The 69,731-nt window shown below is 38.8% G+C and overlaps 9 protein-coding genes across 11 annotated transcripts in view; 3 read left to right on the top strand and 6 right to left on the bottom strand.

Annotated features, from left to right (window-relative positions):
• Positions 1-13,232: 13,232 nt before the first annotated feature.
• LOC137749371 (uncharacterized) lies at positions 13,233-14,307 on the bottom strand. Its single transcript, XM_068489466.1, has 2 exons — positions 13,920-14,307; positions 13,233-13,596 (listed from the first exon to the last, which is right to left on the bottom strand). Exons 1-2 carry the CDS (start codon positions 14,241-14,243, stop codon positions 13,414-13,416), a joined length of 507 nt encoding a protein of 168 aa, XP_068345567.1. The 5' UTR covers positions 14,244-14,307; the 3' UTR covers positions 13,233-13,413.
• A 3,187-nt stretch (positions 14,308-17,494) lies between these two features.
• Positions 17,495-19,319, top strand: LOC137707645 (uncharacterized). Its single transcript, XM_068446559.1, has 3 exons — positions 17,495-17,690; positions 18,728-18,807; positions 19,033-19,319. The coding sequence occupies exons 1-3, from the start codon at positions 17,577-17,579 to the stop codon at positions 19,100-19,102; spliced, it is 264 nt and encodes an 87-aa protein (XP_068302660.1). The 5' UTR covers positions 17,495-17,576; the 3' UTR covers positions 19,103-19,319.
• Positions 19,320-19,493: 174 nt separating this feature from the next.
• LOC137707644 (septum-promoting GTP-binding protein 1-like) lies at positions 19,494-22,523 on the bottom strand. Its single transcript, XM_068446558.1, has 6 exons — positions 21,974-22,523; positions 21,475-21,601; positions 21,290-21,386; positions 21,151-21,190; positions 20,798-20,881; positions 19,494-19,949 (listed from the first exon to the last, which is right to left on the bottom strand). Exons 1-6 carry the CDS (start codon positions 22,286-22,288, stop codon positions 19,785-19,787), a joined length of 828 nt encoding a protein of 275 aa, XP_068302659.1. The 5' UTR covers positions 22,289-22,523; the 3' UTR covers positions 19,494-19,784.
• A 5,287-nt stretch (positions 22,524-27,810) lies between these two features.
• On the bottom strand, positions 27,811-32,951 carry LOC137707523 (glutamate receptor 3.4-like). Of its 3 annotated transcripts, none has more exons than XM_068446406.1 (7): positions 32,804-32,951; positions 31,835-32,236; positions 29,737-31,073; positions 29,344-29,621; positions 29,237-29,268; positions 28,735-29,144; positions 27,811-28,537 (listed from the first exon to the last, which is right to left on the bottom strand). In XM_068446406.1, exons 2-7 carry the CDS (start codon positions 32,148-32,150, stop codon positions 28,076-28,078), a joined length of 2,835 nt encoding a protein of 944 aa, XP_068302507.1. In that variant the 5' UTR covers positions 32,151-32,236; positions 32,804-32,951; the 3' UTR covers positions 27,811-28,075. The 3 variants fall into 3 exon arrangements, with proteins under 3 accessions (XP_068302507.1, XP_068302509.1, XP_068302508.1); XM_068446408.1 differs by having other exon boundaries at positions 31,835-32,164; XM_068446407.1 differs by lacking the exon at positions 32,804-32,951 and adding an exon at positions 32,316-32,794.
• A 6,952-nt stretch (positions 32,952-39,903) lies between these two features.
• On the bottom strand, positions 39,904-44,910 carry LOC137708187 (glutamate receptor 3.7-like). The gene is made up of 6 exons (XM_068447203.1): positions 44,241-44,910; positions 42,083-43,428; positions 41,582-41,859; positions 41,360-41,391; positions 40,689-41,095; positions 39,904-40,531 (listed from the first exon to the last, which is right to left on the bottom strand). Exons 1-6 carry the CDS (start codon positions 44,494-44,496, stop codon positions 40,112-40,114), a joined length of 2,739 nt encoding a protein of 912 aa, XP_068303304.1. The 5' UTR covers positions 44,497-44,910; the 3' UTR covers positions 39,904-40,111.
• A 1,736-nt stretch (positions 44,911-46,646) lies between these two features.
• On the top strand, positions 46,647-49,336 carry LOC137708016 (large ribosomal subunit protein uL6c-like). The gene is made up of 3 exons (XM_068446977.1): positions 46,647-46,761; positions 47,723-48,025; positions 48,825-49,336. Exons 1-3 carry the CDS (start codon positions 46,724-46,726, stop codon positions 49,159-49,161), a joined length of 678 nt encoding a protein of 225 aa, XP_068303078.1. The 5' UTR covers positions 46,647-46,723; the 3' UTR covers positions 49,162-49,336.
• A 5,855-nt stretch (positions 49,337-55,191) lies between these two features.
• LOC137707859 (protein DETOXIFICATION 40-like) lies at positions 55,192-60,988 on the bottom strand. The gene is made up of 7 exons (XM_068446788.1): positions 60,474-60,988; positions 59,375-60,006; positions 56,700-56,756; positions 56,127-56,365; positions 55,923-56,041; positions 55,613-55,699; positions 55,192-55,382 (listed from the first exon to the last, which is right to left on the bottom strand). The coding sequence occupies exons 1-7, from the start codon at positions 60,813-60,815 to the stop codon at positions 55,326-55,328; spliced, it is 1,533 nt and encodes a 510-aa protein (XP_068302889.1). The 5' UTR covers positions 60,816-60,988; the 3' UTR covers positions 55,192-55,325.
• A 3,208-nt stretch (positions 60,989-64,196) lies between these two features.
• On the top strand, positions 64,197-64,637 carry LOC137709175 (uncharacterized). Its single transcript, XM_068448286.1, has one exon. The coding sequence runs from the start codon at positions 64,197-64,199 to the stop codon at positions 64,635-64,637; it is 441 nt and encodes a 146-aa protein (XP_068304387.1).
• A 2,359-nt stretch (positions 64,638-66,996) lies between these two features.
• The window catches only part of LOC137707446 (aconitate hydratase, cytoplasmic-like), a 6,845-nt gene continuing 4,110 nt past the window's right edge, over positions 66,997-69,731 (bottom strand). Inside the window, exons 15-20 of the mRNA XM_068446314.1 lie at positions 69,521-69,642; positions 68,627-68,725; positions 68,077-68,556; positions 67,880-67,978; positions 67,545-67,787; positions 66,997-67,423 (exon numbers count right to left, since the gene is read on the bottom strand). Coding sequence (XP_068302415.1) covers positions 67,355-67,423; positions 67,545-67,787; positions 67,880-67,978; positions 68,077-68,556; positions 68,627-68,725; positions 69,521-69,642 — 1,112 coding nt within the window. The 3' untranslated portion in view covers positions 66,997-67,354. The remainder of the gene's footprint in view (positions 67,424-67,544; positions 67,788-67,879; positions 67,979-68,076; positions 68,557-68,626; positions 68,726-69,520; positions 69,643-69,731) is intronic.

The raw sequence follows: 69,731 nt of genomic DNA, 5'->3' as shown, positions 1-69,731 counted from the left end.
ATTTATCCGGATTACCTCTGATGGGATTTGGCCGACCCTGCCAGCTGGCCCGGGCCTTATTATTCGGCCCATAGTATTTATCATCTCCTTGGGCCGAGCACATCCTGCTGCTCGGCCCAGCAATAATATTTCGGGCCCAAACATTGCCCCCTCGCTTCTGAGGTCGCCGACTGTTAGCTCTTGGTCGGGCCTCGACCTTGAAGAAGCGAAAACGTTTATTGCTTTTTTGAACTTAATGACCGTTATTCCTGTGCATTTATGAAGCATGATTGCACTTTTCTTGCTGCCCCCAAAGCGTGGCCACGTGTCGATTCTCCGCCGCTCTTAAAACTTTCAATCGTGGGCCTCGAAACCGTGCGCTAACTGAAACGTCTCATCCTTATTAATGCCTTAAAACTGGCGTCGCACGCAATCGTGCGTCCTGGATTTTCGACTCCTCGATCCCCTCTTCGCAGTTTCCCAAAATATCCGAAATGATTGAGCCTTTCCCGGTTAAATTTCCCCCCAATTTGAACCAGTGCCTTTTGAATCCCAGACGTTTGATATTCATCCTGAAAGGCCTATAAATACCCATATTTCTGCCATTTGCCTTTTACGCTTTCAGAAATTCTAAAATCTCAAATTCCTCATCCTTGTTCGTTCAAATCAAACCTTCCAGTTCTTCTGCAATACCTTCTTTTTCCAGAAACATCACTTCTCCACAAATGGCCTCCTTCATTTCAAAGTTCTCTGATGAGATCAACAAGTGCAAAGATTTCGTTGACCGGAGCGCCGTCAAGACGCTACGATTTGAAGAAGACATGGCCACGACCCACCAAATTCTGGGTCCCCTTTTCAGAGACACAGTGCCGTCGTCTGTCACTAACCTGCTCAAGGAACAGTGCCTAACACCCCTGCTGCAGGGGTTCGACTGGTCGAAATGGACTCTGGCGCGGCCTCAGGGAGCCTGGCCGTCGACTACTGCGGCTTGGGCTGCCTGGGTCGACCGGATGAGCACATTCTTCTCCAAGGAATGGAAGGCTTTGGGTATTTATGATGCCATCATCCTGTCGACCATGGAGGTCGCCATGGATAAGGAGCTGCTTATGGCGGCCCTGAGTCTATGGTGTTCGGCCACCAACACCATGATCCTGCCTTTCGGCCCACTCGGCCCCACAATCCTTGACGTCTCGGCCATCCTTGGGACTTCCCCGACCGGCCTTCCTATTGACGCTGCCCTTTCCGGATACCCTTCTCCTCTCGACCTGAAGGCACTATTCGACGAAAGGGCCGTCGAGACGCTAAGCCGGGACGACCGGGAGCCCTCAAGGGAAGAAGTTCAGAAGCTGCACAAGAATTTCTTCAACTATAACACGCTCATTCTTCATTTCGCCGGCCGAGGCGAAGAAGGTCTTAGGAAGGGAGAGCACGAGGCCTTCCTCTTCTACTGGTACAACAAATTCATCTGTTGTACCAGGTCAAATAAATGCCTGGTGGAGAATATGCCGGTGGCCCAGGCACTGGCTAATGGTCGCTTGCTGGCGCTCAGTCCAGCCATCCTTGCCAACCTCTACCGCTGCCTGGCCGAGGCGACCATTGGCAAGATCGACCCGCACCAGAACGGACCCCTCTGGGTGTTCCAACTCTGGTTGCAGGTCTACTTCTCCACCCTTCGACCGGAGGTTCCTGCCTTCCAGCGAACGGCCGCCCTCGGCCTTCAACTGGCCTCTCGACCAGCGCCACCTCACCGGGCAGCCGAGGTTTTCAAACACTTCCTCAGCCTCGACGTCCTCTCGGATGACGAGTTCTTGGTGTGTCGGCGCCAGGAGTACCCATCCTCGCTTAGACTCCCTACGGCAGCATGGGCCGAATCTGAGGATGCGGGCATCCGCCAGCGCTGGGGGTCGTTTGTCTTGGCTCGCGACCTTCCTCTTGGTTGCGATGCTCGCCGAGCCAGCTGGGAGGTTTATCACCCTCATTTTCTCGCCCGGCAGCTCGGCTATCTTCAAGGCTGTCCAGTCCCCCTGCTCGCCTCTCGGTCGCTCCTAAGTCGGGGACGTCTTACTGGTTCCTCTGAAAGGGAATGCAAGACGTCAGACCAGGAGTTCCAGGAGAAGTGCAAGAAATTTCGGCTTCGGCCGACGGTTCCTGAGTCTTTGGGAACTGACACCTTCGGGGATTGGTGGGAGGAATATACCGGAGACTTCTTCGGCGCCCCGGCCGAAGATCTGGTAAAGAAAATCTTCGGCGATCGGCCCAGATCAGCATCCTCGACTCACCCTAAGGAGTCGGCCCAAGGTAGTATTTCCGTTTCTTTCCTCCTTTTGTTCTATTTCTCGTCCCTGTTATTAATTACTTTGCTCCAGGGGGTCGTGGGTCGAAGGCGGTCGAAGTAGTCGCTGCGGTGCCAAAGGCGAAGAAGCTAGTGCCCAAGAAGGCAATCCTTGTCACCAAGCGATCGGTGCCTTCCAAGCGCCCCCACCGAGAGGCCGAGCCTGCGGAGGAGACCCCTCGCCCTTCTAAACGTGTCAAGAAATTGGCGAAGAAGGGCGACCGGGAAATTCATGTCGTTCCCAGTGATACTACTGGGACGCCTGCTCCCGCCGGCTCTCCATCTGTGCCGGCAGCCGCGGCCTCCCCAACCTCGAATCCTCCAGCCGTTTCCCCGGCAGATCCAAACGCCGCACCCGCTCTAGCTTCGGAGTCGGTCGCGGCACCTGAGGCACCCTTGTCTCCACCGGTCGTTTTGGAGGTATAATTCTGTTTTCACTTGCTTCCTTAGGTTTCTGATCGTAATGCTAACTGTTCTCTTTTTGTTCAGGATGTCGAGAGCGAGAGTGACGAAGTCCCGCTGCAACGCCGCCGTCGACCAGCGAAACTCTCCTCCTGTCCATCCTCCTCCTGTAGTCGAGGTGACCGCTCGACCACGTCCTACTGCGGCGGAACTTGGCAAGAGACCCATGGTCGATCCTGAGGCCACGGCTGAGTCACCGATCCACCCGCAGGACGAAGACCCTCCCATTCCTCCACAGGAAGTCTCTTCGGCCTTTGTAAGTATTGTTTCTTTTGTGTTTTGAGTTTTTGTGACATTGTTTTTGAAACGATATTAAATGTCAGGTGCCTGAACATTCATTTCACCGGCAATTTTACGCGCCGAGGGGCGTTGTCTATATTTCCTGGCCGCCGTCGTGGCCATCAAATGTAGATAAACTCCATCGGCCGCGTGAATTGCGTAGCGGTCTAAGGCACTGGGCTCGGCCATTAAGCTCCCTGGGTTCGAGCAATGACCCAGAGGGCATGGCCGAAGTCTCCTCTCAGCAGGTCTAAAACAATCCCCTTTTTCTTTATGCACCATATCACGCCTTACTTTCCCTCACATTTTCCTTTTATGCGCACAGCCATCGTGGGAAGTGGAACTTGACGCTCTGCTTCAAAGCACGACCGGGGAGGTCGGCTCCTCTGCAGCTCCGGCCGAATCGGCAGAAGACACGCCCGCCGAAGTCTTCGTGAAGCTGCACGAAGTCCTATCTCTGACTGCTTCCCAAGCTCTCCGGAGCAAGGGCCTTGACTCTGTTGGGGAGTGTCTTAATGACCTTGCCAGCGGTGGTCACCTGAGCCCGGAGGGCATCTCTTTCCTGACCGACCTCCTGGAGCGGACTCGGCAACACTTTCTTATCTTTGAGCGTGCCCTACAGGCCGAGGACGATTTGAAGGTGGCCAAGGTTGCGCATGAGGCTGGCCGAGTAGAGATGGAGGCTTTCAAAGCAAAGAAAGCAAAGCTGACCGAGTTTGATCTCCAGATCTCTGACCTCCAGCGTCAGATTTCTGACCTTCAACGTCAAAGGTCGGCTGCTGCTTCCGAGCTTGAGAAGGATTTCGAGGCTAACAAGTCTCGGCTGACGGCCTTCGCTGCCGGTGCACGGCGTATCCAGCAACTGCAGTGCAACAAGAAAACGCGGCAGGCTGAGATAATTTTGAGCGAGGCGAAGTGGCTGGAGCTGAAAGCTGCCCTTGAGACTTACCTCCCCTCGACCCCTTAGGAGTTCATCATTGTATTTGTACTTGTAATGATTTTCTGTTATCAATACAATGGTCGTTTTGCTATACAATGGTCGTCTTGCTCTCAATACAATGGTCTTACTCTTGCATTTCCCATGTAATTGGATAGTACTTCTTTAAAAACTTTCCATTAATCGGTAATTTGTGAACTGAACCCGTCCGATCTCTTAGATGATATGCCCCCTTGCCGAGGACTTTGTGAACGATGAATGGCCCTTCCCAATTTGGCGACCACTTGCCAAATCTGGGGTCTTTTATTCCAACAGGCAACACAGTTTGCCAAACCAGTTCTCCCTCGCCGAACGTTTTTTGTCTTACACGCTGATTATATGCTCGCTCGGCAATTTTCTTTTGTGCTATCAACAAGTTACCCGCGTCGATTCGACTTTCTTCCAAGTCTTCTAACTCTTGTCGCATCGCTTGACTATATTCAATACTGCACAAATCATTTTGCTCAATTACTCGCAACGAGCTTATACTCAATTCGACTGGTAACATAGCGTCGTGTCCATAAGTCAACGCGTAGGGAGTGGTTCCAGTAGCCGACCGGGGTGAAGTTCGGTATGCCCATAATGCTTCATTTAACTTCAAATGCCACAACCCTGGTTTCTCTTTTACCATTTTTTCAAGGATGCCGATCAACACTTTATTGCTTGCCTCGGCCTGCCCGTTTGCCTGTGGGTAATACGGCGTAGATTGCTCCAGTCGGATATTCAAACTTGCCGCGTATTCCCTAAACCTATCGGCCGTAAATATAGTGCCATTATCAGTTATGATCGTTTCTGGCACGCCGAATCTGGTCACAATATTCTCTTCTACGAAGTTGCATACTTCTTTAGCAGTTAATTCGGCGTATGACCTTGCCTCGACCCACTTGGTGAAATAGTCAGTTGCTACCATTATCCACGCGTGTTTCGCTGCCCCTGATGATGGCGTGATTTTGCCAATTACGTCCATTGCCCAACCCCTGAACGGCCAAGGTTTAGTGACCGAGTGTAGTAATTCGGCCGGGGCTCTCTGTACAGGTCCATGAATTTGGCATGGGACGCATCTCCGTGCATATTCGATACAATCTTTTAATATATTGGGCCAGAAATAACCGTGTCGTCGGAGCAACCAACGCATCTTTCGTCCGGACTGATGTGCCCCACAAATTCCTTCATGTACCTCGGCCATTACTTGGGTGGCTTCTTGTGGGCCGAGGCACAATAGTAGTAACCCGTCCTCGCCCTTGCGGTATAACTCATTTTGGTACGACACGTAATTCGTGGCGTGGACCTTCGTTCTTCGGTCATGTTTCCCATTGGGGTTATCGAGGTATCGTAACATCGTCCTTCTCCAATCATCTGGTTCTACTTCGACAGCACATATTTCCACGGGATCTCCTCGTTCTAGTAAGGATGGGAGAGACATTACCCTTGTGCGTATTACGTGTGCGCGCTGGAGAGTTTGCCGATTAATCAAGGCTGGGTATGAGCGCAGACTTGTGACTGCAATTCGGCCTAGCTTGCCCCCCTTGAGTTGTGCTCCGGAGGCGATCTGGGCGAGTTCGTCGGCGTCTGTGTTGTGGATGCGTGAAATGTGTTCAAATGTGATCCGTTCGAACGACTCGGCCAGGTAGGTGGCGACCATGTGATAGGGCGCTAAAGTACAACTCATGCAACGAAACAGGCCGTTTATCTGGTTAATCACCAGTTCGGAATCACCGAGGACGAGAACGCGGGAGGCCCGTAGATCGTGTAAAACGTGGAGGCCGATAATGAGGGCTTCATATTCGGCCTGATTATTGGTGCAGCTGAAATCCAACTTGAGGGAAAAATACCATCGGCAGTGGTCAGGCGATTGAATTGCAATTCCCACACCCGCCGAGGTCGAAGTGCTGGAACCATCAAAATGCATAGTCCAATGACTATCGCGCGTGGTGATGAAACCGATATCGACGTTGTCTCCCTCAGAACCATAAGGAGAAGGGTGTTGGGCCAAGAAATCGGCGAGAGCTTGCCCCTTGACGGCCTTTTGGGGTACATACTGAAGACTGAACTCGGATAACGCGAGCGTCCATTTCCCGATTCGGCCTTTGACAATAGGCCGAGTGAGCATGTACCGAATTACGTCTGTTTGGGCGATGACCTGCGTTACTGATGGGAGCATGTAATGCCGAAGCTTGGACGCAGCAAAAAACAAAGCTAAGCACAGTTTTTCGACAGGGGAGTAATTGAGCTCTGGTGAATTCAGATTTCGGCTAAGATAAAAGATCGCTTGTTCACGCCCTCCATTGTTGTCTTGAGCGAGGAGACAACCAATGGATTCAGTAGCTGCCGAAATGTATAATTTCAAGGGTTTGTTGCGACATGGTGGAACGAGCACGGGTGGGGTTGAAAGAGCCACCTTGATTTGTGTAAATGCCATTTGATGTTCTTCGCGCCATTCAAATTTGTCGGTATCCTTAAGTTTCAAGAGCGTAGAGAATGCCTTCATCTTACCCGCCGAATTGGCGATGAAGCGACGGAGGAAATTTATCTGCCCGAGTAACGACTGGAGCTGCTTCTTTGTCGTTGGTGGTGGGGCGCTAATGATGGCGCGAGCTTTATTTTCGTCGACTTCGATACCGCGGTGGTGCACTAAAAATCCTAGGAAATTACCGGCCGAAACACCGAAAGCACACTTGGCCGGGTTCATCTTGAGCTTGTTCTTGCGCATGCGAAGGAACGCTTGCCTCAGGTCGTCCAGATGTGTTTGACGACGTTTGGATTTCACGACCACATCATCGATATAAACTTCGACGATTGTACCGATTAAGTCGTGGAAGATCATATTCATGGCTCGTTGGTATGTGGCGCCGGCATTCTTGAGGCCGAAAGGCATGACGACCCATTCATAAGTACCAAGTGCCCCCGGGCATCGGAAAGCCGTCTTGTGGACGTCAGCTTCGGCGATGAAAATCTGGTTATAACCCGCATGACCGTCCATAAAAGAGAGCAGTTCATGATTAGCTGCGGCATCAATTAATAAATCTGAAATCGGCATTGTATACTCGTCCTTGGGAGTAGCCAGATTTAGATTACGGAAATCGATGCAAATGCGAAGGGCACCGCTTTTCTTTAACACGGGGACGATATTGGCCAACCATTCGACATACCGTGCGGTCCTAATAAATCCGGCTTTCAGAAGCCGAACTAATTCTTCCTTAATGCCGAGCTGTACCTCGTTCGAAAATCGTCGAGGAGGCTGTCGAAAAGGTTTACACCCCTCCTTGATGCGTAGCTCATGCTCTACAAGGTTTCGGTCGAGGCCGGGCATTTCATGATAGCTCCACGCAAAGCAATCTTTAAATTCGTGGAGTAACTTCCGTAGTTCGACCTTCATGGACGGTGGGAGTAACGCGCTAATAAACAATGTTCGAGGATCCTCGGCCGTGCCTACGTTAACTTCCTCCAACGGGTCCTTGACTTGAGGTCGATGGTCTTCGAGTTCGGCCGGCGCAGCCTGAACTTTATCGAAAGAAAGAACGGGGCCGTTATCTGCTTCGGCCAGAAATTCGATTAAATTGACGCCCGAGTGCGGTTGCTTGGTAATGGCGTACCAATGGGCCAGCAGACGTTCCATTGTAGATGAAACCGCGGCCTGACGCCTTTCTTGCGTGGTGTGCTCAATCATCGGCGTTGGTGACTAGATCTGCCAAGCCAAGTCTCGCCGAATCCTGTTGGACAGTCTCGGCGCCGACCTCAATTACTTTCTGTACCGAAATTCTCGTCGGCCGCCCATCCTCACTAAGGCCTTGGAGGGTGATGTAGCCGACGTGATCATCGTAATAGCGAGCCTGAATCATGTTGGTTTCAAATGGCTGGTTATCGGCTGGGTGCACCACGACCGATTTGCCATCCCAAAAGATGAGGACTTGGTATAGTGATGACGGAATGCAACTGGTTTGGTGGATCCAGTCGCGACCAAGTAATGCGTTATAATCGGTCTTGGAATCAATGACAAAGAAAGCTGTCATATGTTGACGACCGGCAATGCTAACTTCCAACGGAAGTACGCCTTTGGTCTGAGACTTGTCACCGACGAAGCTGCTCATAGTAATCCCTGACGGAATGAGTTCACTATCAGAACGGCGTAAAGCCTTCATGACGGAGATTGGCATAATGTTGACTGTGGCGCCGCAGTCGACGAACACCTTAGAAATGGGGAATCCTTCGATATGAGCCGTGACATACAACGGCTTCAGGTGTTGGAGATTAACCGAAGGGGAGCGGGGAAATAGCTCGGCCAAAGCTGCCGTAAGGTTGTCCCCGCTTCGGTTTTCTCTATCGTCGTCGTTTGCGACGAAGTCTACTTGCGTTGCTTCCTCGGTAACTACGTCCCCGTCCAAGAAATTCGACTGGTGGGTACCTGGCTGGAATTCGGCTGGTAGGACGTGAACCATACTGATCTCCATATGTTCGAGGACCGAGGGACCCATTGGCTCGTGGTCATCGTCGTCTGCAGAACTAGCCTCAGTAGTAGTTGGCGGAACATCCTGAATTAAACTTTTGAGTTCCTCGGTAAGAGCCGGTATCTGAGAAGTAGGAACCAAATCGAATGTGGGTGGGCGATTTCCTTCGACAATGTTGACTGCCGAAGATTCATGTTGATCCTTGGTTACACGGGCTCGTTTTTCATAGGCAATACGGGCGTTCCTCGTGTCTAGATACGTATCCAACCGTGCTATCCGTTGTTCCTCGTCGGCCGTGAGGCCGAAAAGCGATACAGCCGAGAAAACTTCGAAATGATAACGTAAATGCTGGAGGTCTTCAAGCGAGAAGGGTAATTCGGCGGTGTCGATATCTGTATAAGGATCGACCTCAAAACCCAGGACCCGAGCCTCCCGTATATGTTGAAACCGAGCTTTAATGGCTGGATCAGAAGTTTTCTGGATAATTTGCTCGGCATCGGGACAAGTCAGCGCTAAGTCGAGGGCTTCCTGACATGCCTTGGGGAGTCCGTACAAATCATTTGCGGAGTATTTCTTATGAAATTCTCGCATGTATTCCATGGATGCACCGAGGAATGGAGGGTGTAAGTTGCGCCGTATTTTGATAAACGGCTCGCGCGGTGGTAACGGAGACAGTTTCCTTTCGGCCTCTTGTGTAAAGTACTCTAGACGAGCTCTCGTTTCCCCAGGCCGGAGAAGGATCTTAATACGTTTCTCAGCCTCCTCAATGGTGGTTTCGAAATTAGCATCCGCTACTTTCTTGCCTTCGGCTAACTCGGTCATGATAGTCGCCGAGCCATGCAATCTATCCGTTGACGACGACGTTTTTGGGATTTGGATAGCACCGTATACAAACCTGTCGGAGAATTGTAACTGTACCAGCGTTGATCCGATGTCCTTGGTGGTTTGAAAGTTTTGCGATCAACTGGCGAGCCCGAACTGTTGGCATTGCGCGAATAATAATCCTCATTGTAGAAGGGTGCGGCGAAGTCAAGACGCCGCCTGACCGAGGTCTGTTCTTTCGGCTTTACTTGTGGGCCGAGTCGGTCGAACACTTGACGTCGTGGACCTAATCCCTTTGATGACGCCGTAGGGGCCGTTGGTGGGGTTGAAGATTTCTTCCCAGGTTCAACTGTTGTTTTACAATGGTCACATAAAACCTTCGATCCACAAGTTTCGTCGGAATTTGACCTCGTCATCGGCTCATCGGCGGGTCGCACCGATTGTTCCGTTGGTGGTGCATTTGAAAATATATCAAGCTTTAGTCTTGTTTGACCATTCCCTTTACGGATATGTTGCACCGGGACATATTCGGCCTTCCCTTTGTTTCTGGGAAGGTGAGCATCCACCATACCAATCGTTGTGGAAGGGAAAGGATTAACATCGACCGCCATCTTTTCCGGAAATTTCAACTTTCCTTTTTCGATCCAACTTTGAATTGTGTCCCGGAACACAACACAATTATTGGTTGCATGCTTATTAGAATTATGATATTTGCAGTATATCTTTCCTTTTAATTCATCGGCCTTAGGGATAGTATGTCCCGGCCGAAGCTTGATGATTTTTGCTGCCAATAATTGATCGAAAATTGCATCAGCCTTGGTGATATCAAAAGTGTATACTTTTGATGACTTACTCGTTTCCTCGGTGGCCAAACGGGTTTTGGCGTCTTTGGTATTTACTTGCGCCAAGGCCTTGCAAACATAGGGTTTGTCTATTATTATCTCGGCCGCATCCACACTAACATACTGAGGGTCTTCACTTTCGGCCGATGCATAGCTCACCGTGGGGTTCTTATACAACGTCCCCCGGGATGGTGACTTGGATATCTTTTCTTCTCGGAGCAGATACTCATATTGTTCGACGTGTTGAGCAAGTTCGTACATATCTCGAATATTTGCCCCCAGAAACTTCTTTTTGTACTCCACGTCTAATCCGTTAAGGGCGATCCTGACGAACTCCACCTCCGGGAGTGGTACTCGGCACCAATTCCTGGCCGACTTAAACCTTGTTAGGTATTCCATTGGAGATTCGTCAGATGCTTGAGCCATCCTGGCCAACGACGATACGGACATCTCCATCCCTGGCCGATAAAATTGTTCATGGAACTTTTCGACCAACTCTTCCCAACTTTGCACGGAGTTGGGTGGAAGATTAATGTACCAGGCGAAAGCTGAGCCTGTCAGTGAAAAGTTAAACAACCGTAGTTTGTAGAAATCGCTATTGACGTCCCCACACTGCGCTGTGAACCGAGCCACATGTTCTAGTGAGGATAAAGATGATTCTCCGGCGAAGAGGCTGAAATCGGGGATCTTAAATCCTCGTGGGTATTCAAACCTTTCTACATAAGCTGGGTATGGATGGATAAATTTTGGAAACTTCGGCCCTTTCTTCAGGGCCGAGTCAATCATTCTCTGGACTTCGGTGATGTTTACGGAAGCGGCTTCTTCTCCCTGGCTTGGTCCCTCGGCTCTATTTCCTGGTCCTCTTCTTTCCAAGAGGACTGGTTGTGGCCGAGCGGACCCTCTCTCGGCTGGGATGGGCAAATTCGTCGGGAGCTGCCGAGGCTGGCCGACCTGGCCATCTTCGAAGGCTTTACTAACCAGTAGTTCAAGCATTCTGGTCTGTGTATCGCTGTTACTACGTATTGCGTCTAGCAAATCATTCATCTTCTGACCAATCGACTGCTCGACCTGACGATATTGTTCATCTAGTCGTCTCCGAAGGAATGTCCTAGTTGGTGGATCGGAACCTTCCCCACCATCGTCATCACAATCTTCCACAATCCCTTCCATGAACATCCCAGCTGTTTGATTCGGGACTGCGGGGTTGTAAGGTTGCCCGCCGAGACAGACCTCATTCTCTCGGCGTGTTACACTTGTGGCCTCGGGCGGCGCAATTATGATCGGATTTTTTGTAGAGTGCAAATCCTGCCCAAGGCCTTGCACTGGCAAGTCAGTCGTTGACTTTCCCATGGTTGTTTTCTGCTTCGTAGACCGTGTCTCAATGGTCATGAACTCCGAAGGTTTAGCACAAATGGTCCCACCGGGCGTGCCAAAATGTTGACCCTAATAATTACAAGACCTACGTGGCGCGCAGGCCGAGCAACTAGTAAGCTAACTACGTCCTTCGGTTGAATGCGGGGCGTGCCAACTCGTCGGCCGAGCTCGGCCGAGGAGTACAATTTGTTGATATCGCTTGGAGCGCGTCGTTGACTTCTGTATCTTGCGATTGCGACCGAGGAAGGAACGCTCTCGGTCTCTGAGTTCTACAGCCTGAAGACAAGGCTGCCAATTCTGCGGAGTTCAATAATCGTCGGAGCCCGATTCGGTCACTGTGATTATATTCGTGAGAGTATAAGCACGTCGAATCGAGACCAAGGTGTATGGGCACAGGTACTCGAACGTGATATATGTCTTGATGGTAAACGTAGTTCGGCCGTCGGAATGCCGAACCCTGAAACTCACCTGTGAGTATCCAATCATAAAACCACTCGGCAACCAGTACGCCGAGCAATGTAATTCGTAACACCTAACTATGCCGAGAAAGCTTAGTAAGGTGACCTCTGCCAACAAAGGTTCGAAAACCTTCCTCGACCGAGACTTGGATAGATAATCGGTCGGCCTCGACGCAGTGCTGTTTATCCAAACTGAAGATGCTTCTTGGTCGGCTGATCCTGCGGCAGCAGTGCTGTTTATCCAAACTGAAGGTGCTCGCCGGTTGCTTCCACAGTGCTGTTTATCCAAACTGAAGGTGTGTCGGCAGGAAAAAGAAAAGGAAAAATCTCAAGGTGATTGAGAGGTTTTGCGCAGGGCAATTGTATGCTGAGTTGAAGCTCCTTTTCTGTTGCATGATTTCTTGTATTTATAGTCCCCCATTCCTTGAATCTGACTCCGATTTGGATCGGGAGTCCTTTTCCCAATTCGCCTCTTCCTCGAACAATCCTACTCCTACTGGGATTCTGAATTTTCCTTCTTTTCGGGACTTCATTCCTTGCTGGTCGAGAATCCTAATTGCATCAGGTTTCCTCGACCTTTCTATTTATCCGGATTACCTCTGATGGGATTTGGCCGACCCTGCCAGCTGGCCCGGGCCTTATTATTCGGCCCATAGTATTTATCATCTCCTTGGGCCGAGCACATCCTGCTGCTCGGCCCAGCAATAATATTTCGGGCCCAAACACAACCATAAGAGGCCACTGGAATGTAAGCTCAACCCAGATGATGCCAATCAAGAAATGAGACTTCTCCGCGACGAGATTATCATCAAACTCGCGGATATACCAGCTCTTGAGCTCCACCAGCGAATTTGAGTAGAGGCTCTGAGGCAGACACAACTGTGTATCTATTAACGCAGCTAACACCGCCGCGATTTTCAGAAAAGTACCCTTTGTTTTTCTCGATCTCTTTCTCAGTTTTGATATTGCTAACTAGATTCAAAAATATACTTTCCTAGGCACTAAGGCACAAGGCACCATCTTTGAACCTTGAAGCTAATTAGGCAAAGTCTACTGCCACTAATTAAATATTAATCTTCATTTGGTCATTGTTTAATATCCACTAACCAACGTCCATGCTTCAGAATCAGAAATGAATTCTTATTAAACAATTTGATAGGCAAAGAACCACCATGATTGATACAATAATGTACCAAACTGTTTGACAAAAGAACATTACTCCACAGAGTCGTACCAAGAATAATTGGGCAAATTACCATTCTACAAAAAACCAGTACATTTTGTTCTTGAAATATATTAATTTCCTCCATACAATATAAAGTCTTAACTAGGCACAACGCAAATGGCAATCACAATGATGAATTAATACAAATTACTCTGAGGATGAGATCGATTTGCGTTTCCAAAATTTGGGTTGAAGTTGAAGCGCGAGTCTTTTTCTCGATTAAACTTTCTTCTTCCTACCTGAAGCAGGTCTTTTGCCAATGGTTGCAGTATGATTGGTTGATGAGTTGGGTAGCAGCCCACGCAGTATGGCTAAAACACCCAAACTCAAGAAACAGTAGTACACCGTCAGTAGCTTATCAGGTGCCCTTCCTGACCATGTCAATTCTGCAAATATTGGCACCTGCATGAAAAATTAAGGGCGTAAAAACATTTTAGAAGAAGATAAACGATAAACGATAATGATTAATGAAAAATTAATGGACGTGATTGTGATTTATATCTATTACATGAAAAATGAACTGTTATAAGTTGTATCCTCTCAACTGATCATTTTATGCAGATTTCTCTAATGAATGTGACTCGCATACGCTAATCCCACACGAATGGGTGACATGGGTCTTGTTTTTTTATTAAAAAAATTATATATTAGGCAAACCGTCAATTGAGATGGTGCAAATAATTTTATTTGAACGGTTATGGAACGCTAGCAATATGAATAATTACCATGGAAGTGAAAAGAGATATTCCGTAGCTTAAGCACGTAATGTTGAACCAAGGCATGCTAGCCAAGATGCCATAAAGGTTAACAAACACGAGAGGCCATTGAAAAACAAGCTCAATCCACATGATCCCGACGTAGAAATCAGGCATTTCGGTCATGAGATAGTCGCCGGACTCGCGAGTGTACCAGTTCCTGAGGTCCACGAGAATGTCTGGGTAGAGGTTGCGAGGGAGGCATGCTTGCGCTTCAATCAACGGTGTTTTGAAAGCGATCGCCAGGAGCAAGAGGAAGAGTAACGCATCAATGAGCTTGACAAGAACACCCATTTTCTTTTTTCTTGCTTAGTTTTGGAGGTTTGGCCTAGCTATGTTTGCGAGGAAAGGAGAATAGCTAGCCAGGGAGAAATGAGAATGGTAGCAAAAAGAGGATCTTGGAACTTTGAAAACTCAACATGGGGTGCAATTTATATTGGGTGTTTTGATTGGAGTTAGATCCTCTGATCCCCTCACTGGGATCCCGAGAATCAATTAATAACAATCATTCATCAAAGATCGTGCGGCCATAGTTTTTTTTTTTTTTATATATATTTTTCATACAAAATAAGGTTACTTTACTTTTAAAAATATAAAAAACATTCAATTATAACCGTACGATTTTTTTATGAATGATTGATATTAATTGATCCTGGTTCCCCAAAGAAGAGATCCTTCCGTTTTGACTCACTCACACAGGCCCCTCATATGTTTGGGGCATTTAAATTTGCTTGGTTATCAATTGGGCTTGGCAAATGAACATATCCTCATTTTCCATCTTAATAAAAATAACATTTTCATTTTTCAAAAGTAACGAAATCAGAAGGTGAAAATAAAGATGATGGCTTCATGGGGTAAATTCAACACCACTTTTAGTGAAAATGTCACATATCAGTCCGGGACGAATCACTTTCCGGCCCCGCTCCACTACCGTAGCACGATATTGTCCGCTTTGAGCTTATCATTCCCTCACGGTTTTTGTTTTTGGGAACTCACGAGCAACTTCCCAGTGGGTCACCCATCATGGGATTGCTCTAGCCCCCTTCTCGCTTAACTTCGGAGTTCTTACAGAACCCGAAGCCAGTGAGCTCCCAAAAGGCCTTGTGTTAGGTAAGGATGAGAATATACATTTAAGGATCACTCCCCTGGGCGATGTGGGATGTCACAATCCACCCCCCTTAGGGACTCGACGTCCTCGTCGGCACACCACGACCAGGGTTAGGCTCTAATACCAATTGTCACATCCCAGCCCGGGACGGATCACTTCCCCGGCCCGCTCCACCACCGTAGCACGATATTGTCCGCTTTGGGCTTACCATTCCCTCACGGTTTTGTTTTTGGGAACTCACGAGCAACTTCCCAGTGGGTCACCCATCATGGGATTGTTCTAGCCCTCTTCTCGCTTAACTTCGGAGTTCCTACGGAACCCGAAGCCAGTGAGCTCGCAAAAAGCCTCATGTTAGGTAAGGATGGGAATATACATTTAAGGATCACTCCCATGGGCGATGTGGGATGTCACAGAAAAAGATTAGTCGGTGTTATCCATACATCTCATTTTACTTTTCAAACATTATTTTTAATTTTCAGTCATTGATCGAATAAATTGAAGAAGATAAAATGATAGAAATTAATAAGGATGTGTGAGGAATAAAAAATAGTGTGTAGATAGTGCCATTTTTCATTCTTTTATTGAAGATTTAATTACAAAAAGTTTTATTTACATATATCTCTCAAAAAGTTTTAGAGAAAGTGTTTTGTTTAAGATAAACAAAAATATTTCTCTAAAGTTGTTTGGGACGATACTTTAGTTTTTATTTTTTAGAGTTGATATCACGTCTTTAAGTTTATAGTTATGTATACTTTATCAACATAGACACCTTCAATGTTGAAGCCAAAATGTTTTTAACTTCTCAAATATGTTTACAACTTATTGGCCTGAAACTTTAGGTAATTCCATATTGCCATCCTCAAGAATCTTATTTAGGAAAAACAACATTTATTAAGGATAAATAAGTTAAAAAAATAATACTTTTTAACTACACCTCTATTAAATAATAACCTCTTTAAAATTAAAAAATTGATTTGGTCCCAACTTTTTACTTTATAGAAATTTTATTGTATATGATGATTTTGAAATGTCACAATTTTTTTTTTTTTTTTGACAAGAAACGATAGCATAGTCTTTCATTAATCAACACCAAACAATTACAGAGTGTCATTGGTACATAATTTCAGTGACCAATAAATTGATCTGGAATAAATTTGCACAAAACAAACAAATAACAGTAAACCCCTAGTGGACACCCACAAGCACAACCACACAATCGCCAAGCGCACAAGAACTACTAGTACAGATCTGTCACAATAAACGATAGCCGCAACAAAGAGATACGGGCAGACACAAGGGTCATCGCTGAGTATCGAGGCCACAAAAAGTCATTGCGAAAGTGCGAGACCACATCAAAGTCATCATTAGCAGACCAGACTCACAATACACAACGCACAATGGCGATGACCAAATTAGCCAAAACACCAACACCACCGCGGTGCACAAGGGTGAGAGCAACTAAACTACACCGAGAAGGGATCCGATGTACAACTCATAACAGGGGAACGAGACACACAGGACTAGGCCACCTACAAATTCCGAACAGTAGGACGCCAGCGTCCACACACAAGCCGAGCCGAGCCGCAACGAGGCGTACACGCCAATGTCACCAGTTATGTATCACCAATATTGCCCTTCTTTCATAAACTTTGTTTGCGAGTTTTTTCTTTAAAATTAAGGACACTATTCTACTTGAAACAATAATATAAATTAGAATGAAGGGCTCAACTCAATTGCAATTGGGTGCACATTTATTCTAACTAATGCGACTACAACATGATCTCCAAGACTTTGTTCATGGTTGAATTGTCGATTTTTGTTCTAAAAAGAGTAAACTGCTGTTTTACTCTTTGAATTATTATCTTTGTTGAAATTGACCATTGTATTATTTTTTTGATAAATTAACCCCCTTAATTATTTGAAATCAATCAATTAACCCCTCACTGTAAGATTTGATAAAATTTCATCAACTTTGTCGTCAAATACTAGTACAACTTTATCCTAAAAATGAATCATATGCTATTATTTGACAGCAAAGTGGGTGAAATTTCATCGAAATTGACTATGAGAGGTCAATGGATAATTTAAAATAATTTAGGTGATTAATTTATCAAAAAAATAATTTAGAAAGTCAATATCAACTGAAGTGACAATTCAGAGGATCAAATAGCAGTTTACTCATAAAAATGTTAGTAAATTTTAAAAATAAAATCACGCGATGAAAAGCACTTTCCTGCCACTTAGTACGATCTAATGTTATTCTTTTTTACTTGTAAATAAGAGATTTTAAATTCGATTCTCGTCAAAAGCGAAGTTAAACCACATTATTACTAATCTATTATAAGACTTAGCCGACTCTCCAATCTTTTAATATGTAAAATATCATTTGTTAAAAAAATAAATAAATAAAGAGGCACTCTCTTGTTACATCGTTGGCCCAATGTATTACAGTATTACTATAGAATTGGGACCGAAAGAGCTGAAGACTGAAGCTTGAGCTGCGTACTTTTACCTGAACGATGAGCGAGACTCGACCGGTGCCAAGGAGAGAGAGCCCATGGGGGAGGCCGGAGGGTGATCATCGCGAACCGAAGGCCCACCGATGCAATGACCGGGCGGAGGACGTCATCCAGGTAACCCAAAACCCTCCCCTTTTTCCTTTTAATTTTAGGATCTCTTAGGCTTATGTGAGAATTGAGATATGCAGCTAAATTTATGCAAGAATATCAGTTTTCTAATTAAGTTATTGAACTTTCTTATCAGAGGAAATTGATTCAACGTTGAGTTGGAATTTAATTGTTGTTCTGGTTGCTCTGTGTTTATGGGTGAGCTTGTTTGAAATGTTTTGATGGGCTTTTGGGTACGAAGAAGTGAATGCAAGTGATTTCCAGCTAAGTAATTTTTTGACTGCTCGCGGTTGATGGATATAATTGTATGGTTTTTAGTTTAATTGTCGGTTGATGGATCTAATTGTATGGTTTTTAGTTTAATTGGGTGTTTGTGCTTGGTATAAATTGAATTTTCAATTGAAATGATGGGAATTTCGCTTTTGAAAGAATTTAGTCATGCATCAAAATTGCATTTGAACCTTCTATAGTTTAGGATCTCCCTATATGTTTGCACTGAATCACATTTGTTTTTATCAGTTATCGTAACTCGTAAAACCGAGCACAATGTTTGCCTTTTTCCCCGGTGAATCACAATGTTTGTTGTTTGGGATTAGTGTAAAGATGCTGAATGTAGAGCAAGAGCAAGTTAAGTAAATCAATACTAGCGTAGCTCATCGAGGATAAGGAGGAGGGCGTTTGCAGATGTCTGTTTGTGGAAGTGAGGAAAGAAGAAGTTCACGAGTAAGAGGATTCATCTTCAATGTGAAGGTGTCATCATCAGTCTTTATATATGAGCTAGATTTTGGTGATACTGAGTGATGATTGTGTTGGGAAAGGACTTGGAGAGTGTGTGCTGATTTCTTTCTAGTAGTAACTTTGAAAGTTTTCAACTTCCCTTGCTTTTTGTAGCTGCTTCCGGAAAGATCATGTTAAAACGGCCTAAATACTTTCTTACTTTTGTTCTCTACGAGAGAGGACTAGTGTGAAATTTTTTTAGAAATCAACATTAGCAGTGTTTCGTTCCAATTTTGTCAGTTGATCTTTGCCTGTTTCTTGTGTAGGCTTGTTTTGAGGGAAACCCATTTAAGACAGTTCCAGGGCCATTTAAGCTCTTCTGGCAGTGCATGCGATCTAAACCCGGGTATGATTGACCTTTAAAATGTTGTCCCAGTGTATACTTATGTATCATGTTTCTACCTTAATGACGCCATGATATATATATATATATATATATATATATATATATATATATATATATATATATATATATATTTATAATTATACATGTAATGCTGCATCAGTTACATAATTCAATACGTGTTACGCTGCCTTCTGTGATTTCTGAAGCATTTGTGTTGTTCTGCAGGGAGGAACCAACAGAGCCATTTACATATTTGCAGTTGGATCCCCCGACAAGAGAGGTGAAACTTGAGTGAAGCCACCTTTGTTATTGGAATCAATATCGCTCTTAGGTTGGCGCATTGTCTCAAAATTTCCAGTTTTTGTTATCTTTTCTCTTAATAATATAATGTTGAACCGCAACTAAGATTACGGCTCCCCATGCAGTTGAGTTCAGCAGCTTATTTGAGTTTTATTTGAACCATCAACTTTGTGTCATCTTTTCTTATAATATAAGCATTTGTGGTTGTTCGTTTCTGCAATGCAAGTGTAACTGCGATTCAATAGTTTTGTCTGCCACACTTTGTCAAGTGCCGGCTTTTCTTTATCTCCAAGGCTAAAGAAAACTAGGTGCATTACTGCTGTTCTTGCTATGAGATATCAGATTTTGAGTTATTTGCATGATCAAATATGTATAGACTGCAATCGTATAAAAAATTCATGATTGTTTTTTCTTTTTCAAACTTTGTCTACAACTGCTGAACAAAACTTTATTCATATGTGGAGATGTGGGCTGTCCGCCTCTGCCTTTCTCCAAGTCATGAAATGGAAGACAAAAAACAAGGTCATGAAATGGGGGAAAAAAAGGAGTCGTTATCAGACTGATGACTACGGCAACTCCAGCCTCCAGGGACCGACCAGTTGACTCCATATATCTCTGGGGAGCAAAGAGATCAGAGAGATCCTGCTATATTCTGCTATATTTACAAAAATCCAACACTAGAAGTCAATGATGGGCTCTCCGATGGTCAGATTGCGCTCCACTGTCCAAGGTAAGTCGAAGAGCTTGGCCGTTATGAATTTGAAGATCTTGTTCACGTTTATGTTGTATGTTGCACTCGAAAAGAACAACGTTGCGTTTAGTGCCTTTGCATATGCTCTTGCCTGCATTCACATTTGACATGAAAAGTCAACCAATGAACATCCTCAAACGGGAGCACAAATTGCTCAAAGGGAGTTATGAACTTAGTTTATTTTGGCCATCGAAAAGCGTTTTTTGATACTCAAAAGTGTTTATGGTAGCATTTATCAAATTAAGAAAATAAGTAGGAATTCTTTTGGGTTATAGGGTCATCTAAAAGCGTTTTCTGATAACCAAAAGTGTTTTTGGTAGCGTTTAGTAGATTAAGAAAAGTAGTAGGAATTCCCTTTGGGTTATAGATGCATCTTGTTAGTGTTTTATAGAGAAGCCTTTTGGGTTATAGATGCATCTTTTTAGTGCTTTATAAAGAAGCGCGTACCAATTGCTTCTTGATGAATCGATTTCTAGTGTTTTTTCAAGAAGGATTTAGATTTTTAATAAAAGCTTATAGTACTTTTGACATAATTGCTTAGTACTTTTGAAAGTCCAAACAAACCCTATCGGTAACCAATGTAGATTTTAAAAGGCCATGACAAGTAGTTGGACACATTACTATTTCATAGTGGTTGGGTGGTGTTTGTAGCCAAATTTAATTTGTATTAGCTTCCGTTTTCAGTTTTTCTATTGAGCATTGACTTGGATGTCTCCAACTTCTCGTCATCTTTAGCTCATCCTAGGTAATTAGAGGTGACTAGGCCCCTAATCATTGATTATTTTGACTTAACACTTTTTTATAATATTTATGGTGTCAGATGTATCGTATGTAAATCATGAATTATATTTATGCGGCATAAAATTAAATATTAATTAAGATAGTTAAGAATATCGCTTTCGAAATTAAGAATTTATGCTAGTTAGTAAGCATCTTTACCTGACTTGCAATTGTCCATTGCAAATCTATGGGGAGTTGGATGAACTCATCGAACTTTGTTCCAATTAATATTGGGATTGCCGTCTGCATACCAACATGAAAAAAGCATTTTACAATTGGGGAAAAAAACTTGATTAATTTTGTGAAGAATCATGCTTCGCTGCTGAAAGTATAATAAGTGTTGCTGAAATCCAATCACAAATTGACAAATGTCTAATTATAGTTTCTAATTTTCAATTATTCAGACACGTAACTATTTGTGATTGGTTTTTCAACAGCATTGACTGCTCTTCTTTCAACTACGAAGCATGATTCTTTTGTGAATTAAGAGAATGGAATGGATTTGCAGTTACCTGATTCCATTTCCTTGCTCGGTGATACCATGTTATGACACTGCGGTCGCATAAATTAAATTCCATGGTTTAGCATGCTAATTAAAATTTTAAACAGGATTAAAATACCAAAAGCTAGAGATTGAACTTAGAAATTCACCTATTTAACGTACACCGACTTGTTAAATCAAACATGAACAAAATAGCTACGGAATCCTTGCAAGCAACAGGAATATTATCCTGGGATTTTACATCACCTGCGCCAAAATTAAAATTAAATTATTACAAACTCAATGAAATATTAGATTGTAAATCGAAGATTAATTCATTGGATTATATTAATACCTCCAACTTCCCAAATGCTATAGGAAATCCGTGCACCACCGACCAACAAAGTCTTATCCATCGAATTTAATCCGGTGGTGTCCGTCTCTCCTCCCTCTTCCTTCTCATCATCTCCTACATACTTTACCTAAGCCAACCAAATAAATTCAATAAATAAATATAAAAATAAATAAATGAATAAGAAGAAGAAGAAGAATGAGAGTGTGAAGTGATGATTAAAACATAATTCATGGTACAAATCATATAATATATGAACAAATTTTTAATCCTTAAAACAGACGAATTCATTTTTCTGCATGTGTTCGTAAGTCATACAAATTTGTATATTTTAGACGACTTTATTGTTGTTGGAAAAGACGTTAAACCACAAAATTACCGTAAGATGATACGTATGATTGTGTGAAATTTCTATCTATATTCCATAACCTAAACGTGAAAATCAGAAAGAAAAAAATATGTCATTTAACTAACTTCGAGAATTAATGAAGAGATTAATTACCACAAAGCTAGTTTTTCCAATCTGGCTATCTCCCAGGAGGCTGATCTTCAACGGCACTAAATCGGAGCTGCTAACACGGTGGCTACTCTTGTTCCGATGAAGGTGATGACAGGTGAGGTCCCTTGATTTCGAGGACGGCGACGAAGAAGCACAAGTGGAAGGGGTGTCGTTCGCCGACGACATGGCGGCCGAAATGGGCAGCATACTGTACTGGACCGGCTTTCCTAAACAACACATGAGCAGCCGGTCCATGACGCGGCGGAGGACCAAGACGCGGCGTTTAACTCTTCTCCTGAGGCTGAAGTGGCGTTTCATTTCTTCAACAAAAAGTAACTAGCTAGTCGATCAATCTTCAAACTTAGAAAAAAAATGGACGGTTGTGATTGTGGCGATCAAAGGTGGTGGTGGTGGTGGTGGTGTGGTGGGGATGGCCTCAACAGCCACTGAGCGACTCTTGTTCTGTTTAGGCCATGGAAACTGAAAAGCTAGCTTCCAGTGCTCTCATATTTTCATGACTTGTGGTATTTTTAGAATATTTGCTTTGTATTAATGTAATATTTTCTAAATATCCTTGTTTTATTTTTTCCAATTTTCTTTTGCTTTTTGGCTTTTTTTTTCGGTTACAACGATGTTTTGCTATCAATGTGACTACTTTAACGGGACAGTTGACCGGTAATAACATGGACATAATCCCAATCGAAATAAGTCCTAATTGCCTTCTTCCAATGCTACACGGATCTTGGTCCTATCTACATGTGTATGACGGTGACACCACCATAATATATTCATAAATATATTATTATAAGAGATTTTTTAAGTATCAGGGTATTCAAAAGGTGCTCTACATGTCAAATACAAGTGAGAGAAATAATAAATTTTTTCTTATCCATCCACTTATTTTATATCACCGCTTGAGTATCGGACACTTTGAAAATTTCTTGTCTTATACCATTACACAAAAAAATGTTTCTTGTAAGTTTACGGTTGCAGAATTTTTGTAATGGGTTTTATGAGGTTTATGAGGAGTTGTATGCATTCCAAGTTTATCTTAAAACTTTATTGTATCTGAATCAGTAATGAGTTGTAGGACTTTTTTTCTGGTTACTTAAAACACAAGGATCTACACTTTCTGGATTAGCTCAAGTGGCAAAGAAGGATGAGATAAGTTGAGCTTATAATAGGTCCGGTGTTCCATTTTTTTCCAATCCAATAAGAAACAAGATTTAGAATAGGAGGTATGCATAACAAAAGCCATCAATTTCTTCATGTTTCCATTTGGTTTCTCAAGTGATGTCTGATTGACACCAAACAATCTGTGAGTCTTTCCGGCCTTCAGAATGGTAGACTGCCGTAGTGGAGCCGCAAGCCGGTCGTTTTGTTAAAAGAACAAAAATGTATAGTCACTTGATTTAAGTTTGGTTTCTTGTAAATTAAAGAGCATCAATATGACACACCTAGTCGACTTCAATAATTATTATGTAGTAAATAATAACCGAACTTTTCCAGAATAAGGCAATACCATACAGAGTACATCAACAACTTTAAGCATAGTTTTAATCATATAAAATAAAATGGCCAATTTGAATTCAAGTTAAAGTGAGGTCTTCAATTTTTTAACCTAACAAAGGTGTGTTGTTAAAAAAGACGTACCAAAGGGTCTGTATAGTTAATTATATATACTAGCAACGGCTAGAATTTAGTGATCAATAATTAAGTGGTTCGTCGGATGAGGAAATCATGAATTGGAGTTATCAGTTTAATTCTTGGCTTGTTTAAGTATTTGGTTACGGAATATAATGTATGAGCCAAATATAACTCTTAACAAGCTTTTAATTTACTGGTAGTTGCCTCTATTTGGTTAAAAGATGTCTTATGCCACATACACATTTGACGTGTAAATCTATAGTGTTCATATAATTATAACGAACAATTATACTCACCTGGATTTTGATGATTGTTTGATATCTTCTTAACGCTTCTTAGGTTCTTCAAGCGCTCTTAGTATAAACTCTTTCAATCTTCTATTGATTTCTACTCCCTAGGCTATAATACTAAATAGAGAATATCACATACGTGTAACGAGCAGAGTACCAATAACAACCCTTATGCAGATGTTATAACCTAATTAATGAGAACACTCATCACAATCCCACTAATCTTATGATTCTATACTTTATTAATTAAGCTAAAAGAATATCGGGAAACGCCTTTAACCTAACTTATATAAATATCCTGTTTTCACTAAACCTTAGAGACGCAGGCGTTTAGTTAATGTTCTTAATTTTACCCTTTCAAGCTCTATCTGTAACTTACTATAGGCTCGAGAGATAAAGAGAAAATGTGTACAACAAGACATCCAGCGACAAGAAGAAGGGAAAGGAAAATGATTGAATAGAGGAACTCCCGAACATTACTATAGGCTCGAGAAACAAAGAGAAAATGTGCATGACAAGATATCCAGCAACAAGAAGAAGGAAAAAGAAAAGGATTGAATAGAGGAACTCCCAAACATTACTATAGGCTTGAGAAACAAAGAGAAAATGTGTACGACTAGATATCCAATAACAAGAAGAAGGAAAAGGAAAACGATTGAATAGAGGAATTTCCGAACATTTGGCGATCTCATTATTTTGATGAATCATTTTTTTTGGATAGAAGAAGATTATGTAAATACTTACTCAAAATATCACTTATCAGATTCTTGTGCAAAACTCTCTAATTAATTAATTAATTACTAAGTATTCTCAAAGTCACCACGACAGTGAACACAAGTCCAAATTTAAATTAGTATGATCCATGCATACGTGGCTAATTAAGTAATAAAATGGGTTCCCTCCCCCAACTTCTAGTGACTCTCCTCCCAAGTCTTGACGTGGGGGCGACACATACACGTTGACCGTCGTATACATATATGCATTTTGCAGAATCCCACGTCCATTCGATCGAGCTGTATAAAATATTTAGGGGACGATGTATGTTCTTGGTTATTCATCACGTTTGATGTCTTCACACGGCTTATATTTGGATTACACAATATTTGGCATACCTAACGTATCTCATTTTAAAGTCATTTTGTTGAAATCAAGTACCTACCGCTTTTGATTAAGTACTTTAAACTGAACCTAACAATCGTAATGACTTAATTTTTGTAGAAAATATATTTATATGATGATCAAAAAAATTAATCATTCCCGTTATGATATGTGAACAGTGAAAATTTGTTAATTGCAACTAAGAAAACATTGAGGTGTCCTATTTGAGTGAACGCAAGTATTGTCCTAAAGAGTATAAACACCTCCTAACGATATGGAAAATGATTGAAGTACCAAAACAAAAGTTGAAAAAAAAAAAAAAGAAAAAAAAAAAAAAAAAGCTAATGGTTGGTTTTGCTTTAAATTTTGAAATATCTCATCAATATATTGCGTACTATTTGAAGAAAACTTTCACTGTAGTATTTGGAATTATGCACGTCAAATAATTATAGGAAAATGATAAATACTTTTTCTCACACACTCATGTTTAATCATGTTCGTAGTTTTCATTAGATTTATATAATATGTTGGACAGAAATAAAGAGAAATGTGTGAGAGGCTACAAAAGGTTTGTGCAAATCATCTTCCTTATTATAATGATATATTTACTGCTTTTTATCTATATGTAGGGATAAAAGGATGAAACATTCAAAATGCTATAAAATGCGCTTTTCTTATCAGAGCCCTTGAAGAAAACAATTCAAAATGCTTAAAAAAAATCAACTAATAGGGGACAAAATAGTAATACAAGACAGTAATTTAAATTTTGAATGAAAATTATATATTAAAAAATAAAAATAAAGTCCACGTAGTGGATGGTTTATGGTGGACTTCAATTTTTTAAATATTTTTTAATAACAAAATGTCATTCAATTATTAAACTAAAATCTAAAAAATAATTTAACATAAAAAGATCAATTGGCACACGTGTATACATGTGGTAAGAGGCTAATCTATATATAAAGTGAGAGGAATAAAAAAATGAAGCATTTAAAATGCCACAAAATGCCATTTTCTTGTTAGAGCCTTTGAAGAAAACAACTCAATTAATAAGGGACAAAATAGTAATATGGTGGACTTCAATTTTTGAAAATATTTTTTAATAACAAAATATAAGTCAAATTAAAGTATTTAAAAAGCTCAATTGCTGCCACTCAGTACTATGGTCTGGTGTTATTCCTCTTCACTTGTGAGTGAGAGGTCTTAAGTTCGAATATTGTGAGTGATGAATTCGATACCAAATTAGATTGCATATTGTGTAGCTTAGCCGAATTTCCTCTCCTCTTAGTGGCTACTATATATAAAGAGAGAAGATAAAAAGAAGAAGCTTTTATAATACTTAAATTGCCCTTCTCTCATTAGGCAGGGGGGTAGGGGAAGGGGGAGGTTATTTGTAATGAAGGGGACTTTAAATCGGGACTAATTAGTACTGGTTTGGTACGTATTAAAAAAAAAAAAAAAAAAATGAGCTAAAAAAGATGTTTGGTAAACACTTAAAAACAACTTATTTTCACAATTTCGGGTGAAAAAAAGCTGAAAACGTGAAGTAGCAAAAATGAGCTTATTCTCACCGCACAACAGAAGCAGTTTTTTTTTTCAAAGTACAGCAATACCAAACCCAACCCTAAATCTGCTTTTTGGTTTTTCAAATTTTGAAATGCAAGTAGGTTATTGGCAGCCTAATGTGGAGCAAAAAATAATACAAAAAATCTTGGAACTAACATGTGGATTTCTACCCACAAGTGACGAGAATACCCTCATTAAATTAACGAGACCTACATCCATTTCACGCGCAATTCAACCCTTAAGACCCGAGCTACTGACTGCGACGTCTCCAAGCTCTCATGCTCATGGCAAGGAGAAAAGTTAAAGGTATTAAATATAGGATTAATACTCAAACCCTATCTTTAATGCTTTTCTTATTGAAAGACCAACTCAATCAAGTAAGGAATCACAGTCAAATTCAATCAAGAATTCAATGAGATAATTCCAAGTTATTAGTAATTTAATTAATATTTTGTGATTATTTTTCAAGTATCTTTAAGATATCCCAACATCTTAAGGATACTTTCCTACTGCATCTAACGGATGACACACTTTGGCCAACTAGATGTCGAGACATGGCATGTCAATCCCTACACATGTGGCTGGCTATATATATCTATATATATATCTCATTCTTCACCAAATTCTGGTAAACTTTTGTTACACAATTAAGCCCTAAACTCTCTATTAGGTATCAGAAATCCATTGGTCAAAAAATTCATACTCCATGGGAGCGTAGCTTTGGTCTTTGATCAAAAGTGTAATTGTTTTATAGTTACTCAAATTTTTGCTACCACATCTATCACTTCAGATATTATTATTCTATACATCTTAGATTAGTACACTCCAAACTCATATGATCTTGTAGATTCCAAACTAATATAATCTTGTAGGTTGTAGCAATCAATCTCAGATGATTGAGGTACTTTCAACTCGTTTTCATTTGGAATTAATAGTATAATTAACTGCATGTTCGCATGTTCCATATTCAATTCAAGTGTCACTATCATGACTGATGGGAGACAATAAAACAAAATACAATTGATTGAAAACGAAGGTAAACTTGGATGTTATATGGAACTGATTGCGGCAAGATTGAAGAACTATTAAATAACACAATTGTTCATTCAAGTTTGAGGGAGATGCGAAACGCGAGTTAGACCAATTAGTCAACTTAGCATTCCCTCTTGCATTCGAGTTTGAATCCCCTCCCCGTACACTAGAATCAGCAAAAGGTTTCAAGCCAAACATTCTATTCAGATATTCAAGGGAAAATCCATTTCACTTGGAAAAATGGAAAAATATTAGTCTACAATTTCTGGAACTCTGTCCTTCAGATAAAATAAGGAGTACGAGCATTATTGTTTTACGATGCAAAATGGTCTAAAGCTAGCAAACATTTTCTCACAATTTTTCTTTTCTTTCTACATACCGTGTAAAGTTATTCTATATACCTAGCTTGTGGCACTAGCATTGAATATAATTAGTATAAATTTTGTTTACCATCAGCCGCAAACAATCTTCCTCACGAGCGCGAACGGGGCTGCCGATCAGTGCTGGGGCTAGCTTCGTCCTTCCCATCATTACTCTTTCGCTTAAGCATGTGCTTGATCTCAGTTTCTTTCTTATCTACAAAATCAATAAGATCCTTGAAACTAGTTGACCGGAGTGAGCGTCTAGATCTTGGGTTTGGAGGTCCAATCTCCTCAACGTCAACTTCCACAGGCTCTGGGGTAAATCTGCGGTATTGAAAAAGGATTCTGCAGAAGAAAACCGCAAGAGCAAGGAAGCATGCAATGCCGCAGATAAGAAACAGGCCCCAAAAGCTTGTTAGAGATAGCCGGTCGTCTTCATCGTCATTGATTTGAATAGAGCACTCGTTCTGCGTAAGCCACTTATTATGTATCTTTTGGAGATCACCATTCTCTGATAGTTGAAGAATCGCTGTCGACAAGTCGACAGCAAGAGGAGAATCCCTTTGGAAGGCCTGAGACAAGGAATCTAAATATGAGAATAAAACAATATAGTGGCTGTCCTGTGAATTCCTAACTGAATTTGTAACGATAACGTTATTTGTTCAAAGCATCCATAAGAAAGATAATCAAGGCAGTGTAGTTTAAGATCAGCATTTCATGGTCAGGATTTTTATTTCTCAAGTTAAATGTATTAATATTTAATACTTACGAATCCCCATCCGCTTTTGGTAAACTCCTGCCCCACAGTCCTGAATGCGCATTTGGTGCTGGACATAAACAACTCAATGTAAGGAAGCTCATCAACGATGGCAGCTACCCCACCACGTCTTGGTCCATCCGTAAGGGCTTTAATATAGGCTTCCATGTCTTTCAACTTAACGAGTCTAGATTCTGCTATGTTTAGCTCATCAACCAAATACTTCCAAATGAAGGACCCGTCTTGAACTCCGATTGGATCATTACTTGATACCAAGCTATTAATCCCTTCAATCCGTGATGTCAGCTGCTGCACCGTGAGAATTGAAGTCAAACTAGCGGTGTAGCTGGAATTGATAATTAACACTACAAACAACCATATAACCAGCACCAGCCGTCCCAGGGTGCTCACAGTGTTCTCTCCTGCACCAAGTGCAAGTCACAAAGGATGTTAGAAGTTAATCTTACAAGTTGAATTCACGAGATAAAAGGAAGATTAAGCATGAAGTACATACTGTGTGAGAAAAACATTGTGGAGAAACTAAACCTGCAAAGCAAAAGTGGTATCAGTAAAAGTACTTGTATAGGCACTCACCAACGGCCATAATGATGTAAGACATACCAACAAATCGTTATGAGCTGTTGCCTCGGTGGACCACGGAACTCGTGATTCATCCGGTGCTCAAGAATCCAAACAACAACTCCCACAAAAAGGAAGAAGGCGCCGGTGACCAACCACATTTGATATGTAAATGGCTTGAGGAAAGCCCAAGGTTTTGATTTTGCCTGTTTGACAGGAACAACTACGACGAGTCCCGATTCCATGTAAGGCTGTGTAAAATCAACTATTCTTGTCCTATTAGTGGTAATTGTAACATCTCCAACAGCTGCATCAAAGTTCTGAAGAAAAAAAAAAAAGAAAGGAGCAAATCAAAGTTCTGATTAGACAACCATATATAAAGGTGATTATGTTCACCTCTGATCAAAATGCTAAAATTTAAACCTAGATACTCACATTTTGCGCAACCTGGAATACAAGATCGCTGTACTCAGGATTCCTCTTACCATTTCCATACAACACATACGTCCTTGGCACAGCATATGGCAACAAGTTTACAGCAGCTTCAAAGACATCAATACAGTATCCTCTGACACCTGGAGGGCTCTTGTCTTTAGCCACAAAATCTTGGTAACTTACCCGATAAGGTACTCCAATTCGAAGTGGCCTGCCATTGTTGGGAAATACCCATCCACGAGGTGTAGCTGTAACTTCACCAGGCCATATAACGCTATAAAGTTGAGCAGTGGTATTCTTATTGAATGGCTTCTTATATAATATCTCAGGAGCAATGACTGAGAGACCAGTAGAATTTGACCAATAGCCAATTCTACGGGAACCAGTTCCTCCAATATTCAGAATGTCATATGCTGGACGAACTAGATATTTATCCTGATCAAACTCAATCTGACCACTTACACCTGTGAAGTTCGTCTTAAGAATCGTCTGTAGATATTTTTGGCCCCCATCAAAAATACGGAGTGATGTTAAGTGCAGTGTGCTTCTATTTGTGTCCTTCAACCTTGGGTCATCAGAGAAAGATACTTTCCCACCTTCATTGAAAAAATCATCAAGCGCACGGGCAGCTAACCAAACAGAGTCATACGCATAGAGCGCATAAGAATTGAAGCTTGGACTACCTTCATGTTTCAGTTTGCTCCATCTAGACATAAAGCGCTTTTTGAGATCGGTATCTGGGGTATGATGACGAAGAGCAACAACCCCTTGCAAGAGATTCATTGTGTCGGGGCCAGGGGGATTTAGAGAATCTAAATGAGAAGGAAGCCAATCCGTTGCAATCCAAACATAGCCACTGGTCATCATTCCAAGTGCCTTGGCAATGGAAAAAATTGTTAAACCGGAGTCGGGATTAACATGAACAATATAAACGCGAGATTCCATGAGGTTCACTCCCACCAACAATTCACTGATATCACTTTTGGAGGCTCCAGGAGAAAAGGCAGCCTTGTATGAGATCTTGGAACGCTTCTTTGCCAAGGCATCACCTAGTATAGCAATCCCATTCCTGCCATAATCATCGTCTACGAAGATTGCAATTACTTCTCTCCATCCAAAATACTCAACTAAATCAGCAACTGCATACACTTGGAAATGGTCACTCTGTGTGGTTCGGACAAAATATGGGTACTGGAGAGCAGCAAGGGAGGGGTCTGTTGCTCCAAATGATAGAAGTGGTACATGGAGCTCATTAACAACATGGGATATGACATGAGCTATTCCGGAGGATTGCGGGCCAATTGCAGCAACCACATCGTTTTCAATCAGCTGCAGAGCTGCAAAAAAGACGTCACTCTAGTTTTTAGTTTTAAGACAGAGAGCAAGGCATGGATAATAATTATCCTTATAAATTTTAGTTCTCCATTGTCTCATCCAAGACTCGATTCCACACCATGAACCCGCTGATTATCAAAGTCGTACTCGATATATTTAGTTTCAGTCTGACACAAGGACATAGTAATGCCAATAAAATTCAAACTATAGCGCTCAAGCAGGAAGAATCATACAAAACGAACCATTTACAGATCATAATGCAAATGCATAAAACCAAAGACTAGTATTTCAAGACCGTGATCATCTAGCATTCTATGCAAATGCATAAAACCAAGGACTAGTATTTCAAGATCCTGATCATCTAGCATTCTAAGCAATAGAACAAGAGCTTTGAGCGGGAAAAAAAATCAGAACACCACTAAGGAACAAAATGTGCAAAACAAGAACTAAGAGGCTCGAGATATCCTATCAACATTACAAGCTACAGCAGCTAGGATGAAACTTATGGAAGTAGGCTTTTCGATTTTTAAAAGACACCAATACCAGAATTCTGCACTTTCAAAAGGCAACAAAACAGAAATACTCAACATTATGATAGCAACTAATTTGATAAATGAAATCAGTAGCAGCTTGCTCTGAAAGCTGGTTTGTTATTTAGTAGCAGCTTGTCTCCCCAATATTGAAGGAAACTGCAACTTAGTAGACTATAAAAGAAGCAGGTTGTAGTTCCATACATGCTCTAGAATTCAGTTTCAGGAAATACCTTCAACAGTTCCAAGAAATCCGCTGCAATTCGTATCATGGAAAATAACGTTCAATTTAGTCCCGCGAAGAACGCTCTGATCAGAATTGACATCCTCAATTGCAGCTAAAATCGCTGGCTTGGCCGCCCTTCCAATAACCGAATGGAAAGTAAACAGCGCCCCAATATTCAGAGTACTCGGCCTTGCAGACGAGTGGGTGGCATTTTCAGTCCCAGCCATCACTTCCATGGAGACCCACATGCAAAAGACCAATCCCAGCAGTGTTCTTGTCTTGCATACATGGCTAGGCCTCCAGTTCATCAGCAAGATCTCCATGCCTACCGAAATCTCTGCAACAAGCCGGTCGAAAACTTGTCAAGTCTTCAGGTTGGACTAGGCATTTAATCAAACATAACAAAGACCTGTAAAGAATGGCAGATTGCAGATTAACATCATGGGTTCCAAAATTCTCAGAAGATAATCCAGATTAAAAAAATTTACCTTGAACATCAAGATTCTGCAGCAAAAACCCAATTAAAATTCCACTTCAATAGTCTTAGAACACCTTGGATTCTTGAAATTGATACCCAAATGGGTACCAGATGAACAAGCCTGAACATGGGCTTTACTCAAAAACTTCTACTAAAAAAAATAGTAATAAAAAACCCCTTAAAATCCTTTTGAATAATGGCTTAGACCACCTGGATTTTGAAAATTAATACCCAAATGGGAACCAGAAGAACAATTTTTAACATGGGTTTTACCAAAAACTCCAGTTTTGTACGGCTAATCGGTGTACTAAACTACCATCATAACCAAATCAAGCCAGGAATCTCAATTCCACCAAATATTTTATATGAACAAGTTGGTGAAGCAAACCACATGCAGCACATAAAAGTACAAATAAACATAAAATAAAACAAAAGGAGCATTAAACAATAAGATTTTCCAGAAGAAGTTGAGTGGAAGAAGATAGCATTTTTAGTTACCTGAGTGAAGAGCCAAAGTTGGAAAAAGCTTTTAGCTTTCAACAGTTTATATAGCGTAGATATGCAGCTGCATATACTGTTTCTCTCAAGTCCCAAACTTCTGTCTTCCAACAACAGTCTTCCAAGCACAAGTAAAGAATCAGCTTCTGCTTTTCATTTTTGGGATATTTGCTTTCTTTTACATCAATATTATTATTATTTTTAATTATAACAGGTGGGTTCTGTTGTTTGATAATCAAAGTGGAACATAATTAAGTTGCCAAAAAGCTCTATCATTCATTAAGATGATACACAATGTAAATTGTGTTTTCAATACTCATAATGCTTCTGTATTTATAATAAAAATTAGAAGAAAAGAAGAAAATAAATAAAGAAAACATGTTTTTATAATCCAAGTGTTAGTAATACATTTTTTTACATCGAATGGCAGAAAGAGAGAGATTTAAATATTCGACGCAATTAGTTAAAGAAAAATATATTAACTACCATTATAATCCAATACATATAAAAACATATTACATTGTATAAAATGTGCCATACATGTGTGACACATGCGTGAATTATGTATGCTTGTGTAAGTTTGAGAGTTTAAGCATAAATAATATTTGAACAAATTAAAAAAATTGGATTTGTGGTAGACAAGTATGTCTTATCACTTTCAAAACCCACTATAAGTCTAATTATTCCAACAAGGAAGCAAAGTCCCACTCTAATATATTTATTTCAGTTTCACATTTGAATGGAATCTTAGAGAAGAGATTAGAGCCTACCATGGAATATGGCATTTCACTATTTTGCCACAACTTGATCCTAATCAATGCGATTTTGCATCGAATTTCAAATTTTCAATAGGATGATGAGAAAGAAGAATAGGTGCTAATGGTAACATTTCAAGACCAGTTCCAAGTCCTGATGTTGACTAAAAAAAGGACGAGAAAAGAAAAGCTAGAGTCGAACTTTAATTATTGACGAGAAAAGAATATGCGAGATGTATTAAGATAATTTTTAAGTGAAAAAAAAATATGTGATGTATTAAGTATATCAGGTTTATTCAATAAGATGTTAATATAATAAACGTTTTTATTTTAGCTTTATTGGTGATAATTAATACCATAAATATCTATGTGATGGGGGGCCATTAATAATTTAATACTGCCAATTTAATGTTGTATGGCCGCCCAGCAAAAGCTCAGATTCTTGGATGGAAAATGAAAAGAGATAGGAATGAAGCTTGTCAAATTCCGTTACCACAGTTCACACAGCCATCTTCATACTCATTTTTCATGATGGTTAAGTTTCGTACTTAATTGTTTCGTACTTAATTTTCATGATGGTTAAGTACCTCTTTCAAAATTGTGGAGGATCATGTGCAGTTTTTTTGGGTATAAGCGTTCAGTTCTAACATATTTGACTGTTAAATTTGATTTAACTGCTTAAACTGAGTGATTGATAACCATTAAATCAAATCAAACGATCAAAATTTGTATACCAGATGTCTAAAATTTAAACCATGTACTCTTATAGGCTATTTGATCACAACCTCAGCCATGTCCCATAATTTATGCTTCAAATTAAAGAAGTGTATTGTCCCAAAATGTAATGCCTCTCATCCTCAATTTTTAACACGTGGTTGGCTCTGCCTTGATGAATACTCAAATTGTTGGTTGTTGGGAAAGAGGAAAATAGAAATAGCAATTCAAGGCATGCCATTTTGTGCTTTCAATTCTTGGGGGAGGCCCTTGTACATACCAATTGTCATTAAAATAAGAATCTTGTCGTTTCCATGGAATTTGGTAAACCTAATTATTGTCCTTCATTCGCATGGGAAGGAGGGACCTCTAATTTGGCATGACATGAATATTAACGTATTTATTTTTAATTAGTGATATATCATTTAGTTTGTAAATTTTGTTTACAAATTTAATTTACCTAGCATTATTCATATAAAACATATTAAAGGGCTGCTAGATGAAGGTATTAACAATGGAGGGGATTCAGAATTTGGTGTAAGGGAGTGGGCACATTACTTTATCTAAATGACATAGTTACATGGGATTAGGATTTAAAACTTGATGCAAGAGGGTGGACGCACTATATGTCATTGGTCTAGTTTTGTATTGAGAATGAATCGCATATTAGTGGGAGACTTATAAATAAGTTGAGCTACTCTCTATATGACTAATTGGTTTTATGATGAAACTTTAAATTTCTTCATGATATCCAAACAGGTTGTCCCGCGTGTGAAGCTTAACGACCACACGTGTTTTACGCCTTCTTTTTTTTTATATGTCTACATGTTAGACTTGAAATTTTACGATTTGATGTTATCACCTCCGTTAAATAGTAAATTAGAATCTTTTATATGATGACAGCAAATAGAATATTGAATAGAAACCAAAAACATCTCAGTTACACCTTAATAAAATTATAAAAAAAATATTTGTACCATGAGTTTATATAATATAATATATATACACACACAGTGAACAAAAGAATCTCATAATATGTAACTAGATTAAAATCGAACGATAAATTATTACAATTTTTTTGAACCATGAACTTGAGGAGAACTATGTATACACACAGTGAGTTGTCAATTTTTAAGAGCCTGGTCAAAAATGAATTATGACAAAACCTTAATACTAATCAGTCTCGTTTCCAGACAATCTTCCAACAAAAAGAAGCCAACGTGTAGCACGAGTTCCTTTAACAAAATACTTATCTTAATTTTTGGGTTTTTGTTCACACAACGCTTTGGTCTTATTTTCTGTGGATTTGAATGCACATTTGTCATTTCAACTGGAACAAAAATACAAAATATCTCACACTGATCCAAGCAATTCCTGTTCTTTTGTCCACAAGGGAGAATAACATCACCTCAAATTACCCACCTCTTTCATTGCTTTAATAATTCACGCGTGTTTTATCATTTCAGAATGTCGAACAACTTTTTAAAGGTGCAAGTAAGTTGCTGTCCGTTTGTAAATATTTTCTGAGGATCCGGCTTCTTTGCCCTTTTAGTTTCAATACATTTTCATTCTTCTCTATTTTGTACGATCATGGTTAAATCACGTCAATATTTTATATTAATAGTGATATAAAAGTTGACGTAACTTAACTATGACTGCATAAATAAAAGAGAGTAAAAGTGTATGAGAATTGGGTGGACAGAGAAGCCAGGTGGCCAAAAGGAGATTCTTTACATAGGCTAGGCAGCCTAGACATTTTACTATACTAATAGGGGCACCCTACCATGGGACGCAAGAAGTATGAATTATGTCACAAATGGAGAGACGAGAAGGACCCTCTGATTAGTGTACAAATTCATATAAATTATGCATTGCCACTCATGTTTCTTCATTGTAGACACACCAAACAATGATTGCTTACCTCATTTTTTATTCAGGAAACCACTTCTGCATACCTAAATTATTGCTGAGTAACTTGCCAAAATCATTAAAAATAAAAAATAAAAATAAAAATAAAAAAATCTGCCAATAGGTTGAGAATTGTGTTAACCTTTTTATTTTATATTTTTCATGTAAAAAATATGTTAACACTTCTCTACATGTGTAGGCCTCTTTACTCTTTACTCTTTAGTCTTTACCAGTTCAAGGCTACTTTAGTGTTCTTTTATGGCTGGATACCGAAAGAAATGAACAATATATTTGTACTAGGACACCTGAAACCCGACAAAAGCATCCAACTCCGGTAAAATGGAAAGGTGATTGGTAACTTCTCAACCATGCAAAGTGATACAATGTGTGTATATATGCAAAGCATATTTTCCTTATCCGCACCAACCAAAGCTATTCTTAGGTTGATATTTAATCATAGGACGGCTTATTTTTAGCTATGTTCCCCTACTACTTGATTTTAATCTCATTTTGCTTTATGTAACTCTAAAATCATTACTTTACTTCCTAAAACTCAAAGTTCGCTACACTTTGCCCTTTGGAACTCGATTTTGATTTCATTTTGCCCCCTAAAACTTGAAATCCATGTCTATAAAACTCAAAATTCTCTCTACATTACTTTAAATCTGTTAATTTCCTTGTTGGTTTGATTTGGTGAGCTAGGCTAATCAATTTTTATTTTTTTCATCTCTTCAATTTCTTGTCAACTTAATATTCACTGATTGTTGAATATTAACGCATAATGGAGATTTATAATCAAATTTACTGCACATGTGGCATAGTCTTATTGAGTGTTGGGTCCCACATATGTTTTCAGAGCGACCTATAAGTTTTAGGTAGAAGAGAAACGAATTTTGAGTTTCAAGGAACAAAGTGGTAACTTTTGAGTTAAAAGGGGCAAAGTGAGATCAAAATGGAGTTCCAAGGGCATAGCTAAACATAAGCCTTATAGAATACTGAATTGTCAATTTCAAACACGACATATTACACTATTTGAATTCGTACGAACACATGACCTGATGTGTAAAAACACGATTCACACTGTTCAACTAATCTATACTATTATTAAGAGAACCTCCTTGTCAACTTTTTGCCACTTTTTTCCAATTTTGCCCTCACTTTTGATACACAATACTTACATAAGAAGGGCAAAATAGTAATTTTGTATCTTTTGATAAAATGACAATCATATCCCTATTTTTCCTATTTTACCCTCACTTTTGACACACAATATTTACATAAGGAGGACAAAATAGTAATTATGTAATATTTAGATCAAATATGCACTTATTAAGAGAAATTGTCCCAAAATCAAAATTTTCACTCTTTTTTAAATTTTAAAAACTAATCACGTTTGTCATAAATAGTATCGTTTGTATTATTTTTATATAAAAAGCCAGCAATCCTTTTTGAGGTCACGGCTTCACCAAAAAAATTGGGAAAAAAATACCCCCAAACAAAAAAGTTCAAAAAGCAGTAAAAAATAATACATTAAATAATGTAGGGCTATTTCCATTGTATAAATAGTATTTTTTAATAATTATTTTTTTGTACACTGTTTTTTATATTTTTTTTATTTAATAATTAGTACCCCACAATAGGCTAGCAATAATGTGATTCAATCAGTTATTTATTAAATATTATTTTCTCAAATTTTAATGTAAATTCAATAGAATGTAGATGAAAATTGAAAGATCGATTTTATAATGTGAATTCAGCTACTTTGATTAGTTTATGAGGGGTTTCTTCTAGCATGGTCTAATATTATTCATTTAGTCTAAATATTTGACTTTCTTTTTGTCATAAAAAAAATATTGAAGCAATTACGCATATAAATACATTTAAAATATGTAAATCGCGCGTAGTATGCTGCGATTCAAAAAATTAAATGCGTTCATGAATGCTAGTTATTTTGATGTCATGTGCATTAATCAATTTGTGGGTCGACAGAAACACAATACACATAAATAATCCGAACAAAACCTATCGCCACCTATTAAAAAAATATGATGGTGAATTCTTAATACAATCACCCATTAACGATCAGATTCGATCGTTGAACGTCATTGCAACATATCTAACCGTTATCGGTGAATGTATTGTAGCCAAATCCCATGAAAGGGGAAGGCTTTATACTTTTCACTTTTTATTGGCTGGGAATATGTAGCCATGTGCAAGGCAGAAATGACAGCCAATAAGAGCAAGCCCAGCGTGGGTAATTGCTCGGGGGACAGGGGAGAGAAAAGGGGCCCGAGGCCCCGTGGATCGGCTCCAGCGTTGAAAAGCCCGAGTGAAGGTGGAGGCCTGAGCTTCGGGCCCGTGGAGAATTGCCAACCCGAGAGCCTGAGGCCCTATGACGCCAGGGCTGAAGTCAGCCTGGCGTTAGGCCTTATTTAATTTTTTTTCTGTCAGGCGCGTGCAACCCTACTTGCGCGTGGGGGCGCGTCGCCAACACAAAATCAGAAGAAAAAAAATTTGCTTTTCCAGTTACCGTTGGGAAGCCACGTGGCTTCCCACAGTCCGTTCGATCTCAACAGATATTTAATTTGGACCGTTCGATCTCAACGGTAAAAAAAAAAAAGTCTTATTGAATATCCACCGTTCGATCTGAGATCAACGGTGGATATTAATATGCTTTATAAATAAAAAAATAAAAGAAAAAATAGTTTTAAAATTAAGAAAAGTTACCGTTGTGACACGTGGCACAATCTGGAGTGTTGGAATTCAAATTTTTTTTATATCCAACGGCAGAAATTAATTAATTGAATAAAAATTAAAAAAAAAATCTGAAAATTTTTTTTTAAAAAAATTGTTTTTACTTTTCTATAAATACTTTCTCATTATCATCTACCTTACACAACAATTTCATATTTTCTCAACTACATTCAATCACCTTCCTTTATGACAAGTGGCGCAACGACAACGATTAAAAATCTTATCTGAAATTACAAATAAAATTATTTTTTATTATTTAATAATACTTCGGATAATGACACGTGGCACAACGAGAACGATTAAAAATCTTATCCAATATTACAATTAAAATTATTTTGTATTATTTTATAAATAAAAAAATACTAATATTTTATTGCCTATTGCCAGAGTTATTGAAGTGTAACAGTGGAGATGCAAATGCTATTACCAAGGCTATTACTGTTCATTAAGGGTAATTACTGTTCATAAGGTGGATTGAATAATATATAGCCTGGGGGAAGGGCTCCAACGCTGGAGTTGCTCTAACAAATGCAATAAAAGCATCACACCACAGCATCATCAACAAAGGAGATATCAGAATTCAGGATAATGCATGTTTCCATTATTCCTCCTTGAACAATGAATCTTGTTACAATGGAAACCCATCTCTCTTAACAATTTTTCTGACAAAACCTAATGGAAAAACTCAAAATTGCTCCTGAGGTTTTGCGATTGTGAACAAAAATGCCTTGAATTATTAACGCTTTACTACTTCAGTGGGTAAAGTGAAAATATAAAAGGAAAACTAATGAAAAAGGACTTGAAAATTTTGAGTTTTAACGATAAGGACAAAATAAATGGTAAAATGAATAGTACCAGGATTGACTTTTTAGTGTAAAAATGTGGTTTTTCGTTAGAGTGAACAGTATCGCAGGCTTTTCGTTAAAACTCCCAAAAATAAAAGCATTGTGTCCCATTTTGAAAGCGACGTCAAGCCTCAGGGTATATTTTGTAATTAACTAAAATGTTAAGACAAGCATTTCTCAATGAAGCATTAGGGGAAGAAAGTGATATATACAGTAAATGCTAAAAAACTGATAAAATCAAATAAAATTACTCTGTAGTCTCTGTTAACTATCAGAATTCTCAAACTTAAATTAACATAAGCAAGCTTGTTCTCCCATGATCTAGATATTTATCAGCTAACCTGACCTTGAGTACTGTCACCCTGAGCAAACATTTTTTTGATAGCTTCTTCCTTCTCGTCAATGAAGTCAACAAAGTTGACCAGGACCTGAGACCATTGAGAACTCCATGAGCTTGAGGATAAAGAAGATGACAGCGGGTTTGCGTGCTGTTTCTTGTAGCGCACAAATTGGTGAACTGCTCTTAGCAGAAAGATTATAAGCGCAGCGAGAGTGAAGCCGCCACATAATAGGTATAGACCCCAGAAGCTGATCAAGAGGAGTTGGTTAGACTCGTCAGAGTCCAGATTCTTATTAAGACAACCTGTCTTGCAGAACCATTTCTCGTGAATCTTCTGAAGTGCTCCATTCTCCGAAAGTTTCAAGATTGCTGTGGACATGTCAATAGCAAGGGGAGAATCTCTTGGAAAAGCCTAATTCACATAGTGAATAAAGATAAGAAAAAGGCCATAACACAATATTCAGTGAACAAAACTTACAGACAATAATCATTTCAGAATTCAGATGTTCGTTTAAGTGTGCAACAAGATCAGAAACGTAATATCTTATGTGAAAGACAAAGGTACTTACAAACCCCCATCCGCTCCTCGTAAATGTTTGCCCAATAATTCCGAAATCAGTTCGACTTGAAAGAAATAATTCAACATAAGTAAGCTCATCTATAATAGCTGCCACCCCTCCATCATCCGGCCCTTTCCGCAGTGCATTTTCATACTCTTCCGGGGAGCCTAGTGCAACAAGTCTTGACCTAGGAATGTAGAGGCTATCAGTCAGATAGCCATAAGCAAATGACCCCACTTGGTACCCTATAGGCCAATTGCTTGCAATCAAACTATCAATTCCAGTGATGGGTGACGAAAGCTGCTGAACTGTAAGGATTGAAGTCAAGCTTGCAGTATAGCTTGATGTGATCACCATCAATAGGAAAAGCCATACCACCATCACCATCCGCCCAAGCGGGCTCACGGTATCTTCTTCTGTGATTGATGAGACAGTAAATACTTTACTATTTGAAGGGATGGTAGAACAGGAGTAGTACAGGCTAATTTTCTTTGTTCTTTCAATAAGAATACATAGACTCATGAGGAAATGATTACATACTGTTAAACTACTTATAAACAATATGCAACTGGAAAAGTACGTAGTAATCTAAAAGATGTGAACTTTAGGAAGAACATGCTAACTTTTGGGATTCATTTTACAAAGAAAAACTAGATTGCAGATTCGAAAAGTTTGCTTACGGTTTTTCTTAAAAAGCGTTGAGAAGCTGAACCTGCAATATGAAAGGGTTGATTGATGTCAGAACCTAGTCTCCTGTGAATGCAAGTGGATCTTTAAGTGCAACATGATCGGTTAAGTTAAAAGTACATAATAATAATATTTGCAGTAATGATAAAGTACTCAAGATATTAATCTTCAAAAAGAATTGTAAAGGACTCCATTGACAAATACAGAAAACTTACAGAAACATTGTAACGATCTGCCTCTTAGGAGGACCCCGAAAATCTTTGTTGACTCGATGCTCAAGAATCCACATTACCACAGCAATTATCACAAAGAAAGATGCAGTGACAGACCACATCTCCAATGAAAATGGTTTGAGAAAAACCCAAGCATTTGACTTCGAATTGTCAATAGGAGCCACTATCACTAGCCCGGTGGTAGCATAGGGCTGAGAAAAATCCGCCATCACTGTCCGGTTTTTCACAATTGCAATGTCCCCAACAGCTGCATCAAACACCTGGTGCAAAATTTCAATTAGAAGAAGAGATAGATACGGCGGTCATGCCATCATCTATTTAAAGTTTTCGGTACTTGACATAAGATTCTTCTGAGCTATCTGCATGTTTTGACTCATAGTCACATCATGTTTCCATGCATTGGCAGGTAATATCACCCCAAAAACCAGTCACATTTTAAGTGTTTTTTGGATTCCAAATCAAAACTGTGTAAAGTTTACTTACCTTTTCTGCAACCATCTTCACAAGCTCATCATAACTGGGATTGGACCGACCATCACCAAAAGGTTCAAATCTGTGAGGAACATCATATGGGACTAACTTCCGTGCTTCATTGAACACATCAATACAGTATCCTTCGATTTTATGGCTGTTGTTCAGTTCTGTAACAAATTCAACAAAGCTCACTCTTTTTGGAACTCCAATTCTCAACGGTTTTTCATTATTTGCAATCTCCCAACCGCGTGGTCTTTCTGTATTTCCACCTGGCCACGTGATATTGCCAAGCTTCTGATTCAGTGGAGAATAGCTACTTCTTCTCCTTTTAGGAGTTTCTGGGGGAGAAACTGATAAACCTGAATAATTAGTCCAAAAACCAACTGTACGAATTGTCATCTGATCAATATTAATGATATCATAACTCCCAATAGCACGGCTTCTTTCATGATCAAATTCAACATGACCAGTTAAACCACTCATATTTGTCTCCAATAGCTTCTCACGAAGAAGAGATCCACCATCAAAGACTTTAAGCTTGCCTAGCTGAATTTGAGATGGTTTCGTGACATGTAATTTATCAATGACAGAGAATGAGATATTTCTGTATTCATTTATAAAATTTTCAATCGATTGTGCAACAGCCCAAACTGTGTCATAAGCATAAAGTCCATATACATTTAACTCGGAACTTGCTAAACCGTCTTGCCGCATTTTTTTCCACCTAGTCATAAATGCACGCTTTTGCCTCGACTCTGGGATATGCTTACGAAGAGTAACTACACCTTGAAGGACAGCGAGTGAAGTATGATTCATTGAAGAGAATGAATCTATTGTAGTAGAAAGCCAATCTGTTGCAAACCACACATAACTGCTTGTCATCATATGAAGTTCTTTGGCGACAGTAAAGATTCTCAACCTGGGATCAGGATCCACGTGAACAATATAGACACGAGGGCCTAGCAATTTGGATTTATTGAGCAAATCAGCCATGTCACTTAGATTAAAATTGACAGGCAATGCCAACTTATAAGAAATCCTTGACATTATTTTGTCAAGTTCATCATGTAAAGAAGATATTGCATTCCTCCCATAATCGTCATCCACGAAGACAGCAATAACCTCCTTCCACCCATAAAAATCAATTAAACTAGCCATAGCAGCCATTTGGTGAGCATCGCTTTGTGTAGTTTGGAGAAAGAATGGGAATTGGAGAGCAGAGAGAGTAGGATCAGTGGCAGCATATGAGATAAGAGGTACACGGAGACCATTAGCAATTTCAGAGATCATATGAGCTATTGAAGAGGACTGTGGTCCAATTATGGCTACTATACTTTTGTCAAGCACCTGAAAAGCTGCTCCCAAAAAGTGAGCCATTAAGAAATGTGGGTTAGATAGCTTGCAACTCTGAGTAAAGTTCAATATCCAACGTCCCAAGCGAGGATAAGAAGCGCAGCATATGGAGATATTAAAAGTGAATCAACTTTACAACGAGACGTAGTGCCATTGAAAATGAATATGAAAGACATGGAAAGAGCTAATGAAGGGCTAGTAATGGTGAAAGAAATCTAAAACTAGTCAGAGCAGAGGTGCGAAAATCAGCTATTGATTCCACATGTGTTTTGGAAGTCGGAACTTCAAATCTGCAACAAATAAGAGAGGTTTCCATACAATATGGAGTCCTAGCAACCTGATAATATCCTATAAATCGTCTTACGACTCACTAGCTATGTTGCTCGGACACTCCGAAACCCCAAAGTGTGTGTCGGACACCCAGACAGGCTGACACGCCTCGGACACAGTTTGGACACAGAAACCCCAGACTCAATTAAGTGGTACTACAAGAACACTAGCAATGAACCACTCAAGCACCACAAAACTACTACTAAAACACTTCAAAGACGCTAAACAAACGATTTTCGAATGACACCTTTCAAGGAATCATTTGAAAGTTCTCTCAAATGCATTGCATCTAGTTGTTTTCGAATACCTCTATCTAATTTTTGTTGTACATTCCTAACAAATTTGAAAGTCCCTCGTCCGAAAGCACCATAAAAGTTGCTAAAACTCAAAAGTTGACCCAAGAAAAGAACAACCACAACAGCTCTAAACTGTAACAAGTAATGATAGTCATCTACAAAAATAAGAATACTGATCAATTGAGTACCTTCAACCGATCCCAAGAACACACTAGAATTTGCATCCTCCATATGCAACTTCAGCTCCGTCCCACTGAGTATTCTTGAATCTGCATTAACATCAGATAGAGCAGCTTCCATGGCTGTCTTTGCAACTCTACCAATAACCGAGTTGAAAGTAAAAATTGCTCCAACATTCACAACAGAAGGCCTCTGGCAGTAAAAACAGCCAGTAAGGAAAACCCATACCAGAAATTGCAGTGGCAAAACTACAGCACCCCTCATTTTTTCCTCCACCGCAGTAACTCCTCACAGTAAAATCTCAAACTTTCCTAAAACCCATGTCCCGAAAGCTCCATATAGTCAATAAAAATGGCATTAAAAGCATGAAAACACATGGCATATTCAGCAAACTTCGGATAAAGATTAAAAAGGAAAGCTTTATCGCTTGATCAGTGGACTACCCAGTTGAGAGAACTCATTGATGAACTGAAAAACCATAGAAAGTTGGTAAATTTCACCTACAAACTATTGATTCCCAGAGAAATTTCAGTTCAACTTCACAGAAGTGAAAATTTAGACGTCCACTGCTGAAGGAAGGAGGAGTTTGGGGTAGCTGAATAATTGAGTTTGGATGTGCGTCAGACAGCGAGCATAATTTTCTACCTTATGAAAAACGAGAATCGCACAATCAAAAAAAAGTTTAAGGTCCACTTGCAACGTCTTTTCCTTTATTTTCTAAAAAAAGTATATAAAGGTTGGGACTTTTTAGTCATTTTGCGAATGTATAAAATTGTCTAGAAAATATTTCGACCTCCAAAGGGAATTGTATTTGAAAGAGGCCTTCAGAGAAATGGATTTCCCCCTTTTCTTTTCTTTTCTTTTTTTTTTTTTTTAAATAGAATTTAGTTGCTAGAGGATTCACGCATCAACGAACTTTAATGACCTAAATTGTTTATTTTTTAAATTAGACCTTATAGATCATCTTTATAAAATATTTACCAAATCAAAAATATTATAGGTATCTAATTGTGTTCAAAGAAATTGACGAAGACTTTGTTATAAGAAAACATCGAAATTTCACCATTAAAGTTTGGTAAGGATGATCTAATGAATCGAGATTTACAAAATAGACTGTTCGGATCGTTAAATTTGATATGGAATGGATCCCACAATTAATCAAAATTTTAAAATAAAATGAGGATCCCTTCGCTTGAGAGCATTCCCACCGTAGCAAATTGCTCGGGGGACAGTCTCCAGAACAAAGGCCCGAGGGCCGGTGGATGGCCTCCAGCGTGAGGCAGGCCGGGGGATGGGGGAGGCCCGAGGGCCAGGGCCATGAGGGATTGCCAGGCCTTGAGCCCGAGGTGAGGATGACACCATGCTGACGCCAGGGTGGCGTCAGCGTATTATTTGATTTTTTTTGTGTCAGGCGCGTGCACCCCACCCGCGCGTGGGGGCGCGTCCCGACACAATAATCAGAAAAAAAAAAGGGTTTTGTCAGTTACCGTTGGGAAGCCACGTGGCTTCCCACGGTACGTTAGATCCTAACGGTCACTTAATGTGGACCGTTAGATCTCAACGGTAAAAAAAAAAAAAAGTGTCAGATTTAATATCCACCGTTCGATCTGAGATCAACGGTGGATATTAAAATGCTTTATAAATTAAAAAATAAATGAAAAAATAGTTTAAAAAATCTGAAAAGTTACCGTTGTGACATATGGCACAATCTGGAGCGTTGAAATTCAAATTTTTTTATATCCAACAGCAGAGATTAATTAATTGAATAAAAATTTTAAAAAAATTGTAAAAAATTCAAAAAAATATCTGAAAAATCTGAAAAAAATTGTAAAAAAAAATTGTTTTTACTTTTCTATAAATACCTTCTCATTATCATCTACCTTCACAACAATTTCATATTTTCTCAACTACTTTCAATCACATTCCTTTCTTTGTCTCAAAGTTTGAATCCTTTTTTTTTCAACAAAATGACCACTGGTGCAACGATAATTGTATTATTTTGTATTATTTAATAATACTTAGGATAATGACACGTGGCGCAACGAGAACGATTAAAAATCTTATCCGATATTACATTTAAAATTATTTTGTATTAATTTTATAAATAAAAAAAATACTAATATTTTATTGCCTATTGCCAGGGCTATAGAAGTGTAACGGTGGAGATGCAAAATCTATTGCCAGGGCTATTTACTGTTCATTAAGGGCAATTACTGTTCATTAGGTGGATTGAATAGTGTATTGCCAGGGGGGAAGGCTCCAACTCTGGAGTTGCTCTGAAAGGCCGTGTATTTGAAAAAGTTTTAATATTTTGGGCTCTGACATGGACCTTACGAGTTGGGCTTGGGAGAACCCAAGTTGAAAGGGTAGTTTTGTCATTGTAGCAAGCGGGTGGGAACTGGATAACAAAAGTCCATTCGTCTCTCTTCATCGTCCAGAGAAGCAGAGGACAAAAAGCTTAGCAGCTGATGCTCTCAAGCTCTTGAAAAAAATGGCTTCCTCATTCACTTCCTCACCTTTCCAAACCAGGTAACTTCACAATTTAGTTTTACTTTTTACTGTTCTGCTCACTAATTCAAGCATTTGCTTTCTGTTCCTTCCTTATGGGGTCAAAATTACTGGTAATGATTTGTAAAGTTTGAATCTTTCTGACAATTTGAAGCATTTTTCAAGAAGATTAAATTATGGGTTGTGGGCATTTCAGGATTTGATTATTTCCAGTTAATTTATTCTATTAAATAGAAAACTGTTTTAAGCATGTAGAATTTAATCTGGAGGTAGAAGACGATAGCCTGTAACCTTACCTTAATTTCACATTTCAAACGCTGCCGTTTCGATTTCATGGCGAGCCACTCCCCCACCATACCCACACGTCGAAAGGTAGGAAAATTAAATGCAATTAACAAATCCAATGCAAACATGGAGCAAGAGAAGCAGAGAATACCATTGTGGGGAGTGAATAGAATTTTTATGCAGTTTTAATGCTCAAGGCTCCATATTTTAGTGCATTTGCCTCAGCTGAGGCCAATGGTGGTATCTCAGGTCTCAAATTTGGGGAAAGGTCTGAACTTGAACAGGATTCATGAGTTTTTCAGACACCCAATTGAACATAAGAAATTAATGTTAGACTGCGTTGTTATGTTTTTGAAGTTTCCTTTACATTGTTCTCAGGTTTCAAATTTTGGAAAATGTCCAAACTTGAACTGTATTCGTGAATTTTTCTGAAACACAGTGGAACTTAAGAAACTAATGATTAGTTTGTGTTCTTATGTTTTGAAGTTTCCGTTCCTTTGTTCCCCAGTGTTTGGAAAAGGTCGAAACTTTCATGAATTTCAGAAACCCAATGGAACATAAGAAATTACTTTTTGCAGTTTCCATTACATTGACTAGCTAGTACTGGACTTTTTTTACATGAGTTCGTAATGGTAAATTCATGAATTAGGGTGGTTTATTTCTGATTTGGTGAACTGCGTTTTCTGCCATTTTTCAGCAATTTGTGGTCGGCTTTCTTGGGCGAGAGAAAGGGATTTGCTGTTTGTAGTGTACCTCATGTTGGGTTTTTGAAGAAGACGATAGAGTGCAAGGAATCACGAATTGGAAAGCAGCCAATTGAAGTGCCATCCAATGTGACAATCACATTGGAAGGTCAGGCTTTGGCAGTAAAGGGACCATTGGGGCAGCTTTCACTAACTTACCCGCGAGAAGTGCTGGTTCAGAAGGAGGATTCTGGGACTCTAAGGGTCAGAAAGGCAGTAGAGACTAGAAGGGCAAATCAAATGCACGGGCTTTTCAGGTACATTTCTTTCATCCTTCAGCCATCTATTTTGAGTAAAAAATCAGTCTTCTCATCCTCATGGTTTGTTCCTTCAATTATGGTTTTCTGGTGATCTCTTGGAGTCCAAGTATCATGTTGTTTCTTATGAAGGAAAAGCTGTAACAACATTGGTATTTAAAGTGTTTGTGATCGTTATTATACTCTGTTGTGATTGAATGTCTGCTTTTCCATACCATAGCTTGTTTGAGCATGAAATTTTCACTTTTTTATACTCGGTAGTGACATTGATGGTTGAGTTTACATCTAAAGCAGGCATTAGTTTGATCAATAAACCTGTTTGTTACTCTCTCTCTCTCTCTCTGTGGATCGACATGTGTCTTATATGCATATATGAACTAGAGATTTCAACTTCTATTAGGAAAGACAGGACCAGATACACAGACAATGTAAGTTTTGGAACAAATTAGTACTGATATGGGTTGTTAAGAGTGTGGTTAGGTCAATAAATCACATAGATACATATCCACATGCACTAGTTCACTTTGTGTAACAGTTTCTTATAAGTATGGTTGTTGCATTCAATTCGATACCAGTTATTTGATGTTTCAAAAGCTTATATGTACAATCTAAATTTTGGTGCTTGGCCAAGTAAGCAGGGCACATGCAAGTCGGGCTTTAGATTTACGAAAAATCAGGGACTCTCGTCCTCCTGACCCTTTACATGCCTCTTCGAATAATTTACTTAAATGAGATTTACAAAAAGTTTTTTAGTCTCCTTCTACTATCCCTTATGTGCTTGTTTGAATAATTTGCTTAGGACACTTACGGACAACATGGTGGTAGGAGTGTCAAAAGGATTTGAGAAGAGGCTGCAACTGGTAGGTGTCGGTTATCGAGCTACTTTAGAAGGAAAGATCTTGGTACTAAGTCTTGGGTTCTCCCATCCAGTTAGGATGGATATTCCTGATGGCATACAAGTGAAGGTTGAAGAAAACACCAGAATCGTTGTTAGCGGATATGACAAGAGTGCTATCGGTCAGTTTGCTGCTTCGATCAGGAAATGGAGACCTCCGGAACCATACAAAGGTAAGGGTGTGAAATATGCTGATGAAATCATAAGAAGGAAGGAAGGAAAAGCAGGGAAGAAGAAGTAATAGCCTTTAGATTGTTTCATTTTTTTTTGTATCTTCACATTCGTGCTTGTCAAATGTGTCAGAATTATCGAATGAACTGACATTACCGTGAGCAATTCATCGCTAGTTGATGTTGTTTCATTTTTTTCCCCAGTACCTGTAAGCTTGATCTATGCCAGTATAGTAGTTTCTGTAATTTCAAATTCAGGTGGATGCTGGAAAGTTGGACCTCGCAAACAGGTCATGTTGGACATAACCCGATTTCTTAACAGATCGACACAAACCTTTTCACCCGTTAATAATTATAAATATAATAATAATTTATTTATTTTAATTAAAAATCTAGATAATATGCATTGTACCAAATAAGTTAATTACGTGACCATATTACATGATAAAATTTTAGAACAAACTTACCAAATTATATAGTTGATAGCTTAGAAAATAAAACAAAATACAATGATATTGTTTCTTATCCCAAACAAAGCCCTTTTTAACTGGTCTACCTGTTAATGCTCAACCCAAACATTGAATCTATGTTGTGTGTTCATGTCATTGCATGAGGTTGTGCATGATTTTGTCATGTCTTAATGGAAAGCTACTATAAATTAAGGGGTAGTGTTAGAGAGACCAATTTTTGAACCAAATTTACAAATCAAATGATGTGGTTGTAGATGATTGGATTATTAATTTGTTGAAAAGTAAATTGCTTACTAATTTCTTGTTAGTGAATGATTTACTTATTAGATTTCTCTTTTGTCCTTTTGTATAACTGTTTTCTATTGTGATAGCTTGAGCTCATATGCCAAGTGTAGGGTCTTAGATCAATTATTCATTTCAATGGCTCACATGCCTTGCAACTGCCATGTGTCATAATCACAGGGGCTTATGTATTTGAATTGTTATGATGACTGATGTAAGAGAAGCATGTATATGAATGAAATGCATCATTCTACAAGGGTTAGAATGTTTCAGTTGTGATTATTCTCTTTCTCTCTCTAGCTATTTCTTCTCTGTTCTTATTGCTTCATTCGAAATCCAAGTATTCATCAATGGAATACTATCCAAATCTCAACATGGTATCGCGAGCCTAGGTTCTATTTGGAATCGGGGAGTCGAGTCTGTGAGTGATGTGCTTAAAAATCCAACGTGAAATTTTTAGCTTGGTTCATCAATTCAATTCTCAATTTGCTGGGTCGAGCGGTGGTGATCCTCCAGGCTCCAATATTCAATGGTGACATCTATGAATTTTGGAAGATCCAAATGAGTACCATTTTCAAATCTTATGGAATCTGGGATTTAGTTGAAAATGGACTTGAAATCTCAGAATCGAAGGGTAAGAAGGTTGAAGATGAAGGCTCATCGGATTCAAAGAAAACTTCTCTAAGTGATGAGCTAATGAAAGATGCTAAAGCACTAGGTGATGCTAAAGCACTAGGTATCATTCAAGAAGCTGTTTCAGATGATATTTTTCCTAGAATCTCAAATGAAAAGACCTCAAATGGTGATTGGGATATTCTGCACCAAGAATTTCATAGCGATAAACAAGTGAGATTCATCAAATTACAGGGTCTATACAGTGATTTCGAGTACATAAGGATGAAGGATGATGAAACCTTGTCTGTGTATCTCACTTGTCTTCTCGAGTTGGTGAATCAAATGAAAGGCTTCGGTGAAGATCTACCCAATGAGCGATTGGTTCAGAAATTGCTCATAAGCCTGACTAAAGAATTTGATCTTGTTTGTTAGGTGATTGAACAAACTAAGGATATTGAAACCATTGAAGTGCAAAAAGTTATTACTGCTTTAAGTATTGAAGGTTCTACTGAGAAAGCATTTGTTACATCCCACATTGCCTAGGGGAGTAGATCATGTAAGCCTTATATGTATATTCTCATCTCTACCTAGCACGAGGCCTTTTGGGAGCTCACTGGCTTCGGGTTCCATCGGAACTCCGAAGTTAAGCGAGTAGCGCACAAGAGCAATCCCATGATGGATGATCCACTGGGAAGTTCTCATATGAGTTCTCAGAAACAAAACTGTGAGGGCGTGGTCGGGGCCCAAAATGGACAATATCGTGCTACGGTGGAGTCGAGCTCGGGATGTGGTGTGGGGTCGGGCCGGGATGTGACAGCATTCGTTAGTATGAGTGTGAATCCAAAGGAAGCTCAGTCTAGTTCTTCTTTTGGTAACTTTAAACCAAAGAAGAATTGGAAATCAAAGGGCAAGAAATGGGATCCAAGACCCCAAAATGCTGCAAATCAAGGTGTCAAATATGATCAATAAGGAAAATTTGATATGTCTAAAAGGAAATGCAAACACTGTGACAAGCTACACTATGGTGAGTGCTGGTTTAAAGGGAAGCCAAGGTGCTATGGATGCAATCGATTTGGTCATCTTATTAAATGACTATGATCAACCAAACAAGGCCGAAAAGCTTGCAAACTTCGCAAATCAGGTATCAGAATTTGCAACCATGTTTTATGGCCGCCATTCTGCTACTATTGGGAGAAATATGAACATATGGTATGTAGACAGTGCATGTAGTAATCACATGATCTTTCATGAGTCATTGCTTATTTATGTTGATAAGACTGTGAAGTGTATACTTAAAATGGGTATTGGAGATTTAGTACAGTTAACATGCAATGGTACTCTGGTTATAGAAATGAAGGGTATGACTAGGTATATCAAAGAGGTTATGATTGTACTATGATTGTACTTGGATTATATGAGAATTTATTGAGTGTAGGGCATATGGTAGAACATGGATATTAGCTTGTGTTTGGTGATTTCATGGTTGATATTTATAGAGATAGACAGATGAAAGATTTGATTGCAAGTGTTCCGATGGAAGGAAACAGATTTTTCCCCTAAATCTTGAATAGGTCAATCCCAACATGGCTAATAAAGCAACTATTGAAGAGTCATATTGGATGTGGCATGGAAGATTTGGACATCTAAACTACATTAGTTTAATGCTCCTGCAAGACAAAGAAATGGTGTAGGGTTTACCTAGACTACAAGTCTCTGAGCATATTTACTCTAGATGTGATACAGGGGAGGGTCACATGGAACCATTTGACAAGGGAATGACTTGGAGAGCATCACAACTTCTAGAACTTATCCGTTCGGATATTTGTGGTCCAATGCAGATCACCATTCTTAGGGGCAACTGAATCTTCCTTACATTTATTCATGATCACATTAGAATGTGTTGGGTGTTTTTCTTGCAACACAAGTCATACGTTTTCTGCATTTTCAAAAGGTTTAAATCCATGGTTGAGTTGCAGAGTGGCTACCAAATTAAGAAGCTCATATGTAATAAGGGTGAGGAATATACATCCCTAGAGTTTTCTAAGTTTTGTGAAGCTGGGACTAGAAAAGCAGTTAACAGTTGCCTACTCTCCACAACAAAACGGGATTGCAAAAAGAAAAAACAGGACTGTGATTGAAATGGCTAGGACTATGATGTATAAAAAGAAAATCCTTTGAAGTTCTGGGTTGAAGCTGTGAACACAGTTGTGTACTTGCAAAATCGATGTCTAACAAGTGCTTTGAACAACATAACTCCATTTGAAGCTTTTAGTGGAAGAAAGCAAGGTGTCAAACACTTGAGGATACTTGGTTCTTTGTGTTACATTCATATTCCCTCACAGAAAAGGCATTGGAGGAAACATGTGAGAATGGAGTATTTGTTGGATATGGCAGTTGTGAAAAGGGATATAGGATTTTCAACTTGAGAACTCATAAGGTTGAGTTATCATAAAGCAATGTGGGACTGGGAAACTAATGAGGCAGTGCAGTTCTCTATTCCTTGGAATGCTAAAGAAAGCATAAGCATAATTGAGCTTGATTCTGAGTCAAATAATTCAACTCAGTTAATGCAATCTCCTATGAGATCTCAAACATCTAGTGATCTGCATACACCCCAGAAAGCTAGTTCTGTTGGTTCTCCAGTTTCAACTTCAAAACCTTATGATCATACTCCATTGAGACGGAAGAGCTTGAGTGATGTGTATGCTCAATGGAAGATGAGTATCATTGAACCTGAAGATTTTAGTGAAGCAGTCAAAGATGAAGCTTGAAAAAAGGCTATGATTGAAGAAATGTTGATGATATGAAAAAAAAAAAAAAAAAAAAAAAAAACCTCTGCTTGGGAGTTAGTTGACAGGCCAAGCAACAAACCTATTGTAAGAGTAAAGTGGGTCTACAAAACAAAGATGAATCTAGAACACAAAGCAAGACTTGTAGCAAAGTGGTACACACAGAAACTAAGGGTTGATTTCAATGAAACCTTTGCCCAGTGGCAAGGTTAGATACCATTAGGACATAAAGGTTGGAGACTGTGGCAATTGGATGTTAAATAAGCTTTTCTAAATGGTGTTCTTGAGGAGGAGGTATATGTGGACCAACTTGATGGTTTTGTGATTAAAAAGGTTGAAGACAAAGTATATGGACTAAGAAATGCTCTTTATGGCCTAAAACAGGCACCAAGGGCATGGTATGGTGAAATTGACACATATTTAGTTCATTGTGGCTTTCACAGAAGCTCAAGTGAAGCAACTCTATATGTGAGAACCAAAGAAGCTGTTGGTACTCTAATTGTGTCAATCTATATAGATGACATAGTATACATAGGGAGCAGTGATGAAACGATGAATGAATTCAAGTCTGAGATGATGAGCATATATGAGATGTCAGATTTAGGATGACAGTGAATTTGCAGATGAGAATTTATACAGAAAAATTGTTGGGAGTTTGCTATATTTGACAACAACCAGGCCAGATATTATGTTTTCTGCTAGTTTGCTTGCATGGTTCATGCATAAGCCTTCCAAGAAGCATTATAAAGCTGCTAAAAGAGTCTTAAGGTATATTCAAAGGACAATTGACTTTGGAATTAAGTATGTGATTGGAAAGGCTGCTCTATTGATTGGTTACTGTGATAGTGACTAGAGTGAATCTAAGGAGGATATGAGAAGTACCTCAGGGTATGCATTTTATTTGGAAGTGGGGCATTCTCATGGGCCTCGGTTAAACAGCATAGTGTGGCACTTTCACCTGTAGAAGTTGAGTATGTCAGTGCAACTGAAGCAAACACACAGACCATTTGGCTTAGATTTGTGCTTGAAGACTTTGGAGAATAGCAAACTACTGCAACTCCTCTATTTTGGGATAACACATCTATTATAACTATATCTAAGAACCCTGTGTTTCACCAAAGAACCAAATACAACTGCATAAAGTTTCACTTCATTAAAGATGCAATTCAAGAAGGTGTGATCGATTTGGTTTACTGCAAGAGTGAAGAACAGATTGTTGATATTTTCACAAAGGCTCTTCCTAAAGATAGGTTCAACTACCTGAGAAGTCTACTTGGTGTGAACTCAGTTAGCAATTTAGAAGGGGGTGTTGAAAAGTAAATTGCTTACTAATTTCTTGTTAGTAAATGATTTACTTATTAGATTTCTCTTTTGTCCTTTTGTATAACTGTTTTCTGTTGTGATAGCTTGAGCTTATATGCCAAGTGTAGGGTCTTAGATCAGTTATTCATTTCAATGGCTCACATGCCTTGTAACTGCCATGTGTCATAATCACCGGGGCTTATGTATTTGAATGGTTATGATGACTGATGTAAGAGACGCATGTATATGAATGAAATGCATCATTCTGCAACGTTACAGTTGTGATTATTCTCTCTCTCTAGCTATTTCTTCTCTGTTCTCCTTGCTCCCTTCGAAACCCAAGTATTCATCAATGGAATACTATCCAAATCTCAACAATTAAGCATTGATTAACATGTTTGTTTCTTATTGGTGACACATCATTTAGTTTGTAACTTTTGGTTTAAAATTTTGGTCTCTCTAGCATTTTCTTAAATTAAGTAACCGTGAATGGTAAAATTATGGAAGATAATAATAAGGGACTTTTAACAAAAAGCCTACGATATTGTTCACTTTAACGAAAAACCACATTTTTACACTAAAAAATCAATCCTGGTACTATTCACTTTACCCTTTATTTTGTTCGTATCATTAAAACTCAAAGTTTTCAAGTCCTTTTCATTAGTTTTCCTTAATAATAATGATTAAATTGTTATGCAATACATGTTTTTATGTATCATTAATCAAATCATAATCGACCTCAAGATGAATGCTCCTTCCTTCATAAATGTTTTCTCACTACTTCAGAGGCTCGTCTACATCCCACTTATTCAACCTTTTCTTTGCCTCTTCCACCTGCAATTCAATTAAAAAAAATCAAATTTATAACTTTTATCTATTAAGCGACGCCTCTTCTACACGACATCGTCGAATCAGTAAGACGATTATATCAAATTTTTAAAAAATCACTTGTAATATTAATAACTCATACAAGATAAAACCCTAAAAATTATAAATAAAAAAATAATAAAAAAGGGGAAAAAAACAAAAAAAGAAAGAAGAAGACTTGTATTCAAATTTGATACCTCTTTGTTCCAATCAGTCCGAATGGTGACCCACATTAGGATGAGTGTTTGCATCAATGTGCCCCCCACCATTCCTAACCATATTCCCTAAAAATTATCACATGTAATTGTTACCGTCATCATCATTTGTATCATACATTTACGATCACATTATAGGGTATAACATAGTACGACAATTAATGTAAATAAACACCTGCATCATGCGATTAGATTAGCTTAGTGACAAGAACATGAAAATATACAATCCCGTCCGAGATTTTTCAGTTTGATGTTAGTTTTTTTTTTTTTTTTTTTTTTTTTTTTTTTTTACCTTAGCGCCGAGCTTGAAGTAAAACCCTAGAAGCGCACCAAAAGGTACTCCAACCACGTAATAACATCCTACATTCACATACGCAACAAAAGCCTGCCATCCACACCCAACAGCAACACCTGAATTCAAGCAGTGACATTCATTAGCATATATTTCATTTAGTAAGTGTAAAGTTCATAGATTGATGCTCCAATTTATATTTACCGGACAAGACTGGCTGGACTCCATTAAGGAGGAGGGTGAGGGCGAGAAGTGGGCAGAGATCAGATACAGCAGCAGCCACGGCTTCACCTTCGGTGAAGGCGTAGCTCAACTTATGACGCAGTAAAAGAACAACTATGGCTGCGAAGATTGAGATAATGAAAGAGACTGTAGTCACCACCACAACTGAAAATGCTGTAGACTTTGGATGTCCAGCTCCAAGCTCATTACTCACTCTCACACTGCTTGCAGTAAATCATGAAAAGCAAAAAGTAAGTTTTAATAATTCTATGTTCTCTACGTAAAAAAGTTATGTGACCTATCCATATATGTACAGGACCCTTCGCAAGGGGAGTTTAAATCCACCACAGTTGGACTGGAATTTATATCGACAATCATATCCTAACTGTATTGGTTATCAATATCGTTCACAGTACTGGTACTTCTGATAATTGATTGTACAGTTGTTGATATAATTTCAATTTGGTTATCAATACGAGTTCTGCTCCAGCTACTGTGAAACGGGATCCCTTTCAGAAGGGACATGTATGGAATATGCATGGGAATGATCCTGACCTTGCCGCTGCATTTAACCCAACTGAGATCATGAAGACCCATCCATTGATTGTCATGCTGCAATTGATAAAAAAACCCTGTGTCAAACTTAATTAAAGGCACACAAAATTAGGTATCTACTGAGAGTTGGTGTTTGGTTCTGATAAACTAGCACATCAATTATTAACCACCTTCGATGCGGTAGCTCGGAGAAAGCGTGACATTACGACTGCAATTGTAAGGAATTATTGTTTTGTTGTCCCACGCTTGATGCTCTTAATAGAAGAGGGAGTGGAACATTAAATAAAATGTCCCACATATTAGAGAAAATAAATCCCCTCTCCAAGGTATATGACTCTAGCCCCTATGGAACTGGATTTAACAATCTCAGTCGTGTCATGAGCCACCACCAAATTAATCGGACCAGGTATACAAATGACTCTAGGTGATTGGATTCAACCCAGTCTCATACGTCATGGCCATGCACGCCATTCCCAAGTCTTCTAATTTCTTACTCTACTATATTTACATGTAAATATTCACCCATCAAACAAAGCCATGTATACAAATGAAACGAATTCAACCTAGTCTCAATTATTTCATGACTCGTGAAATCGGACTGTATCCTTTATGTGATGGCGTGATGGCGTTATTGATGGTTAGACACATTTTAGAGCTAATGGTCCAAAGGATTGGCTAAAAGTAAAAGACATGAAAAAACAATGAATAAAGACATGAAATCGGGTTGTATACACCGCCCTTATGTGATGGCGAGATTGATGGTTAGACACATATCACGTACTATATCCATTCCGTATAGCAAGTATGATTTAGACCCTACATATATATGTGCTTGGCTGACAACTTCCCATTTTTGTGCACCGTGAATTTTGCCAAAAAGAACTTATTAGGAAAGAGACAAAACACAATTTGGGTGATATGCATAAGGGACAAGAATATTTATCATATAATAACAAGTGCCACGTGTGGGTACGAAATTGGACTTTGAGACCCCAAAATAAGTTCCTAGCCAATTCGTTCACATCTTCTATCTAGCCAGCGATTACTATTGTCCAAAAGGTATGCAAATTCAATCCAAAATGTAAGCTAGGTCTTTCTACCCACATATGTGCAAATTCAATCCAAAATGTAAGGCTACATGTCAAAACTTAAGCATAAGCACCCCCATCTAATCCTAATTCCAATATAGATAGACAAAACGATACGATACTACTAGGACCACTCATATATAGATGTGTAACCAGTCACAGACGTATCAATCTAAATAAGTCTCGTAATGAATTTACAATCATCAATCAATCAAGTGATCACACAAAAAGAAAATAATTAATTCATGTTGGTCGTGTACTGACACCGCTTTAATGCACATGAATGAAATAAATATGAATATTAGATCTTACTAATTTTTCTTTATTTTAAACAATCTACCAATTATGGTGAGTGTGATTCATGAGGTCAAGACTTTAGGTCACATGTTCTCGATGATTATTTTGATTTAGTGTCGTTTAGCCTTTATTTATTTTGAATTAAAATTAGTGAATGACAATTATTGATATAAAATAAAGAAAAATTAGTAAGATCTAATATTCATATTTATTTTATTCATGTGCATTAAAACGATGTCAGTACACGACCAACATGAATTAATTATTTTCTTTTTGTGTGATCACGTGATTGACACTAAATCAAAACAATCATCGAGAACATTTGACCTAAAGTCTTGACCTCATGAATCACACTCACCATAATTGGCAGATTGTCTAGTTAAAAAATAAGAATAATAATAAATAAATAAAAAATTATGCACACTTTTTACAATCTCCCGTTTACTTTTATTTTTAAATTAAATATAAAATAATTTATAGACACAAATAAACAAAAATGTAGGAAATAAAATAAATGTGTAGTGCGCATTCCTCATCTTCTATTTTTCTATTATCTATATGAAAATATCAATGCATGTATATTAATTGGTATCCAGACATTTGGTTGGGCCATCTGGTTGCCGTGTTTAATTATCAACAAAAAAACAAAACAATGTACTTTGTCCCTAGTTTTTTCTTGTGGTCAGTGTAAATAATTAGCTATATCAAGGTCCGACCAGTCGTCAGTAGTGGCTTATAATAATAGAAAAGAGATTATTTTCGGATCTTTTTCTAAAAAACTCACGGATTAAGTGATCTGGGTTTTTGAAATTTGATATAACAGTTAAAAATTATTATAACTTTTAAAAAATTTTACTAACTAATATGTTTTTAACAGTTTGATCAAATTTCAAAAACCCAAATCATTTAATCAGTAGATTTTAGAAGAAAAAAAAATCTGAAAAAAATCTCTTTCCACAATAATAAGGCATACTCGTGAAGACCAATTATTGTCCTGTGAAAAAGTATAAGCACTTTCCTAGGGGTCAGGTAATAATGACAGGAATGAGGTCAATTTTGGAACTCTAGTGTCCGGAGATTGTAAATGGAGAGATTATAAATCGAGATCTGAATCATTTAAAGCTTATAAATTTTCGTAAAGTGGCTTTTGAGGTGGGTATAAAATCAAAATGAAGTGATCCAAATTTTTTGATTCACGGGTTGACAGACATAAAGATCTGAAATGAATCTCAGGCCACAATAAAATCACTTTTTCGACAAAAAGTAAAAGCACTTTTAACAATGGCTTACCAGATAGAGAGAGAGTCAAGGGCGAGCTCAGGGTTTTCCAGCAACCCAGCAAGCAAAACAAGAATCTGAAAGTACCACGTCTCAAGGCAAAGCATGACAGCAGATGCCAAAGACAACTTGAAGAAACTATACAATCCGCTAAAAGCTTGCCACGAAAACCCTGTCCACGTGTGCTTACACCTGTCACTCTTCACAACGTACACGAACTGTGCCACCACAGTGATCCACCACGATAAACTCAGCACCAGCGAAGCACCCAGCAAACCCAGTCCTAGTTTGTACACAGCAACCCAGCTGAGTACAATGTGAATAACTAGGGTTCCAGTCGATATGTAAGCACTTGGGGCTACTATGCTTTGCGCTTGCATGAACTTTTGGATCGGGAAGTTGACAACGTAGGCAAAGATCTGAGGGATCAGTCCGTACACGTAAACTGCAGCTGAAGAAGCAATGCTTGGAGATTCACCGAGTAAAAGTAAGATGGGTTCGCAGAAGATGTAAATAATGGTGAGAAGTACCCCAGGGAAAAATAGGAGGACTGATGACCTTTGCAGGTATATGCCCAGCATTTCGTACTTTTGGGCACCATATGCTTGTCCACATAGGGTTTCCACTGCGCTTCCCATACCTAACTGTTCAGTAAAAGAAAAAAAGTCAGACAGATGACGGAATTAAGGCCACCTCATTAGATGTACATGTATGTTGATGAAGAAATTGATGCGAACTTTTAAACTTTTCAAATTAAACGTAGAAGATGGATTAGTCGAAAGGAAACTTATCTCTTCGAATCTCCCCAAAAATGGTCAGATTCAGAAATTAAGTTTTCTTCCTGAGCATTTCCCAGTTCAACTTAGATAATACTTGAAAGTTGACATTTGTTTCTTCGGATCTAGTGAATTATTTGATCCCAGATACCAAAAGAGACATGTTAACATTTGTTTCTTCCTGCTATGTATATTTAACGTAGTGATTTATTCAATTTATTCACTAATTTTGTTTTCTGAAAAATGAGATGCAAATACGCTATGATCAATAAACTTATTTATCAAATTTTGATTGCCAAATGATGTGACATTCTGTTAATAATTCCGTTACATACCAAAAGACCATAGGCGAACATTTGGATGCCATTGTTCCCGAGGGAGGAGGCGGCGAGCTCGAGATTACCAAGGTGGCCAGAAAAAATTTGGGTGGACATGGACATGACATAGTTGATCATGTACACGATGATGGCGGGGGCGGCGAGGATGACAAGGAGCTTGGACTCGATCCATAGGGCGGGTTTGAGCCGCTGAGAAAACGGCTTGTCAGTGTCGGATAGTACTTGTTCGAGCTCACCGCTCGCGTGCTCATCGTGAGAATGTTTCGAGGATTGGGTGGAGGTGGGCGGAAGGGGAAGGTAGGATTCATGCAGAGGATGCTGGAGCTCATTATTTGCCATTTATGGAGTTTTTTGTGGAGTCTTCTGGGTGTGTGGGAAGAGTGGTGAAGCAAATATAAGTAGGAAGGAAGAGATATAAATGAGGGTTATGGGGTACGTGACAAATGAGATGGGTGAGGTCTGGAAAAGGGAGCCAACGTGGTGGAAGTTGCAGGTTTTGATTTGTGAGCCAAAGACATTCAAATCATATGTGAGGCGTGGAACACATGGCGTGGGATCGAACAAAAAAGTTAAATGTGGTAATAATGTAATAAAACAAAAGATAAATGATTTTTCTGGACTCTTGTTCTGCAATGGCACACTAACGGTTTATTTATCGAAAGTGATATGTATTTGTTTTCCTTTTCTTTCTCTACACATCACTATTTATGGTTCCTTGATTCTATTCAGATTTATCAAAATCACTTCCTAGTTTTTGTTACTTAATTCTTCTTCTTCTTTTATTCGGTTTAAATACCAAAATTAAACATGAGTGACATGAAAAAGAAAAAATGTGTGAAAGTTATATTCCGAATGTGCACATATTGGATTGTTTATATATTTGATAAACTTTACTTCTATTTCTAAAGTTTGAAAGCTTACTATCCAACGTCCAAACAAATATGAGTTCGACTAGTTGATTAGATTTGAACCTTCTCTCTTTAATCACTATGGGATAAACGTTCGACCTTTATTATTTAAAAGCTTAGTACAAATTTGTATTTTTAATATTCAGCGGTTAAGCAAATATGAGTTAGACTAATGAGTCAGGGTCGAATTCTCTCCTTAATGAGTATGGGCTAAAAGTTCGACCGTTAATATAAAATTGTATCTTGTTAACAACATTCAATTCATATGCCCATGTGTTGGAAACCAAGTTCAACATGGTATAGTAGGTGTTCATACTTCATATTGTGTTTTCTGTATTTGTATTTTAATGTCTCTCAATTTGGACTTTCTAAAGTGTGAAAGCAATGAACAAAGTTGCTCTTTTGCATTTCCATCTACCTAGGGTCTTCCATAACGTATAACTACACACAAAAAGCCAAAGAGGAAATGTTCCTTTCTTCTTCCTTTTTTGGCAAGTCTCTTCCTAATCACCAATAATTTGGGGATGTAGAAAGTAAAATACTTGCTGACCAAAACAAAACGTGCCTAGATCATTGGAAATGATTTATAAAATGCAATATTGTAGAGTGACGATGATTCTGTTTCATGTAAGTTTCTTTCTTATATCCGGAATTGTCCATGTCTTTAACTCGTGGATGTCAAGTTCACATCAGATCACATGCGCAATGGAGGTGGGTAAAAGCTACTGTTATATAATTGTAAAAGAAGCAGAGAATCTCTGGTATTTGCAGTCAAACTTTATGTAAGAATCTTCAGAACCACCAAGGAGGAAAGCAAGGCCTACAACTCAGACCTGGAAATACCACTATACGTTAAATTTGACGGAAAAGAAGATATATTTGATTGAAGGACCACTCGAGCAACACAGAGTTAAGTTAAAGGATGAAAAAACCTAATATGAGAGTTCAGAGACAAAAACTAAATATAAAGTAAAGTTCAGGTACCTTTGCTACCACGCACCTCACAAAAACCAAAAGGACAATAATATTGGCCATATATAATCCATCCACACATGATACATGGAACAAGCTCCAATATTTGGTATAGAAATCAATAAAACTATGAACATAAAACCCTGATCCCATGTGAGAGATGCTTACAGCCACTCTACTTTTAACGCGTAAAACCCTCTCATATATATATGTATATGTATATGTATATATATATATATATATATATGTGTGTGTGTGTGTGTGTGTGTGTATCTCATATGTATAAATATATATAATTATAATTTCAACGACCCTGAAATCCGCAGAGCATCTCCATCACAAGCAGTGAACCCCACCCGACCGGACCACCCCTAACTACCTATTTCGTGATATAGGTGTCCATTGTCAGACAGATTAGTTTGCAGACACACGTATATGTTACTAATTGCTAGCCTTGACTTGTAATTTACTTGCTGATAATTGGAAAATGTTTTCTTATCACTACTAGACACTAGCTACATAAATATTTATGTTGTTAGATTGAAAATTCATACCAACCGTTGATTCTATCTATAAATTCTATGCATGAAAACTCAACATATATACTAGTTTAAATACCACACAACACAAGCTAAATAATATTTTTTTACCAAATTTATATTGTTAGACAAATGTTTACGTTGTTTACTCAGTATATGTTGTGAATTCATTTATTGGCTTTGACTTCATGTTTTACTAGTTGTTTTAAGAGTATGATCTGTCCAAGCAAAATCCATCAAGTCTGTTTTCTGCACGTCATCAGGATGTAACATATTATTAATGCTTATCAAACTTGCATGTATAATTAAGGAACAACTTACATGATACAGATATATGGCTTTCATAATTCTTATTTCAATAACACAACGTCATATTAAAAGTATATATACGTGTCGTTAAATTATTGACATGAGACGCCACCGTATAAGTGTACTATGTGGCACTACCATGGTAAATCCTTCTTGTATAATGGGGTAGATCACTTTCTGAATTGGATCATGACGAAATATGTATGTCTTACGTGCACGAACTGAGTACCATTGATTTGTACGATTGATTATTTATCGGATCATCTCATCGTCATCAAATTAAGTAGCTAGCTAGATAATAGGATTAGGACTATAGAACAGCAATGATCCAAGCTGGATTATACCAACTTTCTTGCATACTTAATTGTGATCGATACCTCTTTTGGAAATATGTATATTGCATAGAATCCAGCAAATATGTGTGGAAACAAAACATACCATCGGCAACAAATTTAAATAAGCATCACCTGGTGTCATCTACAATGGCTATACCTTGTATATGTTTAGCAGTACTAGTAGGGGGACGGACTTGATTAAACTAGAATTAGTATTAATCTAAGTAAGTTTAAGCTCAACATATAATACATACGTATTGGACTTATTTGAAGAAATCTTAATCATTACATCCATGCAGATACTTTTGGCTGGAGGTTGGTTGACCAATACTAAAGGTAAAAGAAAACTCAACAAAAGGTTACCTTAATATAAAACAAACACTACATACAATTCTATATGAGAAATTGAGAATTGCTTAATGATTTTATGTGAGGAAGTGTAGTGTTGGTCTCGAACAGTAATTAAAAGTTAATCCCACTTTTTCTTTCAAATATTCGGCGCAACAAACGCAAACCTCATGTGCTTTCTCCACCCTCCTCTCTATATCTTTATACAACACTTTTATATAACCCCTCCCACCTCTCTCTCTCTCTCTCTCTCTCTCTCTCTTTGATATTCTCTCTACCAAGTACTCCATTTTTCTTGTAAACTCAGCTATGGGAAATTGTTTGAGAAGTAATAACAAGATTTCGTCACAAGATCATGAGAAGCATGAGACAGCAAAGGAATTCGAAACCCTAGAAGCAACAAAAACAGCAATTGCATTGCCATCCAAGTTGAAGGAGGAGAAGAAGTCTGTGAGGTTTAATTTACAAGAAGATCAAGAAATCGGCAGACGTAGAGGAAATATTCCTGATGATTCGAATAGTGGTGGGGCTGTGAGGATTAGTCTGGTGGTGACTCGGGAGGAGTTGAAACAGCTGCTGAATTATAAGAAAGAATCAAACCACTCTTCTTTGGAGGAATTGATGAGTGCTCTGAAGTCCAGAGGAACTAGGGTTTCTGAAATTAATGGAATGAGTGGTGATGATAAAAGCATAAGCAGTGGTAGTTGCTGGAGGCCAACTTTAGAGAGCATTCCAGAGGATCAATATTGATGTATGTATGTATGTACACACACTAATTGTAGAATTAGAAAACTGGTTTGATTATGTTTGATGTGCGGTCTAATTAGTATTTATTATTTAATCACCATATCATCTGTGTACTTTCACTTTTGCGTTGCATAAATTGAAGAGACAATTGGAAAAGTAGGTGATCGGTTCAACCGTCGAATATAATACTAACTCATTTCTGCTTTACTAAATAGACAAGGATTGTCTACCCTCCTACTTTCGATGTCCTTATGTGCCTTCTTGTTTGTGTGGTCACGGTTAAAGCACATCAATATTTTATATTACTATTCATTTTTATCTTATTATCTCTATAAAAAAATATAAAATATTGACGTGATTTAACCGTGATCACACAAAACAGGAGGGCACTAAAAGTGGGAGGGTAGACAATCCTTGTCCTTACTAAATTGCAACTGCGACCAAATTATTGTTGAAGACAGTTAGGCTATTAATTTTTGAAACTTTTGAAAGTAATCTCTCACATTCTACTAGGGAAGAAATAATAAAAATAACAAACGTTGTCGCCATAAATTTCATCCCCAAAAATCATATTTTGATTACGTCTCAACAATATCAATTGTATTTGAACTGTTAGATAATTATAATCGGTGATACTGAAGTTATAGACTTGATTTAATCAAGCTGGCTCTACTCCAAGTTCAATACCCCCACTTAAAATAAATTAGAGTGTCGCTCTTAATAGAAAAAATTAGAGTGTAGTGTTTAAGCTTTAGAATTAGAAGAACGCATGCATTGCCTGCTATAACAAGGTTGTGATTGATCCTACCTACAGAGTTCGTGAGGAGCAACCATAAACAGTAATAAATGGATTGTCGAGGTTTCGAGTTCGATTCTCATGAATAATGAGTTTGATATCTAATTATAGCTAACTCTTTATGTTGTTTGATCTAAATTTCCTTCCCCTAAAATCCTTGTATCAAAAGAGAAATAGAAGTAAGACAGAAATAATTGTTGGAGAATAGAATCTTGCATTGGTCATATGACAAAATAATATACAACTAATATATGGTAGTTTCCACTCCTAATATCATCAAGACTTTTTGTGATAAAGACCAACACCTAGTAATAGGTGATTAAGTTGGGATAATATCAGTGACATTGGTTGCCTATAAAGTTACCATAGTATCAGTGCAAACTATTCTTTCGACACGTTATGGATCCGATTTACTAGACTTGAATGTGCCTAGCTCCAGCTTAAGGATATTGAATATTGGGTCCTCGAAAAGTTGCATTGGTTCTAGTCCCTGAATGTGGTCGGGCTCTTAAAAAGTTGTGTTAGCTCCAATATAATAGTTTGACCAATCTCGATGTGGAAATTGGTTTCTCTTGTGACCCCATATGAGACCATTATTGAGGAGGTATGTTGGAGATAGGATCTCATATCGGTCGTATGACAAAATAATATACAACTAATATATAGAAGTTTTACCTTTAATATCATCGAGATCTTTTATAATAAAACGCAACACCTAACAATGAATGATTAAGTTAGGAAGTTTAGCAATACCAATCAAATCTTTTAAGCTAATATTCAAGTATTTGAATTTCTTTTGGGTATCGCTAATCGACAAATCGACACACAGATGGGGGTGCTTTGGCTAATCGACAAATCGACAAATCGACACACGGATGGGTTGCTTTGGCTAATTGACAAATTTGTCAGGCACAGATATATTATGACGTGTTTTCTTGTATGGATCTGGGCAAGATTTTGCTCTTGTCATGCTTTTGGAATCCTTGTAGACGACAAGAGTCGTTCATCGTTCACACTCATAAGTCATACTAACCCTATATAATTGAATGAATCCCGATTTGTCATGGATACCTACATCAAATTCGTGCCGACGTCTTTTTGAGCTGTTAAATCAAATTCAATGATCAACTGTCATCAATTTTAAACTGTTTAAATTTGATCCAATTGTACAACGATATTTGGTGCCTTAAAATATCTAAAAAGTTGAGCTAGTGGATCAAAAGCATTACAAAATATCAAACTGAGAAACTCTTGTTTGATACTGCAACATCACCGTGTTGTATAACTATCTCCTCGTGCTATAACATGTGTTTAATCACTGATCCTTGAAATTTAGTATCAAGAAATGAAATTAAAAGCTCGTTTGGAACTGTTTCTTTAAAAACCACTACTTCTCATAAGCACTTTCAATAAAAGTGCTTCTATAAGAAGCGCATAGAAATATCTAAACGCAAGGGACCACTAATTTATGCGCAGAGTTGTGGATTAAAAAAAATAAATGAATCGTCGCATGACAATAATTCAATTGTAATATCAAATCGGGGGTGGGGCGTTAGATTCATCATATGCCATGAAACAAAATATCACATTGATCGTATCACTGTTCAAAGGCATAACACTGCCTATAATCTTGGTGCACTTGAAAACCCAAGGTACATGTGTAAATGCTTTACAACAAGCAAACAATCGAAACGGAAAAAGATTCTACTGCTCGGAAACTATATTTTTAACCCGTCGAAAGACCGACAAATTAACAAGCCTGCACAACCTGGGCAGTGTTAAAATGAATAACAAAAAAATTTGCCTCCGTCCCGCAAAAAGGGACCTTTCGTGTTATTTTGGGGTCCTTATTCTTCCTCACATTTTACAATTGAAAACGCTTGCAGTGATGCGGATAGCAAGTCCTCGGAACGGCGTGATCCAGTTACTGCTTGCTTAGGTTCCTGATAACGTATTGAAGAATGCCTCCGTGGTTGAAGTATTCCAGTTCCACCTGCAAGTGCAACCAAATCACAACATGAGCAACCAAACAGTATTATCGCAGAACGTTACTTCACTTGGTTTTAGAAATACAAAAGCAAATATAATACACGGATGATGAAAGTAGCAAGTACCTCAGTGTCAAAGCGAACAGTGCAGGTGAAAGATTTTCCATTGTCCGTTGTGACGGTCACATCTTGGCCAGGTTTAATCTCACTAATGTTGCTTGGGAGGTCAATGGTATACCGTTCGTGACCAGTCAATCCTAGCGTGTCTGCATCCTCACCGGCCTTGAAACAAAGAGGAATGATACCCATCCCCACCAAATTACTGCGATGGATTCTTTCGAAACTTTTAGCAATCACTGCTTTAACGCCCTGTTGTGTGGCAAAAGTTAGTCAACCAAACGAGAAAGATACCGTAATGAAAACTTACAAACTCATTCAAACGGCGGTGTAAAATAACTCACCAATAGCATTGGGCCCTTGGCGGCCCAATCCCTGGAGCTTCCACTTCCATACTCGGCTCCGGCTATTACAATAGTGTCGTGCCCATCAGCCTTGTATCTCTGAAATAGAAACAGAAGATTGATTGCAAAGATTTAGTGAATAGTTTTCTGTAGTTTACAAAAGATAGAAATTTGTGAAATATTCATTGGTGACTCACAGTTGCTGCATCAAAGACAAAGAGTTTCTCCCCGGTAGGAATGTGAACTGTTTTAGGCCCTACTTCCCCATTCAAAAGCTTGTTAACGAGGCGGATATTGGCAAAAGTTCCCCTGGCCATAACTTCATCATTGCCACGACGACTTCCATAAGAATTGAAGTCTTTGCGGTCCACCCCACGCTCAAGAAGGTACTTGGCTGCAGGACTGTCCTTGTTGATGCTTCCCGCTGGGGAGATGTGATCAGTTGTAATACTGTCACCAAAATTCAACAAGCAGTACGCATCCTTCACTCCATGAGCACCAGGAGGATCCATGGTCATATCCTTGAAGTATGGGGGCTCATGAATGTAGGTTGAATTAGGGTCCCATGAGTACAGTTTGGATTCGGGAACTGATAGCTGATTCCAAATGGGGTTGCCCTTAGTAATTGACTCGTAAGTGCTCTTGAACATATCTGGCAACACACTGGATTGCACTACCTACAAAACAGGCTTGAGTTAATTTTGTATACAGCTAAAGTTTCACAGCAAATCCAAAATTCTAATTTACCTCAGCAATCTCCTCTGTGGACGGCCAGATATCCCTGAAATAGACGCTCTTACCATCCTTCCCTGTTCCAATTGGCTCCTTATCAAAGTCAATGTCAACCTGGAAAATGAAATTTTAAGGTTAACTCGGGTTGATGGTTGTTTCATATGATGGACGAAAAGAGATCACTGCTGGCAGAATAACAAAATGAATTATTAAAACTCATACGGCATAAAAGGCATTCATAATGGTAGTAAATGACAGTGGGATAAAGATTAAAGAGAACATGCAGCAAATACAACTTCATAATGCTTCAACATCCAACAATGTCTTATTAATCAATTTTCTTGTTAAGAAAACAGTAAACATGCCAGCAACCAAGTGATTCAAGGAGTACGGAACGAGGGTAAATTAATTAAATATTGTTAATATTTTTAGACACTATAATCTGATATTGAGCTCCAAATGACAGGATTTTAGAGACTATTTGCGTCAAGACCAGGATGAATGGATGTTCACATATCACTAGAAATGTAAATAAAATCATTCTGGCCTATTTCAGAATCAATAAGTACGAAAAGAAGTTTTACATGGGAAAATGAAATTTATAAATTAACAAAAAGGTGTAGTATTCCTTCTGAAAAATGTCTTATTCCTCCTAATGGCAAAATCCCATAATCATTAGAGCACAATACACACATAAACAGGAACATGAAAGGCACAACCAGTGAGAATAACTCATCTTTAAAACCAAGTAAATACAATGAATATACAGGTGCAACAAATAAAGGAGATGAAAAAAAAAATTGGGTAGTTAACTATTGTCCATAGATGAAGCTGAATCACATAACCAAAAAAATAAAGCCACAAAAACGAAAAAACAAATACTTCGCACCCTATGCAAGTATGACATACCGTTCCAGCAAGGGCATAAGCAACCACTAAAGGAGGAGAGGCAAGGTAATTAGCTCTCGTCAACGGATGAACACGGCCCTCAAAATTCCTGTTTCCAGAGAGCACAGCAGCTGCTACAATGTCTGCAACAGAATGATCGAAATTTAGATCCACATGCTAGAGCTAGAGTAGAAACTAATAATATAGGACTTGAGTTCTTGTGAAGGAAATG

The sequence above is a fragment of the Pyrus communis genome, chromosome 11 (genome assembly GCF_963583255.1).
Source record: "Pyrus communis chromosome 11, drPyrComm1.1, whole genome shotgun sequence".
Classification (NCBI taxonomy): domain Eukaryota; kingdom Viridiplantae; phylum Streptophyta; class Magnoliopsida; order Rosales; family Rosaceae; genus Pyrus; species Pyrus communis.
Note: the sequence above shows the minus strand (reverse complement) of the source record. Positions and strands in the feature narration are given on the sequence as shown.

Excerpts from the sequence above, each read along its gene's own strand:
- LOC137708016 (XM_068446977.1), top strand. The coding sequence starts at position 46,724 with ATGGCTTCCTCATTCACTTCCTCACCTTTCCAAACCAG. Across the intron at positions 46,762-47,722 it reads TCCTCACCTTTCCAAACCAG|CAATTTGTGGTCGGCTTTCT; the intron begins GTAACTTCACAA and ends GCCATTTTTCAG. Across the intron at positions 48,026-48,824 it reads CAAATGCACGGGCTTTTCAG|GACACTTACGGACAACATGG; the intron begins GTACATTTCTTT and ends TAATTTGCTTAG.
- LOC137708187 (XM_068447203.1), bottom strand. The coding sequence starts at position 44,496 with ATGAGGGGTGCTGTAGTTTTGCCACTGCAATTTCTGGTATGGGTTTTC. Across the intron at positions 43,429-44,240 it reads GTTCTTGGGATCGGTTGAAG|CTTTTCAGGTGCTTGACAAA; the intron begins GTACTCAATTGA and ends TTTTGGGAGCAG. Across the intron at positions 40,532-40,688 it reads CGAGGAGCGGATGGGGGTTT|GCTTTTCCAAGAGATTCTCC; the intron begins GTAAGTACCTTT and ends TATGTGAATTAG.
- LOC137707645 (XM_068446559.1), top strand. The coding sequence starts at position 17,577 with ATGAGCGAGACTCGACCGGTGCCAAGGAGAGAGAGCCCATGGGGGAGG. Across the intron at positions 17,691-18,727 it reads GGGCGGAGGACGTCATCCAG|GCTTGTTTTGAGGGAAACCC; the intron begins GTAACCCAAAAC and ends TTTCTTGTGTAG. Across the intron at positions 18,808-19,032 it reads TGCATGCGATCTAAACCCGG|GGAGGAACCAACAGAGCCAT; the intron begins GTATGATTGACC and ends GTTGTTCTGCAG.
- LOC137707859 (XM_068446788.1), bottom strand. The coding sequence starts at position 60,815 with ATGGCAAATAATGAGCTCCAGCATCCTCTGCATGAATCCTACCTTCCC. Across the intron at positions 60,007-60,473 it reads TGTTCGCCTATGGTCTTTTG|TTAGGTATGGGAAGCGCAGT; the intron begins GTATGTAACGGA and ends TTTACTGAACAG. Across the intron at positions 55,700-55,922 it reads ACTTCAAGCTCGGCGCTAAG|GGAATATGGTTAGGAATGGT; the intron begins GTAAAAAAAAAA and ends GATAATTTTTAG.
- LOC137749371 (XM_068489466.1), bottom strand. The coding sequence starts at position 14,243 with ATGGGTGTTCTTGTCAAGCTCATTGATGCGTTACTCTTCCTCTTGCTC. Across the intron at positions 13,597-13,919 it reads TATCTCTTTTCACTTCCATG|GTGCCAATATTTGCAGAATT; the intron begins GTAATTATTCAT and ends TTTTTCATGCAG.
- LOC137709175 (XM_068448286.1), top strand. The coding sequence starts at position 64,197 with ATGGGAAATTGTTTGAGAAGTAATAACAAGATTTCGTCACAAGATCAT.
- LOC137707644 (XM_068446558.1), bottom strand. The coding sequence starts at position 22,288 with ATGAAACGCCACTTCAGCCTCAGGAGAAGAGTTAAACGCCGCGTCTTG. Across the intron at positions 21,387-21,474 it reads TAGCATTTGGGAAGTTGGAG|GTGATGTAAAATCCCAGGAT; the intron begins GTATTAATATAA and ends ATTTTGGCGCAG. Across the intron at positions 19,950-20,797 it reads AATGGACAATTGCAAGTCAG|GCAAGAGCATATGCAAAGGC; the intron begins GTAAAGATGCTT and ends ATGTGAATGCAG.
- LOC137707523 (XM_068446406.1), bottom strand. The coding sequence starts at position 32,150 with ATGGAGATCTTGCTGATGAACTGGAGGCCTAGCCATGTATGCAAGACA. Across the intron at positions 31,074-31,834 it reads ATTTCTTGGAACTGTTGAAG|CTCTGCAGCTGATTGAAAAC; the intron begins GTATTTCCTGAA and ends TCTTTTTTGCAG. Across the intron at positions 29,622-29,736 it reads TATTCCAGGTTGCGCAAAAT|AACTTTGATGCAGCTGTTGG; the intron begins GTGAGTATCTAG and ends TTTTTTCTTCAG.